This window comes from Muntiacus reevesi, chromosome 1, assembly GCF_963930625.1.
Source record: "Muntiacus reevesi chromosome 1, mMunRee1.1, whole genome shotgun sequence".
NCBI classification, from domain to species: Eukaryota; Metazoa; Chordata; class Mammalia; order Artiodactyla; family Cervidae; genus Muntiacus; species Muntiacus reevesi.
This window is the reverse complement of record NC_089249.1, coordinates 8887870-8959958: the sequence shown is the minus strand read 5'-3', so window position 1 is coordinate 8959958 and position 72089 is coordinate 8887870. Positions and strand designations below refer to the sequence as shown.

General features: G+C 39.3%; 2 protein-coding genes and 1 non-coding gene across 8 annotated transcripts; all 3 read right to left on the bottom strand.

Annotated features, from left to right (window-relative positions):
- Positions 1-1678: 1678 nt before the first annotated feature.
- Positions 1679-7869, bottom strand: SLC25A3 (solute carrier family 25 member 3). 3 transcript variants are annotated; one of them, XM_065937308.1, is made up of 8 exons: positions 7738-7869; positions 7342-7502; positions 5919-6043; positions 4236-4415; positions 3295-3476; positions 2648-2820; positions 2101-2211; positions 1679-2020 (listed from the first exon to the last, which is right to left on the bottom strand). In XM_065937308.1, the coding sequence occupies exons 2-8, from the start codon at positions 7496-7498 to the stop codon at positions 1860-1862; spliced, it is 1089 nt and encodes a 362-aa protein (XP_065793380.1). In that variant the 5' UTR covers positions 7499-7502; positions 7738-7869; the 3' UTR covers positions 1679-1859. The 3 variants fall into 3 exon arrangements, with proteins under 3 accessions (XP_065793380.1, XP_065793398.1, XP_065793390.1); XM_065937326.1 differs by lacking the exon at positions 5919-6043 and adding an exon at positions 5641-5762; XM_065937318.1 differs by having other exon boundaries at positions 7342-7498; positions 7738-7830.
- On the bottom strand, positions 2892-3139 carry LOC136156461 (small nucleolar RNA SNORA53). The gene has a single exon (XR_010661011.1). It is a non-coding gene; the product is annotated as a small nucleolar RNA SNORA53 (small nucleolar RNA).
- Positions 7870-44811: 36942 nt separating the features above from the next.
- Positions 44812-71019, bottom strand: TMPO (thymopoietin). 4 transcript variants are annotated; one of them, XM_065937264.1, is made up of 9 exons: positions 70486-71000; positions 62870-62996; positions 60600-60758; positions 55299-55396; positions 49610-49729; positions 49415-49510; positions 48902-49012; positions 47840-47928; positions 44812-47078 (listed from the first exon to the last, which is right to left on the bottom strand). In XM_065937264.1, the coding sequence occupies exons 1-9, from the start codon at positions 70762-70764 to the stop codon at positions 46793-46795; spliced, it is 1365 nt and encodes a 454-aa protein (XP_065793336.1). In that variant the 5' UTR covers positions 70765-71000; the 3' UTR covers positions 44812-46792. The 4 variants fall into 4 exon arrangements, with proteins under 4 accessions (XP_065793336.1, XP_065793343.1, XP_065793350.1 ...); XM_065937271.1 differs by lacking the exons at positions 49415-49510; positions 49610-49729; XM_065937278.1 differs by lacking the exons at positions 48902-49012; positions 49415-49510; positions 49610-49729.
- Between the last annotated feature and the right edge of the window lie 1070 nt (positions 71020-72089).

Sequence of the window (72089 nt, the reverse complement as noted above, 5' to 3'; positions counted from 1 at the left end):
AAAATAAAAACTTGAAACCCACAAGGCTGGCAGTGGAAATCCATCTCATGGTGAAGTTTGGCGAACCACATACCCTAAATCCACAGTCCCCCTTTGGCTGGCCATATATACAAGCACACACACATACAATATTCACACATATCCAATCCCACAGGCTCTTACAATGTAACTGACCCTCCTCCTAGAAAGAGGTGGAGTCAGTACACAGTGTTCCTTTTCTTTGAAGCGGGGATTTCACTTTTGTGACTTCAGGTGATCAAGAGTACAGCGATCACCCTGACCACCTGCTGGCCAAAGCAATCACTCTCAAGGCTAAGTCCTATAAAAAAGACCCGGCTCCAGAGTCCTGAAGTTAGTCCAGTTGCCCTGAAGACACCATACTGTAGATTTCAAGGAAAGGCTCAGCCAAAATAGGGAGATACTCAAAGAATCTCCCCTAGCCTAGATGTGAAAAACCCTCTGGAGAGGACTCCAGAGCCACTATCTCACTTAACTCCAGGAGAAACCCAGAAGAAGGGTCCAACAGATGCACCTGAATCCCTGACCCACAAAAAGCTTGAGATCATATTGTCTCTTGCCAATTTATTTCAGATGATTTGTCACACAACAGTAACTAATGCACACTGCTGACACCAATTGTCACAGTCATCATTGCTTGAGCTCAGACTGCAGCTCTACCTTTTGACAGTTTTGGTCCAAATGTATAAGCATAACCCTTCTCTTTCCTCTGCAACAGAGGTAAAACAAACACCAGAACCTTAAACTAAACCAGGTGATGATAATATGCAGAAGTTAAACATGCAATAAGATGCACTTGTTTTCTAAACTTAGTTCACTGATCCTTATTACATGGGTTTGTAATGAGAACATTTCTCTTGCTGTTTAGACTGCTTAGTTTTTTCCTGAGGTCTCATCTGCATTATTTACACAGGGGCTACAAATTCAAGATTATTATATACAAAGGCCTTAAGGTAAAATGTAATCAGACTAGAAAACAAACTATATTACAGACTGGGTTTTACAATTCCTAGCCAAATACAAGGGGAAAGTTAGTAGTTTTATAAAAAAAAAATCAGCTTGGGCTTAAATCAAAATTTCAGATGCGTGAATACATAAAGTGCTGCTTTCTCAAGAGCACTCACCTACTCCAGTTGTCAAGTAAGTACCTTTGTGAAAAACTAAACTGAAAACAGCTTAAGGTAAATTTTCTGTAACTTAGAAAGTCAGATTTGTGCAAGGACTAAAATAAGTTACCTAAAATAGTTTCTAGCTATCAACAGGTTTGGTGTTTTAAAAACTATCATTCTAAGAATTAGCCTAATTTAGATTAAATTCTTTTACAAATAAATAAGGATTAGTAAACTGATCAGGATTATACTAAGTGTTGCAAAATTTTGATTATATACTGAAATGTGTTTGTCAAAATATAACTACAAATGAATATTTATCCATATTCAAATTGAACAGTTAAATCAAGTTTTTAAAAATTCAGGGCATGGTTTCTAAAAATGTAAGAACTCTCTCGAGTGACCAAACTTGAGACATATGACAACTTACAAATAGGGATGACAGTATTCAACCAACAGTAAATTATTTTCCTTGAGGTTTTAATGTATGCCTAATTCTTTCCACCTCAGAATTCTTTAGCTTTAAAAATAATTATCAAGTCACAGACAAATCATGTACAGTTGGGGTTTATTTCCACATTAAGTTTGAAACTCTTGCTTTTGACAAGAGTACTACAGTAATTATATTAGGAATAGATACTTCCTACACTGTCAAATATATAAAAGTTCCTTCTGCATTTTCCTCAAACACTGATCAACACGCAGATTCAGTCCATATTTGCTTTCATTTATCTACTGAGTGTACCCAAGCTTCTTCTTCAGAGACTCTGGCATCTCAGGGGGAGGAGGGCGAGGGAGCCTGAAGTAGACCTTCACAGAATCATAGATAAACCACTGTAGTGCAGTCAGAGTGCCGATCATGATGATTCGGGCAAAGAGTCCCTTCCATACACCTGCGTAAAACATGAAACGTAAGTGAAAAATCTACTCCAAAGTGTTGCTCGTTCTTCAGAGGGGAGGAAACAAATCCTACCTCTAAATCCAAGTCTCTTGAGGACCTGAGAGGCACTGCTACCCTTTTCTTTATTCAACACAGACACCACAGAATCGGCAGGGTGGGAAACAATGGCACAGAAGACTCCAGCTGAAAAAGTCAAGATGAATGATCCATTACGGAGTCAATTAAAAACTTTCTTCACATGATAGCCAACAAGCTGTTCATGAGTAGTAAAATTTGTTTTTTAAAAAACCGTATCTTAGAGTGAGACTGACAAATTATAAAGCAGTCTACCCTATGTAAAACAGAACCACCCTGCAAGTTAAATTCACATTTTAACCAACACTTTCTCTTGTATTAAAAATTTGTTCTTGGAAAAACTACAAAAAAAGGTGTAGCAGTGAAGTCAATACATTCCCAAAATTAATTATGACATGCAAACCACAGAACAATTATTTATGAGTATATCAAATGCAATGGAAAGATAACACTTCTTTGGAATATTTTTCCCTCACAGAAGAAGTCAATAATGGAACTGACTCTTTGTTCTTAATTTCACAAACATGTTCTAAGTAGTTCATACCTATGTAACCTGCCACAAATGTGACAACCAGCTGCTCTGGCTTTGAACATTCACTTCGGGGCTTGGGAACCACAAACTTGTACAATGCTTCAACAGTACGTTCAAAGCAGGCAAACTTCATCATGGTGTATGGTATCTGTCTCATCCAAAGAGGAGCAACCCCCTTGTAGAACCTAGGAAATCAGAAGACTTATTTTGCTCAGTCGTACATATTCATCTAGCAAGACTTTTTCATTACTAACAAAGTGTCCGCACACCAGTCGAGTCCTGATAGTAAAAAATGGCAGCACAACTGCATGTCATTTCTATCAGAACCTAAGACTAACATGCAGGTATATTTATCTTACATGCCAATGACTCAAGCACCTTTGACTATACAACCAAAAAAGTTGCTGGATGTGTCTTTGACTGGAACTACAAGAAACCAGAAGTTTACAAGTAGAACTCAGTTCAAGATTGGCATCCACAAAGGTGGATCTAAGGAAGCATGTGTGGCCTGACCATATGCCAAGTCTTAACGGTGAACATAGATGACAGGAATTCTAACAAGGGTACTTTCCAACCCCCAAGTTGAGAGTTAATGTGCTAACAAATAGTTTTCTCAAATGAGTATTTTATACTACATATTTAGGCAAATGTTTACTTACGCCTTTAAGCCTTCTTCCTTATACATTTTGGGAGCTGCATCCCTCAGAGTGTTAGCATAACCTGGTTGGGTTTGAATTCGAACCTTAGCAGCTTCCATAGGAGCCAGAGCAATGTCAGCAAAGAATTCAGCACTGGCAGAGGCAGCCAAATACAGTGATGTGCGCCACAGATAGGCATTCTCCTAAATGAAGAAACACAAGGAGGAACGTGAATCGCTGTTGCATTGGCTGTTCTCAATAAGAGACAGTTCTAGAAAATGGTTAAATTTCAGATATCTTAAGTGTTTCTCTATCCCATAGATAACACACAACACTGAATACTTCTCAGTATTCAGTGTTTACTCTGCACTGCAAGGAGATCCAACCAGTCCATCCTAAAGGAAATCAATCCTGAATATTCATTGGAAAGACTAATGCTGAAGCTGAAGCTCCAATACTTGGCCGGCCACCTGATGCAAAGAACTGACTCATTTGAAAAGACCCTGATGCTAGGAAAAGACTGAGGGCAGGAGGAGAAGGGGACGACAGACGATGAGACGGCTGGATGGCATCACCAACTCGATGGACTTTAGTTTGAGCAAGCTCCAGGAACTGGTGATGGACAGGGAGGCCTGGCGTGCTGCAGTCCATGGGGTGGCAAAGAGTTGAGCAACTGGACTGAACTGAACATCAACCATAGTACACTGTGAATATTTTTAAACTCAGATCCAACTTCCTTGGAAAGCAGCACAGCATAATAAAAAGAACACTGAAATCTAATGAAACGCAGTTTATCTTATCCTGTCTCTATTAAAACAGCCTTATGATTTGAAACACGTTCACGCTTTCTGAGACTATTTCTTCAGCTGTAAAACAAGGTGGATCAAACAAAGAAGGTGCTTTTTGGTCTTACCCTTAAGTTAAAAGCTTACGACTTTCCATTTCAAAGTTAAATTACATACCTCTCCAAGCATGTTGCTGTACAAAACCTTAAAGACTTCATAAAAGCCAAACTTGCAGAGCCCCTGCAGGGAGTAGCCAATGAAGGTCGGGGCCCATCCTTTGGCCAAACCACGGAAACCATCCTCTTTGAGTGTAACTGAAAATCCATTAAAAATGCCCTTGTACTTCTGTGGGTCCACCTTTACATAAAACAGGAAGAAAGAAAAGTACATGTACCAAAGGGATAACACTTCTCACAGATAATTTTGTTATTAGTTTTTTTCTTTTGGTTTTTATATAATCTTTAGTAACTATAAAAAGTTAGGTAAAGACAAGTTCACCCCATGTTATCCACTTAATGTCTATAATTATCTTTGTAAATGTAACTTTTTATACATTAAAGCCTAGCTTTCAGTGAGACTTAAGTCTTAACAGGTTATTAAGAGGATAAAATTCCTACAAAAATACATTAAAAAACTGACATTTTAAGAGATTTTTCCACCAACCAACTCTTCTAACCACTTAAAAATTAGTCTTAAAGCTACTTTATAAACAATATATTATGTCTATATCCCTGAAATATGCTAGTTCATTAAGTAAATTATAGTTTTGTGAACTTAAGACAGTTAAATACAAATTAAAAAGGTACATCAACATAATTCTCTTTTGACTTAAATTCATTTTGACACACGCATAAAACGCTTTAGCAAAAGGATACTTAATATTCACTCTATTAACTAACAGGGGTAAAAATCTTATCTATTTCTGCCAGTACTATAAGGGCTGGTATACATACATCACCTTCCTCTCCCTGCTAATATTTCACCTTTCTTTCTCTTTTAGGTAAGTAGACTTCTAATCCTGTTTGGGACAAATAAATTTTTGATATTTGATTATTTTTGTTCAATAATCCTAGTTAAGACATTTTAATTGTAAAAGAAAACCTTTTGTGTAAGTATCCAAGAAGCTTGGGCCACAAATTTTAAATACTCAAACACTGTCTTTTTTTTAAATCTACAGTGTTCTCTGCCTTGATCTTATCAATAAATAAGAGACATGAGGTCACATCATACAATACGCAAAGAATGACAGCCTGCTCTGACACGTACCTGCTTATAAAATGCTATTTGGAGCATAAAAATCAGCAGGCCTTGAAGAACTCTAGGCAGAATTAAGCCCAGCAGCAAAAAAGAAAAAAAAACAAAAAACACTTACAGCCTTATTATCTGAAAAGAGGCATTTCTTGGATTTAAAACACTAAAGTAAAAATCTTACTGAGTAAAAGAAACTTGAGTTTGGTCTCCTACTAAAATTTCTGGCAGTTGTAATGTCTTCAAATTCTTCTCACTTGTGAAATCCTTTAATATTATTTGGAATTAAGTCATACACAAAAGAGATGTTCAATATTGTCATCTCAATACAAACCTGCATACGGCATTTCACTAAATCCAGAGGAACAACAGCAGTGTGTGTCAGACCACAACTTAAGACCCCACCAAAGCCACACAGTGCATAAAACTTCGCGGAGCCATATTCACAACTGTACTCTGTAATAAGACAAGACACACCATGCATTTTAATATAATACTCATGTTACTGGTTATCAACTTACCTCCTGGACAGTTAGATTTCCACACAGCTTGTTAGTAGATAACAGCCATGCTTCAACAATGTTTTATTTAGTCCAACATGCAAAAACAAACCTGCATCCTGCATTTAACCAGATCTAGAGGAACCAATGCTGTATGTGTTGTGCCACAGCTAATAATTCCTCCAAGTCCACAAAGGATAAAGAATCTGCCAGATCCATAGGCACAGCTATACTGCTCTGTTTGATTGAAAAAAAAAATCAAATAAGTATTTCTTCAGAGATGACTAAGGCCATGGGAATGCAAGAGAAACTACATTTCCTTGTGAAAAAGTACTATCACAACTTAACAGCTCTGGCCACGGTTTACAAGTAAACAAAGATAATTTTCCACCTGGTATGAACATGAAATCCACTGCCAAAATCAAAACAATCATTTAAAGATTATGAAGGTCCTTATCTGTAAGATACTACCCTTCTCTCATTATGCCATATTAATTTTAAAGAAAGTTTTCTACATCGTTAATAGCTCTTCCAATTAAAACCAAACTTCAGATTATTAATGGCTGATAAACACATACCTGAGATACAAATCAAACTCAAATTGTGTAAAAGCTTGCAAACCTCTTACCCCAACCACTAACCAATACTATTCCCACTTGTAGATTCCCATAGTGTAAAACTAGATAAGCAAATTTCTGCAGTCAAATATTTACTACACAAATGACCACAGATTTAACTTTCTAAATTGAAGGACCGATTGATCATGTAAGGGTTTTTTACCCACATTAAAGACAGAACAGAAAGGCATACGTGATTTTTTAAAATCTTTGTACAGTTTACAAGTACAAGGTAGGTAACATTTTCAGTACTCTTCTTGCAATTTGATTTTCAAGTTTCTCTGTAAATACACTCCACTGGGATTTAAAACACAAAGGATTAAAATAAAGTTGTGTCTAAACATCAAGAAAACCGAAAGAGACGATCAAAGGCATTCCTATCAACTACTATCTCCTTTCTATGGTCTCTCTGGCAGCGTTAAAAGACCCAGTTATCGCACATAGCTTGTGTCAACTAGTATTAGACCCCGGCGAACACCTATGGAAGGGAATAAAGGTACAACGAAGGGAGAGAGTATATTTAAGAAAATTAAAGCAAAATCAAAGAACAGGTAATACAGTTAGAACTACTGCGGCCAAAAGTTAGGAAGGCTTTACCCAACACTTAGTCGGCTGACCAAGCGGGCTCACCGTGGAGAAGATAAGGAGCTAGTCACGGCCTCTATGCCTCTAGGCAATCGAGGACGTGGAGGTCACGGAGGGAGCAGAGCCTAGGCCGTTCCACGCCCTTGAGGGAGGGCCAAGGTTCCGACACTCGGCTGAGGGCGGAACGGGCTGACATCCTCGGACAAAGCAACTGGGCGCCGTCCTGAAGGGCTGGACGCGTCCTTCCCTGTCCTCCAGGCTGGGCCAGGCCACGAAGGCCGAGGGGGCCACAAGTGAACCTCCCGACCGTATCGGGACAGGGTCTGACCTCACCTTCTACCGCGGCGGCTGCCAGGTTGCGGGAGCGGCGGGGTGGGCCTGGGGGTCCGGCGGGGTCGCTGCGGGGGCCCGCGAGACCATCGTGCACCAACTGCAGGTGGGGCGCGTTGAAGGGGTTCGCCCGCGCCAGGTGCACCACGGACGAGTACATCTTTCTAGGAGAAGAGGAAGCGGTGTAAGAGGAAAGGCAGAGAGGGCTGGTAGGCCCGCCAAAGTCACCTGCACGCTGGGAACCTCTACACGGGCCTTGCCTCTTCCCGTCTCCGCGCCCTTGAAGAGGTCACAGCGGCCTCCCCAAAGGAGGAAGTTCACCGGGCCCACAGCCAAAGCAGCACCCCACCCCGGCTCCGCTCCCTGCACCCACAGCGGCGAAGGCCAAACCACACTCACTCCCTAAGATGGCGAACACACAACCGGTCTCACGGAAAGGTTGCAGCTCACAGAGGCCGAACGTCCTCCGGGCCTTTAGATCAGTGCCCTTCGCGCGTCGTCAGCGCGACGCATATAGCGCGTCACTACCGGCAGATAACACCCATTGGTGGAGAAGAACGCAGAGACCTTAACGTCATCGCGTTCGCCTAGCAACCCTATCCCCGCCCCACTCGCCCCAGCCCTTCCGCCCCGGCTTCTGCGCAGGAGGATTCATTCTGCGCTTGCGCGCATTCCGGGTAGGGTTTTTGAGCTGTGTGGGTTCGTGCTTGTGACCTTCTCTTTTTGTCCCTTCACCTTCAAATCCCGGCTGCCGTTCTTTTCCTTTAAATGAGTCCCAGTATAGTAGTTACTTAAAAAAAAAAATGCGGATACATGATGATATATTATTTCGGTGTTGGAATGTCACTACAGTATTTTATGTCACAACTTCTGCCATTACGGTACTTTTTTTTTTAAGTTGCATCTATTGACATTATAAATAGACTTCCTGCATTTCCCATCAGACTTTAGAAGAGCATTTTAAAAGGAAACGTGTAATAAGAACTCTTAAGACTGCTTGCTGCCTCATTACAATAGTTTATATAACATATAATAACATTGGGACTTCTCAGGTGGCAAGTGGTAAATGCTTGCCAATGAAGGAGACATAAGAGACTTAGGTTCTATCCCTGAGTAGGGATGATCTTAAGACATGCCCTGGAGGAGAGCATGGCAACCCACTCCAGTATTCTTGCCTGGAGAATCCCATGGACAGAGGAGCCTCCAGGGCTATATAGTCCGTAGGGTTGCAAAGAGTCCAACTGGAGTGAAGCGACATAGCACGCAAGCACGCACATGATAGCATTAAATAAATTATTTTTAACAAGTCGGAGTTCGAGGGTGAACTAGAGTGAAAGTGACTGGCAGCAGATTTTGTATGTCTAATAAATTTAGAAAATCTTCGTTAGCTTTAGTTAAACAAAGACCTACTTTAATTAAGAAGAATTTAGTAGAGGTCAAACCCCCATTAGAATTCTGGCTCTCACATTTCCCTGCTGCTAAGTCACTTCAGTCGTGTCCGACTCTGTGCGACCCCATAGACAGCAGCCCACCAGGCTCCCCCGTCCCTGGGATTCTCCAGGCAAGAATACTGGAGTGGGTTGCCATTTCCTTCTCCACTGCATGAAAGTGAAAAATGATAGTGAAGTCTCTCAGTCGTGTCTGACTCCTAGCGACCCCATGGACTGCAGCCTACCAGGCTCCTCCGTCCATGGGATTTTCCAGGCAAGAGTACTGGAGTGGGGTGCCATAGCTATTGTTAAAGTAACTTTGGGAATTTACTTCATCTCTGTGCACCTCTGTGTTAAAAGGTAGAAGCAGAGCTGGCCTCATGGGCTTGTTACCTGTACAGTTATACAGGAACTATGCTTGGTTTAATTTCTGTTGTCACTGTTTTGAAATTCTTAATGAACAAGAGACCCTGTGTTTTTCATTTTGCACTGGGTCCTGCAGATTATGTAACTGGTCCTGGAAAGGAGTAATATCTTTCTTGCAGAGTTTGTGAAAACTCAGTGAGATAATATCTTCCTTTTTTTTTTTTTCTTCCATTTTTGTTTGATTGAATGGACCTGAAAAATTAAGCTAAGTCATGTATACTAAAGGTAGCAATATTGACTAAAACTCCATTCCTATATAAGCATGCAAGATTTTTACAGAAAACTAGCATTACTATATTAGAAAATTATTTACTGTTAGCATCCTAAGAAAAAAAACTGGACAAACCTTTTAAAAGCAGATATCTGGGGCTTCATTCTTGTTAACTTCCCATCCTTTGACTAGCTGCTGCTGCTGCTAGGTCGCGTCAGTCGTGTCCGACCCTGTGCAACCCTATAGACGGCAGCCCACCAGGCTCCTCTGTCACTGGGGTTCCAGGCAAGAACACTGGAGTGGGTTGCCATTTTCTTCTCCATCCTTTGACTAAAGTTCAATAATAATTTTGGTGAGATCAATATTTAGAGTTCACATTTTTATGACTATTATTTATAGTAAGCGATGGTGAATGGTATGATAATAATTGCCACCTTTAACATTTATTTGGTTTTCCAATCACTCATCACTAATTCAAAATCTGCCGTTTTAGTTTGCTCAGTTCAGTTCAGTTCAGTTCAGTCGCTCAGTCGTGTCCGACTCATGCGACCCCATGAATCGCAGCACGCCAGGCCTCCCTGTCCATCACAAACTCCCAGAGTTTACTTAAACTCATGTCCATTGAGTCGGTGATGCCATCCGGCCATCTCATCCTCTGTTGTCCCCTTCTCCTCCTGCCCCCAATCCCTCCCAACATCATGGTCTTTTCAAATGAGCCAGCTCTTCGCATGAGGTGGCCAAAGTATTGGAGTTTCAGCCCCAGCATCAGTGTTTCCAATGAACACCCAGGACTTATCTCCTTCAGGATGGACTGGTTGGATCTCCTTGCAGTCCGAGGGACTCTCAAGAGTCTTCTCCAACACCATAGTTCAAAAGCATTAATTTTTCGGCGCTCAGCTTTCTTCACAGTCCAACTCTCACATCCATACATGGCCGCTGGAAAAACCATTAGTTTGCTAGAGGCTATCATAACAAAGTATCTCAGACTGCATGGTTTAAGCAAAAGAAACTTCCGTTCTCATAGTTCTCAGTGAAACAATTTGTAAAAGTGAGGATTTTTAGCCAAGGAGCAGAGTTGGGATGAGTGGGGTGTCAGTGGATGAGACATTACTAAGAGGTTAGGGTAATTCTTGCTAAACTGATGTAACAGGATTCTTGAAGAAGGCAGGCCAAAGTTATCAGATATCACTTGAGAGATGAGGAATTTGATTAGGTATTGAGGATAATCAGTTACCAAGTTTGGGAGATTCTAGCTAAACCGATTTGCAGAATTCTTGCTATACTTGGGCTTCTTATGATTATGCCCAAGGATAGGCTTAGTGGAAAAAGGGCTCAGAGTGGCGTAACTAAAGTTGGGTCAAGGAGAGAGTTCGTCAGTGCCTTCCTGTAGTATACCAAGGCAGTCTGGCATTTTAATTTTATTTCATATAGGCCACCATTGGATTAAAATTTCAGCCAAACTGTTTACAGACACTCTCAGCAGGTTGAGCTAAAACCATGCACTGGGATACGGTCTTTACTGTATTCATATCAATTAACTTGGCTTGGTCTACCATTATATTCCTTCCCTTTTATTTTAGTTATTGTTACTTATCAAATTTCCTCAAAATTTAAAGACATAAAACAACAAACACTATCAGCTCATGTTTTCTGAGGGCCAGGAATCTAGATGTGGCTTAACTGTGTGGCCTGACTCAGGGACTGTCATGGGGTTGTAGGCAAGCTTCTGACTGGGACTGTGGTGTCTGAAGACTTGATCTGGGCTGGAGGATCTGCTTCCAAGATCACAAACTTGACTGCTGGCAGGACACTTCAGTTCCTCATCACAGGGGCCTCTAGATAGCGCTGCTTGTGACATGGCTTTCCCAGAGTGAGTAATTCAAAAAACAAAGAGCAACAGAAGCTGCAGTGTCCTTTATATCTAGTCTTAGAAGTGACACAGCATCACTTCTGTATTTTATTGGTCAGGCAGATGAAAATGATGTGGGAAGAGAGGTGGGGATCATTGGTTAACTACTTAGTTAACCTCTAGTAGTTAACTTGAAGTTAACTACTACACATCCAACCAAACATGCTTAACCTCCATCCCCAGGCATGCTGCCCAGGTTTCTGTTAACATAAATCTTGTACTCTTTTTGTCTTACCTTCTAGGATCTCCTGCATCAAGGTCTAGAAGCAGTGGGAGGTATTGCCAGTTGCTTTTGAGAAAGCCTAACACACTCTACAAGGCAACTATCTCAGGGAAGTCTATTATAATTTTTTCAGGTAAGGATCAACTAGGCCGCACAGGTAAGGGAGAAAGGGCTATTTCTACTAGCAAAGGAGGCTCAACAGGATTTAGAGGTTCATGATCCCAGTGTCATCTGAATCTTCTTGTATGTTCCCATTCACACTACTCAAAAACAAAACAAACAAACAAACAAAAACCTTGTTTAAACACGAGGCCCGCAAGATAGGAAATTCAGTTGCATTGTAATTCAGGATTAGATTTTAGGTTTGGTTTGGTTTTTTGAGATTACGGGCTTCCCTTGTGACTCAGCTGGTAAAGACTCCACCTGCAATGTGGGAGACCTGGGTTCAATCCCTGGGTTGGGAAGATCCCCTGGAGAAGGGAATGGCTACCCACTCCACTCCAGTATTCTGGCCTGGAGAATTGCATGGACTCTATAGTCCATGGGTTTGAAAAGTGTTGGACACAACTGAGCGGCTTTCACTTTCACATTTAGAAGTGCATATAGGAAGGCAGTCATATATGTTTTCTGGTCATTTTTCTCATCTTGAACTGAGAGTTTAAAACCCTAAGTTCATCATTTCCTTTCCCCTAGTTATCCAACATAGTTAGAAAAAGAAACAACCCCACTATAGTCCTTATTTTCACTTAAATATTCTCTGGAAGCATCTACTTGGTCACCCAAAGCTTTACCTTATTTAGCCATTTGGCTAATGATGTCCACAGATCATAATTTAAGAATTTTTTTTTTTTTTTTTTTTTGCTAATGCATGTCATGAACAACAATGTCACAATTATGACAAGTGGTTACCAATACCTTTAAATTCAATAAGACCAGATGACTCAGAACAAATTCAGAGAAACCCATTCTTTCTTTTTTTGGCTGTGCTACGGGGCTTCTGAGATCTTAGTTCCCCAACCAGAAATTGAACCCAGGACCATGGCAGTGAAAGTGATGAGTCCTAACCACTGGACCACCAGGAAATTCCCAGGAAATCCATTTAAGGTTTGGATCTCCTGGAATTGCTTCCAATCCTACTGTCTATATCACAGTTTGATCAGAGAAGCATAGGCACTATGAGTCATACAGAATAAAATATTTATTTGGGGGATTATACCTTATGAAATTAGGGGAGCTGGAGAAGAATTTGCCTCTATATCTGAGGTTGGACCTGAAATTACTGTAAATTGGTAGGACTTACAACCAGACAGGAAAGCTGGATGTGAAGTGGGAGTGAGTAGGGACAAACTAGAACCCACAAAGTCAAATGAGACTGTAAGTCTGTCTTATCACCTACCATGCAGGTTCCTACAGGAGCCATGGTGCAGGTGCTCATGGGAGCCGTGGTGCAAGTGCTCATGGGAGCCACAGTGCTGCTATGCATCTGGCCCAGGACTCAAGAGAAACCAGGGAAGGTCCAGGAGTTCTGTGAGGGAGCTCCATACCTGGCTTCTGCCCCGATCTAAGGTGAGCCAGCTAATCGGCAACAATGAGCACTCGCGGCCACAGCATCTTCCCGCACTGACCTTCGGAGTGTGATGACTGCTGCTTCCCTTCTGCCTTTGGAATCTTGCACAAATTTCCCTTGTGACCAGTCCTAACTCAGGCTCATATTGGGAGATAGACAGTTAAACTTTGAGATACAAGACAGAAAGAAGGTTCAAGGAGAACTTTGCCACACTTGAGAAATTTAGAGCTAAGAGTCAAGTTTGCTTTTATAGATTTGATGATCGTCTCTGTCATGGGGAATCACCAGAAAGGCTTTAAATAATTCCTAGCACAGTCATGTAAAAAAAGATATAAAAAATTATGCAAGGAAGACAGAAGTCCATTTTTATATCCACCCTGAGGAAAAAAAGGATGATGACATCCACTTGTTTATTGTTTTTTTTTAATTTGAAATCTCGTTTTTTGGTAGGTTTTACTTTTTCATATCTTTGTGTGACTTCATAAACAGAGTAGAGAGAAGTTCATCTCTCTGTATCTGAAATAAGTTAAAATAGGCTTTACTTTTGAGGCTGTTATTTCCATTCTGGAAAGTTTTAAAATCCCTTCTTTGAAACGGTATCCTTGGTTGAGCCTAAATTACCTTGGCTGTAAAACTAGCTGTGAGCTCTACCATAGTGCACCCCAAGAAACCAGACCCAGCTCTAAGGCCTAGGCTTAGACTCTAAAAAAATTTTTTTTAATTTATTTTATTTTGTTGGCTGTGCTGGGTCTTTGTTACTGCAAAGGCTCCTCTCTAGCTGTGGAGAGCAGGGTCTGCTCTTTAGTTACGATGCACAGGCTTCTCCTTGTGGTGGCTTCTCTTGTTACGAAGCATGGGCTTTAGGGTGTGCGGGTTTCCGTAGTTGTGGCACATGGACACAGGAGTTGCGGCTCTCCAGCTCTGGAGCACAGGCTCAATAGTTGGGGTGCATGGGCTTAGTTGCTCGGTGGCATGTTGGAAATCTTCCCGGACCAGGACCAATCTGTGTTTCCTGCATTGGCAGGTGGATTCTTTACCACTGAGCCATCAGGAAAGAGCCCCCCCCACCAAAGCTTAGACTCTTGAAGTCACCCATGTTTGTGTGTGGAGCTGAACACAGTGAAAGTTATTGCTGTATATTCAGAGATGTTATATTTTATAGGAAATAAAAGGCAGGTGAATCCTTTTACCCAGTCTTTATCACTTGATATCTTGAAATTTCCTTTTTTTCTGCAATTAAAAGTATAAAATATGCTTTGGTCCAGAGAGGAGAGGCATACTTAGATATGGCAGAACCTAAAACAGTCCACATGGAGGGTGCACACCCATGTGGCACTCTAATCACTCAATGGCTGCAGTTCATCATCAGGACAGATTCTATGTGAGGCTTGGTTATCACAAATTCAGTTCAAGTTCAGTCACTCAGTCGTGTCTGACTCTTTGCGACCCAATGAACGGCAGCACACCAGGCTTCCCTGTCCATCACCAACTCCCAGAGCTTGCTCAAACTCATACCCATCGAGTCGGTGATGCCATCCAGCCATCTCATACCCTGTCGTCCCCTTCTCCTGCCTTCAATCTTGCCCAGCATCAGGGTCTTTTCTAAGTTGTCAGTTCTTTGCATCATGTGGCCAAAGTATTGAAGTTTCAGCTTCAGCATCAGTCCTTTCAATGAACACCCAGGACTGATCTCCTTCAGGATGGACTGATTGGATCTCCTTGCTGTCCAAGGGACTCTCAAGAGTCTTCTCCAACACCACAGTTCAAAAGCATCAATTCTTCAGCACTCAGCTTTCTTTATAGTCTAACTCTCACATCCATACATGACTACTGGAAAAACCACTGCTTTGACTAGACAGACCTTTGTCAACAAAGTAATGTCTCTGCTTTTTAACGTGCTATCTAGGTTGGTCATATCACAAATTAGAGTTTCCCAAATCTGGTTTCTCATCAATGCACCTGGGGAGCTTTTAAAACACGGATGTTCTCAGATCTCAAAAGATTCTACTTTAATAAGTCTGATGAAGAGTCCTAGAAGCTGCCATTTTTTATAAGGTTCCAAGGTTATTCTTAAAATAGCCAGGTGTAGGGACTGCTGATCTAAGAAATTCAAAGGTAGGCGAGAGCCTTTGAAATGGGCCTGCCCCAGCAGTGACAGCATCTTGAATTATCTCGTTTGCCACAGTTGTAAAGTGCTCAGTTACTGGAAAGGACTCTGCTGACTGGTCTACTTCAGACTGACTGTTGACTTTGGTCTCCCACATGGAGGAGCAAGGTGCACGGCTGCAGGGCACACCATCAGTGCCCCACTCGAACTCGGGGCATCTTCAGTAAGAGATGTACGAAGGAGACAGGAGAGTATCAGCTGCGTAAATACGGACGCAGCCACATGCTTGGTAACATACAGGAAATTTTAGAGAGAAATTTATGTGTCTGAAGAACAGCAAATGTGAAAAATAATGAAAATAAAATGAAGGGACTACACAGTTCCCTGGAGGCCTGCTGGTTGGGATTCCAGGCTTCCACTGTCGTGGCCCAGGTTCAGTCCAGGGTTGAGGAACAGATCCTGCAAGCCAAAGAAAAAAGAAGCAACTAAGCCCTACTGAGAGGAATAGAAATAGTTTTGTTTATCCTTAGATGGTACAGACTATATCTAACACCTAGATTTAAATGTAGTTTTATCACAGTTCGAGTCTCACGCCACTCGGGATGCTTTTCCTGTAGTGACTAAGAGGCCTACTCACAAAAAATGAAGTACATGCTCAGTGCTCAGTCATGTCTGAACCTTTGTGACCCGCTGGACTGTAGCCCGCCAGGTTCCTCTGTCCATAGGATTCTCCAGGCAAGAATACTGGAGTGGATTGCCACGCCCTCCTCCAGGGGATCTTCCTGACCCAGGGATAGAACCCACATCTTCTGCAGCTCCTGCACTGGCAGGCAGATTCTTTACCACTGAGCCACTTGGGAAGCCCAAATGATAAAGAAAAGCCGTCAAAATCAGGATATGACCAGTGATATAACTGGACAGTGATACTGTCCAATCTATAGGTCCTACCTAAATTTTCCAATACTGTCATTTATAGCAAGAAAAAAAAAAATCAAAACTAACCAAGAATACCTTTTATTCTAGTCCACTATCCAGCCTACATGCATGCTGCATTTAATTTTCATGTCGCTTTAAGTTTCTTCAATTTGGAACAGTTCTTCTAACTTTCTTTGTCATTCATGCCCCTGGCATTTTAAGAGTACAGGACAGTTATTTTGGAGAATGTTCTTCAAACCGGACCTCTCTGATATTTTCTCAGGACTGGATTTAGAGTATGCATTTAGAGCAGGAGTATCATAGGAATGATTCCTTCTTCTTTTCAGAGTGTCATATCAGAAGGCGCATGATGTTGATTTGTTCTGTTATTCCTGAGTGAAACTTTGATCACTTGATCAAGTTGGCATTTGCCAGTTTCTTTATAGTAAAGTTACTATTTTTGTCTGTAATTAATATGCAATTTGTGGGCAGATACTTTGAGACTGGGCTTCCCTGGTGTCTCAGTGGTATAGAATCCACCTGCTCATGCAGGAGACCCAGGTTTGATCCCTGGAACGGGAAGAACCCCTGGAGGAGGGCATGACTATCCACACGAGTATTCTTGCCTGGAGAATCCCATGGACAGAGGAGCCTGGTGGGCTATAGTCCATGGGGTCACACAGAGTTGGACACAACTGAAGCGACTTAGCACAGTACAGCATTTGAGACTTCCTAAGTATTCTGTTCTACAACAAACATTCACCTACTAATTTTCACATTTGTCAGTGATTGTTGCTTGAATCAATTACTATTGTGATAATTGCCAAATAGTGATTTTCTAACTCCATCAGTCCTACATTTATTCTACTACTAGGAAGCGCTTTCCTTTTCCCTTTTATTTAGCTCATTTATTTGTATCAGTATGGACTAATGGATTCCCGTTTTATTCAACAAATTGTAATCCAGTACCAACATTATTTCTTTTAATGCTTCTCTTGTTCCAGATTTGACCAGTGAGAGCCCCTTTAAGCTGACCTGACATTTTTTTCTACAAGTCCCCACCATTTTTTGGAGCATTTTGTTACATTCTGGTGCAGCAAGAGGTTTCAGGCTCACCTTATACTTTTTCTACCCCAGTCCTGGAATCAGCTATTTCTCCGAAGAGCTTTGCTTCTGTTTACAAGAGAATAACAGAAACAAAAATCTGGGAGCAAAATATGGTTAATGTTCTGAGGTGTTTTCTCAGTGTATATACATACATACATACATACACATTTCTATCTATCAATCCATCTATCATTGATTATCTCTTCTATCTTTTTAATTTTAATTAATTTATTTTTTACTGTGCTTGGTCTTCATTGCCGTGCATGGGCTGCTCTCTGGTTGCCTTGCTCAGGCTTCTCATTTTGGTGGCTTGTCTTGCGGAGCACATGTTCTAGGTCCTGTGGCTCTGTAGTTGCAGCATGTGGGCTCTAGAGCTCAGGCTAAGTTGTTCCAAGGCATGTGGAATCTTCCTGGACCAAGGATAGAACTGTGTCCCCTGCACTGGCAAGGGGATTCTTAACCACTGGACCACCAGGGAAGTCTGATTATATCTTCTTCCTTTTTAATTGCTATTCTTTGCTTCAACAACTCATCTGGTTTATGTGTGTGTGTGTGTGTGTGTAAAATTTATTTTTAATGTATTTTTGGCTGTCCTGGGTGTTTGTAGCTGCTTGGGCTTTTCTCTAGCTGTGGTGAGCAGGGTTGCTCTCTAGCTGCAGCATGCAGGCTTCTCATTGCAGTGGCTTCTCTTGTTTCGGAGCAGGGCTTTATGGCCTGGGGGCTCAGTAGCGGTGGCGCACAGGCTTAGTTGCTCCGTGCCGTGTGGGATCTTCCCGGATCAGAGGTCGAACCTGCCGTGTCTCCTGCATTGGCAGGTGACTCTTTACCACTGAGCCACCAGGGAAGCCCCTGATTATATTAAAAACCCTTGAGTGCACACGAATACTTACAATTCCAAATCAGAATTCCCCAGAATTCATTCTAGCCTTTTTTTTTCTTTCCACACTTACAGTGCCCTTATTTGGTTTTCATTACCTTCGATATATTGTCTCTTACTTGCTTATCCCTTTCTTTTGGAACCAATTTCTCAATCCTGCCCACTGTCTCCATGGCATAAACCTTACAGGCCCACTGGCGCTGATTACCTGAAATGAAGAGAAGCCAATAAATTAAAGAAACCAACCAATGTTTTTTAAGGAAAAGAAAAATAGATGGAGAAGAGGAAGAGGGATGGAAAACAGCTTTAGCTATCATTATTAACAAATTAACTCCGAATTTGTATCAGTATAACTCAATAAGAGTTTACTTCTTGCATCTGTAAAGCTTAATGCTGATTGAATGGTTCTCCAGGAGGTTCTCTTCCAAGTGGTGACTCAGGGATCAAAGGTGCTTGAATCTTATGGCTGTGCCATGTCAACACATGACAGCTGCTGGTTTGGCCAAAGGACAGAGTTGCAACAAGGAAAAGGCACACCCTCTCTCAGCTGCCTCAGAATGAAAGGAAAACATCACTTCTGCTCATGTTCCTTGATGGAGAAATAATCTCATGACATCACCCAGATGTACAGGATTGAGAAAGGTAACAGCATATGGATATTCAGGGACTCACCGGGCGTCCTGGTGGCTCAGATGGTAAAGAATCTGCCTGCAACGTGGGAAACCCAGGTTCGATCCCTGGGTCGGGAAGGTCCTCTGGAGAAGGGAGCAGCAACCCACTCCAGTCTTCTTGCCTGGAGAATTCCATGGACAGAGGAGCCTGGCAGGCTACAGTGCATGGGGTCTCAAAGAATCGGACAGGACTGAACGACTAACACATCCAATGTAGACACAGATTCTATTTATATCTAGATAACAAGGTAGCTTCCTGATGAATATTCTTGGAGAACAACAATAAGGAAAAAAACAAATAAACTTACTATATATAGCCCTTAGATATATACTATTAAATACAGCAGTCATCTATAAAAACGATTTCAGTTTTGGATTAGTTGACTTATGTATTTTATTTATTAACTTTTTTAAACAAAATTCACATTTTATTTAGGTTGAAGTAAACTATGAAAAATTGATTTTTTTCACCAGAAATAACAGCAATATTCTCTATATTACTCCTAGATAAACCACAATACACTTATTTTTGTCATTTTTCTAGGTTTTGCCTGTAAATCAAGATGCGGCAATAGATATAGTCATGGAAAAAAAAGAAAACAGAGAGGTAAGCTTTTCATATCCATGGCCTCTGAACTTGTCTTGACCATGAAACTGAAGTGTTCAGCATATATCTGCCAAAAAGCTTATGAATTTGTAGACACAACAAAGGAAGGTAAAGAGCAACAACCAGATGTGGAACAACAATGTCAGGCTCTTCCATTCAAACTTTAACAATAATTTGTTCCTTTAACTTCATTTGGTAAAGACAAAATCTAAACTGAAATCCTTGTTTGGCGGGCTCACATGTTTCTCTGACGGTCTGATTATTGGATTATCTGATTCAAAGATATGTTTTCTAGCAGTTGGTAATAATTAGTAGTTAGCAGAATCATGTCTCTATAATAGTCACTCCTAGTCCAAAGGCTAATGTACTGTTTCCTGGTGGTCCTTGTAAGCATCTGGATTATTAGCAGTCCAAGGGCAGAGAAACCCCAGTAAGACGGTAGGTGCTGGAGCAGTTCTGAGGAGATACCCCATGTCCAAGGGCAAAGGAGAAGCCCCAGCAAGACAGTCGGAGGGGCGAATTCATGTTTAGAATCAAACCCCATTCCCGCCAGAGACACTCAGAGGGCTCAAACAAACCCAGGGACCCCACAGAGACTGAGACAGACTGTTTGGGCGTCTCCTGTGGAGGTCCGGGTCAGCAGCGGCCTGCCGCAGGGACAAGGGCTCTGGGTGCAGCCGACGTGGGTATGGCATAAGCCCTCAGGAGGAGGTCGCCATTAATCCTACCAAAGAGCCGCCAGAATTTACACGGGACTGGGGAATAGCCTCTTGGAGGCACAAACAGAACCTTAGGCACCAGGACCCAGGAGAAAGGAGCAGTGATCCCGCAAGAGACTGACCCAGACTTGCCCGTGAGTGTCCAGGAGTCTCCGGCAGAAGTGTGGGTTGGTGGTGGCCTGCTGCAGGACTGGGGCACTGAGTGTAGCCGTACATGCATGGGATGCTTTGAAGGAGGTCACCATTATCTTCATCACCTCCACCATAGTTGGGCCCCAGGTGAATAGCAGGGAGGGAACACAGCTCCACCCATCAACAGAAAACTGGATTAAAAAACTAGTAAAGGTGCAGCCCTGTGCTTCCTCCCTTAATCATAACAATTTTTAAAATATGAAATAATTTCAAATTTACAGAAGAGATGAAAGAATAGTAAAAGGGTGTACTTCATCTAGAGTTACCAGTTTTTAACATTGTGCCACAATTGCTTTAATAGATTATTTTTTGTCCACCCATCCATCCATCTTTATAATTGGAACCATTTGGGAGTAAGCTGCAGACTTACACTTTTACCTAAACACTTGACTGTATTTCTTAAGAAGCATTATTTTCTTATACAGTCATAGTAAGATGATCAAAATCAGGAAATTTAACTGTGATAATATAATCTACAATCCCCATTCAAAATCTGCCAGTTATCCCAATTTCGTCCTTTAGTAATGGCTTTTTTTTTGGTCCACATCCAATCCAGGATGAAACAATGGATTTAGGGGTCATATCTCTTTAGTTCCCTTTACTCTGTAAGTTTCTCAGTCTTTTTTCATCTTTCATGACATGGACAATTTTAAAGAGTACAGTTCAGGTATTTTGTAAGATTTCCGTCGCTGATGTTTCCTCATGATTAAAGTTGTGCATTTAGGGAAGGAAGGAGTATAGCTGATTAATAACGTTGTGAGAGTTACAGGTGAGCAGCAAAGGACTCGGCCACATATATGCGTGTATGCATTCTCCCTCAACCCCCCCCACCCCCATCCAGGCTCCCACATAACACCGAGCTGAGCTCCACGTGCTACATAGTAGGTCCTTGTGGTTATCCATTTTGAACATAGCAATGTCTGCATGTTGATCCCTAACTATCCCTTTTCCTCACTCCCCGCCACCACCCCAGCAACCATAAGTTCATTCTCCAAGTCTACGAGTCTGCTTCTGTGTTGTAAATACATTCATTTATATAATTTCTTTTTAGATTCTGTATATGAAGGATGCCATATGATATTTCTCCTTCTCTGTCTGACTGACTTCACTCATATGACACTCTCCAGGTCCACCCATGGTGCTGCAGATGACATAGTTTCATTCTTTTTAATGGCTGAGTAATATTCCATTGTACATGTACACCACCTCTTCTTTATCCACTTCTCTGTCAATGGACACTGAGGTTGCTTTCATGTCTTGGCTGTTGTAAACACTGCTGAGTGAGCATTGGGATGCATGTATCTTTTAGGCCAGTTTTTTCTCTGAGAACATGCCCAGGAGTGGGATTTAAGGGTCATACAGTAGTGCTGGAACTTCCCAGGTGGCGCTATGGTAAAGGACATGCCTACCCATGCTTTTAGGAGATGTAAGAGATGCAGGTTCGATCCCTGGGTGAGGAAGATCCCCTGGAGAAGGAAATGGCAACCCACTTCAGTGTTCTTGCCTGGAGGATCCCACAGATAAGCCTGGTGGGCTACAGTCCATGGGGTCTCAAAGAGTCGAACATGACTGGAGTGACTTAGTATGCACATACAGTAGCTCTACTTTTAGTTCTTTAAGGAAATCCATAGTGGCTGTACCAATTTGCATCCCCAACAACAGTGTAGGAAGATTCCCTTTTCTTGAGAGGAGATACTTTTGAGACTATGTCAATACACTGTTTCTGAAAAATCTCATACCAACTCATTTTCACACTGATGGATGATTTTGCCTGAGTCAAAGAATACTATAATAGTCAAAAATGGTACTTTTTAAAGTTCTTTTCCCTTCTACATCTTTTAGTTGACTATTCTACTCTGAGAATGAGCTTCCCTTTTTAAAAAATTTATTTACTATTAATATAAACTCTGGATTCTGGGTTATAATACATTATGGTTATTTTGATTTTCAAATTATCCTAGTGAGAGCCCATTCAGGCTGACTTCTTGTTCTTTTAAAATGTCCCATCACGTTTTTTTTTTTTTTTTTTCCCATCACGTTTTTGCACACATCCTTCAGTTCAGTTCAGTTCAGTTCAGTCGATTAGTAGTGTCTGACTATTTGCAAACCCATGAATCGCAGCACACCAGGCCTCCCTGTCCGTCACCAACTCCCAGAGTTTACTCAAACTCATGTCCACTGAGTCAGAGATGCCATCCAGCCATCTCATTCTCTGTCGTCCCCTTCTCCTCCTGCCCTCAATCTTCCCCATAATCAGGGTATTTTCCAATGAGTCAACTCTTCGCATCAGGTGGCCAAAGTATTGGAGTTTCAGTTTCAGCATCAGTCCTTCCAACGAACACCCAGGACTGATCTCCTTTAGGATGGATTGGTTGGATCTCCTTGCAGTCCAAGGGACTCTCAAGAGTCTTCTCCAACACCACAGTTCAAAAGCATCAATTTTTCAGTGCTCAGCTTTCTTCACAGTCCAACTCTCACATCCATACTTGACCACTGGAAAAACCATAGCCTTGACTAGACAGACCTTTGTTGGCCAAGTAATGTCTCTTCTCTTTAATATGCTATCTAGGTTGGTCATAACTTTCCTTCCAAGGAGTAAGCATCTTTTAATTTCATGGCTGCAATCACAATCTGCAGTGATTTTGGAGCCCAGAAAAATAGTCAGCCACTGTTTCCACTGTCTCCCCATCTAGTTTCCATGAAGTGATGGGACCAGATGCCATGATCTTAGATTTCTGAATGTTGAGCTTTAAACCAACTTTTTCACTCTCCTCTTTCACTTTCATCAAGAGGTTTTTTAGTTCCTCTTCACTTTCTGCCATAAGGCAGTGTCATCTGCATATCTGAGGTTATTAATATTTCTCCCGGCAATCTTGATTCTAGCTTGTGCTTCTTCCAGTCTAGCATTTCTCATGATATACTCTGCATATAAGTTAAATAAGCAGGGTGACAATATACAGCCTCGATGTACTCCTTTTCCTATTTGGAACCAGTCTGTTGTTCCATGTCCAGTTCTAACTGTGGCTTCCTGACCTGCATATAGGTTTCTCAAGAGGCAGGTCAGATGGTCTGGTATTCCCATCTCTTTCAGAATTTTCCACACTTTATTGTGAACTACACAGTCAAAGGCTTTGGCATAGTCAATAAAGCAGAAATAGATGCTTTTCTGGAAGTCTTTTGCTTTTTTGATGATCCAGCGGATGTTGGCATTTTGATCTCTGGTTCCTCTGCCTTTTCTAAAACCAGCTTGAACATCTGGAAGTTCATGGTTCACGTATTGCTGAAGCCTGGCTTGGAGAATTTTGAGCATTACTTTACTAGCGTGTGAGGTGAGTGCAATTGTGTGGCAGTTTGAGCATTCTTTGGGATTGCCTTTCTTAGGGATTGGAATGAAAACTGACCTTTTCCAGTCCTGTGGCCACTGCTGAGTTTTCCAAATTTGCTGGCATATTGAGTGAAGCACTTTCACAGGATCATCTTTCAGGATTTGAAATAGCTCAACTGGAATTCCATCACATCCACTAGCTTTGTTCGTAGTGATGCTTTCTAAGGCCCACTTGACTTCACATTCCAGGATGCCTGGCTCTAAGTGAGTGATCACACCATCGTGATTATCTGGGTCATGAAGATCTTTTTTGTACAGTTCTTCTGTGTATTCTTGCCACCTCTTCTTAATATCTTCTGCTTCTGTTAGGTCCATACCATTTCTGTCCTTTATCAAGCCCATCTTTGCATGAAATGTTCCCTTGATATTTCTAATTTTCTTGAAGAGATCTCTAGTCTTTCCCATTCTGTTGTTTTCCTCTATTTCTTAGCATTGATCGCTGAGGAATGCTTTCTTTCTTTCTTTCTTTCTTTTTTTTTTTTTTTTGTACTTGGTAAGGCTTTCTTTCTTTCTTTCTTTCTTTTTTTTTTTTTATTACTTGGAAGCTAATTACTTCACAACATTTCAGTGGGTTTTGTCATACATTGACATGAATCAGTCATGGAGTTACATGTATTCCCCATCCCGATCCCCTCTCCCACCTCCCTCTCCACCCGATTCCTCTGGGTCTTCCCAGTGCACCAGGCCCGAGCACTTGTCTCATGCATCCCACCTGGGCTGGTGATCTGTTTCACTATAGATAATATACATGCTGTTCTTTCGAAACATCCCACCCTCACCTGCTCCCACAGAGTTCAAAAGTCTGTTCTGTACTTCTGTGTCTCTTTTTCTCTTTTGCATATAGGGTTATCTTTACCATCTTTCTAAATTCCATATATATGTGTTAGTATGCTGTAATGTTCTTTATCTTTCTGGCTTACTTCACTCTGTATAACGGGCTCCAGTTTCATCCATCTCATTAGAACTGATTCAAATGAATTCTTTTTAATGGCTGAGTAATATTCCATGGTGTATATGTACCACAGCTTCCTTATCCATTCGTCTGCTGATGGGCATCTAGGTTGCTTCCATGTCCTGGCTATTATAAACAGTGCTGTGATGAACATTGGGGTGCACGTGTCTCTTTCATATCTGGTTTCCTCAGTGTGTATGCCCAGAAGTGGGATTGCTGGGTCATATGGCAGTTCTATTTCCAGTTTTTAAAGAAATCTCTACACTGTTTTCCATAGTGGCTGTACTAGTTTGCCTTCCCACCAACGGTGTAAGAGGGTTCCCTTTTCTCCACACCCTCTCCAGCATTTATTGCTTGTAGACTTTTGGATAGCAGCCATCCTGACTGGCCTGTAATGATACCTCATTGTGGTTTTGATTTGCATTTCTCTGATAATGAGTGATGTTGAGCATTTTTTCATATGTTTGTAGGCCATCTATATGTCTTCTTTGGAGAAATGTCTGTTTAGTTCTTTGGCCCATTTTTTGATTGGGTCAATTATTTTTCTGGAATTGAGCTTCAGGAGTTGCTTGTATATTTTTGAGATTAATCCTTTGTCTGTTTCCTCATTTGCTATTATTTTCTCCCAATCTGAGGGCTGTCTTTTCACCTTGCTTATAATTTCCTTTGTTGTGCAAGAGCTTTTAAGTTTCATTAGGTCCCATTTGTTTATTTTTGCTTTTATTTCCAATATTCTGGGAGGTGGGTCATAGAGGATCTTGCTGTGATTTATGTCGGAGAGTGTTTTGTCTATATTCTCCTCTAGGAGTTTTATAGTTTCTGGTCTTACATTTAGATCTTTAATCCATTTTGAGTTTATTTTCGTGTATGGTGTTAGAAAGTGTTCTAGTTTCATTCTTTTACAAGTGGTTGACCAGTTTTCCCAGCACCACTTGTTTAAGAGGTTGTCTTTTTTCCATTGTATATCCTTGCCTCCTTTGTCAAAGATAAGGTGTCCATAGGTTCGTGGATTCATCTCTGGGCTTTCTATTCTGTTCCATTGATCTATATTTCTGTCTTTGTGCCAGTACCATACTGTCTTGATGACTGTGGCTTTGTAGTAGAGTCTGAAGTCAGGCAGGTTGATTCCTCCAGTTCCATTCTTCTTTCTCAAGATTACTTTGGCTATTCGAGGTTTTTTGTATTTCCATACAAATTGTGAAATTATTTGTTCTAGTTCTGTGAAAAATACCGTTGGTAGCTTAATAGGGATTGCATTGAATCTATAGATTGCTTTGAGTAGAATAGCCATTTTGACAATATTGATTCTTCCAATCCATGAACACGGTATGTTTCTCCATCTGTTTGTGTCCTCTTTGATTTCTTTCATCAGTGTTTTATAGTTTTCTATGTATAGGTCTTTTGTTTCTTTAGGTAGATATACTCCTAAGTATTTTATTCTTTTTTTGCAATGGTGAATGGTATTGTTTCCTTAATTTCTCTTTCTGTTTTTTCATTGTTAGTATATAGGAATGCAAGGGATTTCTGTGTGTTAATTTTATATCCTGCAACTTTACTATATTCATTGATTACCTCTAGTAATTTTCTGGAAGAGTCTTTAGTGTTTTCTATGTAGAGGATCATGTCATCTGCAAACAGCAAGAGTTTCACTTCTTCTTTTCCTATCTGGATTCCTTTTACTTCTTTTTCTGCTCTGATTGCTGTGGCCAAAACTTCCAACACTATGTTGAATAGCAGTGGTGAGAGTGGGCACCCTTGTCTTGTTCCTGATTTCAGGGGAAATGCTTTCAATTTTTCACCATTGAGGGTGATGCTTGCTGTGGCTTTGTCACATATAGCTCTTATTATGTTGAGGTATATTCCTTCTATTCCTGCTTTCTGGAGAGTTTTAATCATAAATGAGTGTTGAATTTTGTCAAAGGCTTTCTCTGCATCTATTGAGATAATCATATGTTTTTTATCTTTCAATTTGTTAATGTGGTGTATTACATTGATTGATTTGCAGATATTAAAGAATCCTTGCATTCCTGGGATAAAGCCCACTTGGTCATGGTGTATGATTTTTTTAATATGTTGTTGGATTCTGTTGGCTAGAATTTTGTTGAGGATTTTTGCATCTATGTTCATCAGTGATATTGGCCTGTAGTTTTCTTTTTTTGTGGCATCTTTGTCCGGTTTTGGAATTAGGGTGATGATGGCCTCATAGAATGAGTTTGGAAGTTTACCTTCTTCTGCAATTTTCTGGAAGAGTTTGAGTAAGATAGGTGTTAGCGCTTCTCTAAATTTTTGGTAGAATTCAGCTGTAAAGCCATCTGGTCCTGGGCTTTTGTTTGCTGGAAGATTTTTGATTACAGTTTCAATTTCCTTGCTTGTGATGGGTCTGTTAAGATCTTCTATTTCTTCCTGGTTCAGTTTTGGAAAGTTATACTTTTCTAAGAATTTGTCCATTTCATCCAAGTTGTCCATTTTATTGGCATAGAGCTGCTGGTAGTAGTCTAATGATCCTTTGTATTTCAGTGTTGTCTGTTGTGATCTCTCCATTTTCATTTCTAATTTTGTTAATTTGGTTCTTCTCTCTTTGTTTCTTAATGAGTCTTGCTAACGGTTTGTCAATTTTATTTTTTCAAAAAACTAGCTTATAACTTTGTTGATTTTTGCTATGGTCTCTTTAGTTTCTTTTGCATTTATTTCTGCCCTTATTTTTAAGATTTCTTTCCTTCTGCGAACCCTGGGGTTCTTCATTTCTTCCTTCTCTAATTGCTTTAGGTGTAGAGTCAGGTTATTTATTTGGTTTTTTTCTTGTTTCTTGATGTAAGCCTGCAATGCTATCAACCTTCCCCTTAGCACTGCTTTTACAGTGTCCCATAGGTTTTGGGTTGTTGTGTTTTCATTTTCATTCATTTCTATACATATTTTGATTTCTTCTATGATTTGTTGGTTATTCAGAAGTGTGTTATTTAGCCTCCATATGTTTGAATTTTTAACAATTTTTTTTCCTGTAATTGAGATCTAATCTTACTGCACTGTGGTCAGAAAAGATGACTGGAATGATTTCAGGTTTTTTGAATTTTCCAAGACCAGATTTATGGCCCAGGATGTGATCTATTCTAGAGAAGGTTCCATGTGCACTTGAGAAAAAGGTGAAGTTGATTGTTTTGGGGTGAAATGTTCTATAGATATCTATTAGGTCTAACTGGTCCATTGTGTCATTTAAGGTTTGTGTTTCCTTGTTAATTTTCTGTTTAATTGATCTATCCATAGTAGTGAGTGGGGTATTAAAGTCTCCCACTATTATTGTGTTACTATTAATTTCCTCTTTCATACTCGTTAGCATTTGCCTTACATATTGCGGTGCTCCTATGTTGGGTGCATATATATTTATAATAGTTATATCTTCTTCTTGGATTGATCTTTTGATCATTATGTAGTGTCCTTCTTTGTCTCTTTTCACATCCTTTATTTGAAAGTCTATTTTATCTGATATGAGTATTGCGACTCCTGCTTTCTTTTGGTGTCTGTTTGCATGAAATATTTTTTTCCATCCCTTCACTTTTAGTCTGTATGTGTCTCTTGTTTTGAAGTGGGTCTCTTGTAGACAGCATATATAGGGGTCTTGTTTTTGTATCCATTCAGCCAATCTTTGTCTTTTGGTTGGGGCATTCAACCCATTTACATTTAAGGTAATTATTGATAGGTGTGGTCCCGTTGCCATTTACTTTGTTGTTTTGGGTTCACATTTATACAACCTTTCTACATTTCCTGTCTAGAGGAGATCCTTTAGCATTTGTTGAAGAGCTGGTTTGGTGGTGCTGAATTCTCTCAGCTTTTGCTTGTCTCTAAAGCTTTTGAATTCTTCTTCATATCTGAATGAGATCCTTGCTGGGTACAGTAATTTAGGTTGTAGATTATTCTCTTTCATTACTTGAAGTATGTCCTGCCATTCCCTTCTGGCCTGGAGGGTTTCTATTGATAGATCAGCTGTTATCCTTATGGGAATCCCTTTGTGTGTTATTTGTTGTTTCTCCCTTGCTGCTTTTAATATTTGTTCTTTGTGTTTGATCTTTGTTAATTTGATTAATATGTGTCTTGGGGTGTTTTGCCTTGGGTTTATCCTGTTTGGGACTCTCTGGGTTTCTTGGACTTGGGTGGCTATTTTCTTCCCCATTTTAGGGACGTTTTCAGCTATTATCTCCTCGAGTATTTTCTCATGGCCTTTCTTTTTGTCTTCTTCTTCTGGGACTCCTATGATTCGAATGTTGGGGTTTTTCACATTGTCCCAGAGGTCCCTGAGGTTGTCCTCATTTCTTTTGATTCTTTTTTCTTTTTTCCTCTTTGCTTCATTTATTTCTACCGTTTTATCTTCTACCTCACTTATCCTATCTTCTGTCTCTGTTATTCTACTCTTGGTTCCCTCCAGAGTGTTTTTGATCTCATTCATTGTATTATTCATTTTTAACTGACTCTTTTTTATTTCTTCTAGGTCTTTATTAAACATTTCTTGCATCTTTTCAATCTTTGTCTCCAGGCTATTTATCTGTAACTCCATTTTGTTTTCAAAATTTTGGATCATTTTTATTATCATTATTCTAAATTCTTTTTCAGGTAGATTCCGTACCTCCTCCTCTTTTGTTTGACTTGGTGGGCATTTTTCATGTTCCTTTACCTGTTGGGTATTTCTCTGCCTTTTCATCTTGTCTAGATTGCTGTGTCTGGGGTGGGCTTTCCGTATTCTGGAGGTCTGTGGTTCCTTTTCATTGTGGAGGTTTCACCCAGTGGGTGGGGTTGGACGATTGGCTTGTCAAGGTTTCCTGGTTAGGGAAGCTTGCGTCGGGGTTCTGGTGCGTGGAACTTAATTTCTACTCTCTGGAGAGCAATGGAGTGCCCAGTAATGAGTTTTGAGATGGGTCTATGTGTTAGGTGTGACCTTGGGCAGCCTGTATGTTGACGTTCAGGGCTATGTTCCTGCATTGCTGGAGAATTTGCGAGGTATGTCTTGCTCTAAAACTTATTGGCTCTTGGGTGGTGGTTGGTTTCAGTGTAGGTATGGAGGCTTTTGGACGGTCTCATTACTTAAAGTTCTGTGTAGTCAGGAGTTCTCTGGTGTTCTCAGGTTTTGGGCTTAAGTCTCCTGCCTCTGGCTTTCAGTCTTATTCTTCCAGTAGTTTCAGGACTTCTCCAACTATACAGTACTGATAATAAAACTTCTAGGTTAATGGCGAAAAGATTCTCCCCTGTGAGGGACACCCAGAGAGGTTCACAGAGTTACATGAAGAAGAGGAGAGGGAGGAGGGAGATAGAGATGAGCAGGAGGAGAAAAAAGGGGGGACTCAAGAGGAGAGAGAAAGATCTACACAGTTGTCTGTTCCCAGAGTGTTCTCCGTAGCCCAGACACCCACAACGATTCACAGAATTGGATTGGGAAAGAAGGGGAAAGGAGGAAATAGAGGTGTTCTGAGGTAGAAAACAGAGAGTCAAGATTGGGAGAGAATAATCAACACACTCCTGAATAAAAATGGGAACTGAATATTGGATTCTTAAATGTTCACAATTTATATCATATACTGAAAAACAAAAATTAAAAATCAAGAGTAGAGGTTAGACTCTTAAAGATACTATATTAAAAACAAAAACAAAAACACACAAAAAAATTTTAGAAATATATATGAAGTTTGGTTTAAAAACAGGGCTTCTCTTCTTTTTTTTGGTAAGGTTATAGTGTAATGAAAATGAAAATTAAGGAGTAGTAGAGGAGTAATAGAGGACTTTAAATAAAAAGAAGAGAAAAAGAAAAATAGAAAATAGAAGAGCAAAAGGAAAAAAAAAGAAGAAAAAAAAGAAAAAAATTTTTTTCCTAGTTAAAAAAATCATAAAAATCTATGAAAATGAAAGTTAAGGAGTAATGGGGGAGTAATAGGGAATTTTAAAAGAAAATAAAAGAGAAATATATATATATATATATATTTTTTTTTTTTCTTACTTAAAAAAAAAAAGTAAAAATATATCTAGGAATTTCTCTGGAGCTGTTGCGGTCAGTGTGGGTTTGGCTCAGTTTCAGATAGCTCCTCATTCCAGCTTACACTTCTCGATATCTACAGGCCCCTTCCAGTGTAGTCGGTGTTTTCTACAGGGATTTTAATCTGTTGCACCGGTCCCTTCTGAAGGGGTTCCCTTTGTTTATTTGGCTTCTGTTGCCGGTATCTTCAGCGCCTAATTTCCGCCCTGACACAGGCGGGTGAAGGTGGACTCTTATTCAAGTCGCTAGTTCCGTCGCGCTGCGGGGAGGGGCTGACGCTGCTTTCCCGTCTGCGCTGCTCAGGCTCCCGGCTGCTCTATATGGAGCGCGCCCCGCGCTGCGCGTGGTTCCAGCCCCCGGGTGTTCCACAAAAGCTCGTAACACAAAGCTGCGCCTGCTCTTTGTGCCTTCTCCGTCAGAGCGGTCCAGGCAGCCAGGGGCTTGACGGGCTCATTCTCTCCAGGTGCGGCGCGCCCACTCCCTTCCGCGGTCCCAGCCTCAGTTTCCGCGGTCCCAGCCTCAGTTTTCCGCAGCGCCAGTCGGGTGCGTGCGCCTTCTGCCCTCCGCGTCCCCAGCCCCAGTCCCCGCTCGCGCCCTTATGGTGCCTGCGCCCTCTGTCTCGCCGCGACCCTCCTGGTGGATGTCGACCATCCAGAATCTCAGGACGTCTTTGATTAGAAGGCGGAGGCCCGTTTGCAGTGCGGTAGGGGATGCGGTCCTTGGGGCAGAGCCTGCCCCCTTCCCCTCCCCCCTGCCTCCTGCCTCTGGCGGGGCTGGGCCGGTCCGCAGCCTGCGAGCTCTCCTCCGGACTTTCTCGGGCCCTTTGTTTTGTGAACGGCTGGCAGTGTGTTCGGGCCGGTTAATTTTCTCTCTCTCTTTTGCTCTCCCACAGTTTAAGTTGGCAACTCACAAAAGCTCCCTCCGATTGTCCTCAGGGCACTCAGGCCCGGACCCTGCCCCAAGCAATGCCGCCCGCTCCTCTCCGTTCTGCCCCCACTTGCTGGTGGCGGATGCGGGCGTCTGGGGTACTTTTCCGCTGGGAGTTGCCTTTAGGCTCGTAATCTGTGGGTTTTATTTTTTGTTCCCCTCCCAGTCAGGTTGCCCTCCGAGATTCAAACACTTCCCCCAGACCCGCCAGTGCGAGGGTTTCCTGGTGTCTGGAAACTTCCTCTATTAAGAGTCCCTTCCCGGGACGGATCTCCATCCTTAGCTCTTTTGTCTCACTTTTTATCTTTTATATTTTGTCCTACCTCCTTTCGAAGACAATGGGTTGCTTTTCTGGGCGCCTGATGACCTCACCTAGCAATCAGAAGTTGTTTTGTGAAGTTTGCTCTGCGTTCAGCTATTCTTTTGATGAATTTCTAGGAGAGAAAGTGGTCTCCCCGTCCTGCTCCTCCGCCATCTTGGCTCCTCCCTGTGAGGAATGCTTTCTTATCTCTCCTGGCTATTCTTTGGAACTCTGCATTCAAATGGGAATATCTTTCCCTTTCTCCTTTGCTTTTTGCTTCTCTTCTTTTCACAGCTATTTGTAAGACCTCCTCAGACCGCCATTTTGCCTTTTTGCATTTCTTTTCCATGGGGATGGTCTTGATCCCTGTCTCCTGTACAATGTCATGAACCTCCATCCATAGTTCATCAGGCACTCTGTCTATCAGATCTAGTCCCTTAAATCTATTTCTCACTTCCACTGTCTAGTCATAAGGGATTTGATTTAGGTCATACCTGAATGGTCTAGTGGTTTTCACTAATTTCTTCAATTTAAGTCTGAATTTGGCAATAAGGAGTTCATTATCGGAGCCACAGTCAGCTCCCGGTCTTGTTTTTGCTGACTGTATAGAGCTTCTCCATCTTTGGCTGCAAAGAATATGGTCAATCTGATTTTGGTGTCCACCATCTGGAGATGTCCATGTGTAGAGTCTTCTCTTGTGTTGTTGGAAGAGGGTGTTTGCTATGACCAGTGCGTTCTCTTGGCAAAACTCTATTAGCCTTTGCCCTGCTTCATTCCGTACTTCAACGCCAAATTTGCCTGTTACTCCAGGTGTTTCTTGACTTCCTACTTGTGCATTCTAGTCCCCTATAAAGAAAAGGACATCTTTTTTGGGTATTAGTTCTAAAAGGTCTTGTAGGTCTTCATAGAACTGTTCAACTTCAGCTTCTTCAGCATTACTGGTTGGGGCATAGGCTTGGATTACTGTGATATTGAATGGTTTGCCTTGGAAACAAACAGAGATCATTCTGTCGTTTTTGAGATTGCATCCAAGTACTGCATTTCAAACTCTTTTGTTGACCATGATGGCTACTCCATTTCTTCTAAGGGATTCCTGCCCACAGCAGTAGATATAATGGTCATCTGAGTTAAATTCACCCATTCCAGTCCATTTTAGTTAGCTGATTCCTAGAATGTCGATTCACTCTTGCCATCTCCTGTTTGACCACTTCCAATTTGCCTTGATTCATGGACCTAACATTCCAGGCTCCTATGCAATATTGCTCTTTATAGCATCAGACGTTGCTTTTATCACCAGTCACATCCACAACTGGGTATTGATTTTGCTTTGGCTCCGTCCGTTCATTCTTTCTGGAGTTATTTCTCCACTGATCTCCAGTAGCATATTGGGCTCCTACCGACCTGGGGAGTTCCTTTTTCAGTGTCCCATCTTTTTGCCTTTTCATACTGTTTATGGGGTTCTCAAGGCAAGAATTCTGAATTGGTTTGCCATTCCCTTCTCCAGTGGACCACATTCTGTCAGAAGTCTCCACCATGACCCGTCCGTCTTGGGTGGCCCCACACGGCATGGCTTAGTTTCATTGAGTTAGACAAGACTGTGGTCCTGTGATCAGATTGGCTAGTTTTCTGTGATTATGCTTTCAGTTTGTCTGTCCTCTGATGCCCTCTTGCAACACCTACCATCTTACTTGGGTTTCTCTTACCTTGGATGTGGGATATCTCTTTACGGCTGCTCCAGCAAAGCGCAGCCGCTGCTCCTTACCTTGGACGAGGGGTATCTCCTCACAGCCGCCCCTCCTGACCTTGAACGTAAGATATTCTGGCTCTTTTTTTTTTTTCTCACATTTTTCAATCTTTGAATCAGTCATTTCTCCAGGAATCCCTGGTTCCTTTTACTGAGTAATAGTATTTAGGAACCTAGTCCTTTCTTAAGGAAGGGCTTACATTATTGAACCTAAAATGATTTGGGCGTTCTTAACTGAAGAAGTGGATTAGGTCCCATTTGCTCTGGCTGAGAAAGCATTTACCTCGTTTACATTTCTGTAAGATCCTAAATTCTACAGGGATCTGTTTTGATTATCAGAGGGTTCTCAGCACATGGAGTGCCAGAGATACTTAATAAAGTATTCCATAAACATTTGCTGAAAGGTTTACATGCTGCCAAGAGAATCTATTTGAAATTCAGTTCCAGTTTTAAGTTCAAGGATCACTAATGTGCTTACATTTTTTGCATTCATTTGTTATGGCCACTTATGCTACACTGGTAGTTTAAAATAGACTTATGTGTCCTTCTGTTTACCTTGATGTTCTGTATTATATTAGAAACCTTTAGGAGTCAACAGTTGAACCAAAATTTTTCACTGTCCCTTTTTCAAGACTGTCTTGTCTTCAAGATTTTCTAAATAACTAGGCCATGTTTTCCAAAAATGTCATTTCTTTTTATGAAGACTGAGACGGTACTATAAAGTCTGAGGTGTTAATTCACAATGAATAGTTGAGTATTTTATGCTTGTTTCCTTTGGTAAAACTGAGGTCATAGTCATTCAGGAAAAAGGAACAACACTAGTTATTTTAACAAAGCGTTTACTATCGGATTTGGGTAAACAGGCACAAAGAGAACATTGAAGTCACACAAATAATAACTACAGAAAGCAGTTAATGCCATCAGCACTGGAGGAACTGATTTCAGACGCACCAGCGGTGAGCAGTAGCTGGAAGGGAGGCCTTAGTTCCCCGACCAGAAGTTTAATTGCTAGAGCAGAGGCCAGCAGCTCCAGCTTGAAGCCCAGTCCTTGCCTACCTTGGCAAGAAAGAGTTCTGACACAGAAGCAGAAGGAAAAGAGCAAAGTGAAATGTTTATTGGAAGAGCAGTGTAGGAATTCCCTGGTGGTTCAGTGGCTAAGACTCTGCGCTCCCAGTGCAGGGGGCCTGGGTTTGATCCTTGGTCAGGGAACTAGATCCTGCATGCTGCAGCTAAGAGTTCACACACCACAACTAAAGATCCTGCCTGCTGTAATACCAGGTGCAGCCAAACAAAGATTTTAAAATGATATATTTTTAAGAGAAACTAAAGCAGAGTACATACAGGAAGACTCATGGGCAAACTCAGTGAGAGTCTTGAGAATCGTGCCTTTGGGAAGTTACAATCTTTTATAAAGTGGTAGTGTCCCTGTCTTTGTTTTCCCTCTGGCCAGTCATCTTGTTCACTCCCCTCAAGCCACCCCAGCTAATTTATCTCAGGACCTTCCCCTAGGTGTGCAAAGCACCCCTCAGCCAAGATGGATTTCAATGGAAAGACATCTTTAAAAAGCAAGACTTACTACGTCTTGGCATCCCCTGACCTTTGACCCCCAAGGAGGCTTTCTGCGCCTGTGTGGTGTCTCCCTTGCCCCAAGGAGGGAGAATGTGAGATCTCTTGATCCGTTTACTTGGACAAGGTTTAGCCCCTCTCTGTTCCTGCCATAACTGTTATCTTCAAGTGTCCTTAGGAGACAAAGCCTGACTATTACCCCTGCTTCTGTTGTTACTTTCATTTCAGAGAGCAAACAGGAGGCTGATTGTACCTGGAGACCACCTATCTCCTGTCTTAGGAAATGCAAACGGGAGGCTAGTTGTACATGTCTGACCTGAAGCCCATCTTTTTCTCTTGCCCCAAGAAATGTAAACAGGAGGCCCGCAGTAATGGCCTAGCCTGGAGCCCACATAGCTCCTGCCTCAGAATAGAAGTTGCAAGAAGGGGCTCTGTGGAACCAGAACCCAAACCTGTGAGAAGGTGCTTGCCTGGCTGGTGCTGGTATCTCCCACGGGGACTCAGGGAGGTGAATTCTAGAAATGCCAGAAGAAGCTGTTGACAGGAGTTAACTGGTGCTGCTGCTGGAGCAGGACATGGCAGCCCACTCCAGTATGCTTGCCTGGAAAATCCTATGGACCCATAGAAAGCTGGCGGGTTACAGCCCCTGGATATAATCGCAGAGTCGGACAAAACTGAGCAGGCATGCGCGCTGTTGGAGTGACGGGAGTCAAGATGTGAAGGATTCCACCAGGAGCAACAGTGAAGTCCCTCCTCTTGCTTCGAGCACCCCTGTTAGTGGAGCCTAAAATAATGTTTTGCCTGTCTCAATCCTAGCCATAGAGTTATAGAGGAGTGGGTTTGGAGCCAAGAGACAGTCAATTCTATTAACTGCTAAACAGCAATTATAGAAGCTCTGTTTGAAAGCACTGTACTATAGGGATTTCCTGGTGGCCCAGTGGTTAAGATTTTGCTTCCACCGCAGCGGGTGTGGGTTCAATCCCTGGTCAGGGAGCTAAGATCAATCCCACATGCCTTGTAGCCAAAAAACCAAAACATAAAACAGAAGGAATATTATAAAAAATTCAATAAAGACTTTATAAATTGTCCACATAAAAAAAATCTTAAAAAAAAGACAAAGCAGTCTAATATACTGATAAGTACAAACTCTAAAATACTATAGTCAGAACGTTTAAAGGCCCATGTGATTGATTTGTTGCATATATAAATTCAGTTCTTTATTGTTAAAGTTTATGCAGTTATTTCAAAAAATAATGTTAAAATATAAAGCTGTCTTATTGTGGAGATACATATAAATAAGCTAGCTGAATAACTCAGATTACAAATTTGAAGCAGATTACAAATTTGAAGAAGAATTCTAATTCAGTCTCTGGTTTGAGAAATCATAGTTAGTAAATGTGGTTTGATTTTTTCTTGACAGAAACCTAATAAATGTGTCAGTCTGCCTTTTAAGGCACTGAAAGATCAGAATATGAAAATTAAGAGGTAGGCAGGAAACTGTTATATACAAATCAATTGACAGCCAAAAGGAGGGACAAATAGTAGAGAATAAGGGGAAAAACAAGAATAAAACCGCCACAAACTAAAAATATACAGCTGGGTCCAGCCCTGTGTAAAATCAAAGAACTTTACATGGTACCTGGTTACATATATCTTTATTACACACACACACCACAAAAGGGGGTGTAGAGAAAAACGAGAGAGACTCCCTCAGCTATCAAGGCATATTGTCCTGACAATGTCCCTCTATCAAAAATCACAAATTCATGTACCCTTTGGTTCAGTCACCTCACTTCTGGGAATTTTTCTCACACTTGTAACACATGCAAAAAAATGTACATACAAAATGATTCATTGGGGCATTATTTACAACACAACGGCGTGGAAACAGTGCACTAAATATACCAGTATGACTAAAAAATAAATTCTGGTGCAGACACACATGGAATACTTTGTAACTGTGGATGGATATAGGTAGATAGACAAAAATGGAACCTTTTTATTGACGTATAAAGATTTGCAAAATACTGTTAAATGAAAAAGCATATAAAGAACATAGTACCATCTGTGTAAAAGGGGCTAATGTCTTTTTGTGTCTATGTAACATCTCTGAAAAGATATATACACAAAACCTAACACTGGTTGCCTGTGACATGGAGAACTGAAGAGCTGGAGGTGAGGGGCAAGACGAAAAATTTTCATTTCACAATGAAAAGTTTTTATATATTTAAACTTTTAAACCATTTGTGTAGACGCTTTCAAATCTTTAATTTTAAAAAAAGGAAACAAAATTATTACTGGCATATTTCTGGATTTTTCAGAATTTACTATGTGCAAGTTGGTAACATAAAGGGTTCCTGTTGAGTTGTGCTGTCAATACAAAATAAATTATCCTAAACTGATTATCCTAAACCTTGATAGTCAAGCTGTATTGGAAATAATAAGCTCAAATTAAGGCCACTTATTTCCTACTTACTAATTTTCTATTATTCTACCTTCATGCTCATTTTAGTGTAGTGATATGGACAAAAGGACTGAAACCTAATGGCATTTTCCATCCATTATGCAATATCAACTCAACATTTCAACTGCTACGAAAGTGACAGAGTACCTGGTAAAACTGATAGTAGGATTACAGTGAGTTTCACAGCGACATCTAGTGTCCCCTTTTGGTACAACTGTTTCGATTCTGGGATATTTACCATTTATTGAACACTTACTTTGGGTACAGTTCAAGATATTATTCATATAGTAATCTGTGAAACAAATCTAGATCATAGAACAGACATAGTCTGGCCTGAAAGAGAACATAACCAATTGTTACAGAAGAAATGACATATCAGACACTTTTCCCTGCCAAGCAAGTATGTGTGTGTGTGGTCAGTCCTATCAGACTCTTGTGACCCCATGGACTGTAGCCCACCAGGCTCCTCTGTCCATGGCATTTTCCAGGCGAGAATAATGGAAAATTCTTGCCATTTCCTTCTCCAGGTTGGGATTTATTTCTGAGATAGCTTGTGGCCATATGACTAGGCATTATTTATAAAGTCCTGAAGTAAAGTCCAAGGAAAATCTGCCTACCAATACTTATTATGGATTTTTTTGGGGATGGGGCTTTCCTGGTGACTCAGACAGTAAAGTGAATTTTTTTATTACATTGCAAAATGTGTTATTTGTGGGATTTTCAGTGTACATGTTTTAGCTGGATTAGAACTCACTAGTGTAGTTGACTGCAGTGTAAAGTTATATTTGTTTGCTCTAAAAATTTACTATAAAATTTAGTCTATAGTAAGAAAAATTGGGAAATTTTGAGTTCATCTGTAAGTTTTAATTCAGAGTTTCAATTCAGAGCTGCCAAACTCAAGACATAATAATATAAAATGGTAGAGAAGGGACCTCTGTACACAAAGCAGAAACTTTGTCCAATATTGTGACATTAGAAGTCACCTGAGTGAAAATATCAGATATTCTTGACTAATAAAGAAGTAACATAATAGGTGAAGAAAAAAAAAAAAAAGGTGAAGACACAATAGGTGTTTAAAATAGGGATGCACCCAGAATACATAAAGAATTGTTTCAACTCAGAAGACAACCCCCCAAATGGGCAAAAAATTGAAATAAACAGTTCATAAAAGACAGTATACAAATGCCCAATCAGAACATAAAAAGATGTTCAACATAGTCTCCAGGGTAATAGAAATTAAACCCGCAGCGAGATATGGCTACATACCTACTATGCCTGTGGACAAAGAATGCTGCCTACCATGTCAGCAAAGGATTTGTAATCAAGCTGTCAGCCAGTGTGGCTGCCCCCACTGTGAGCCCTGAGGGACCCCAAAACGGAGACAAGCAGGTTGCCTCTTAGCCACTACAGCCACTCCTAACGGTGCACCCTAAGGGGATCCAGGATGGGAAAGAACAGGATACTGGCCCTGGATAGTTATGGTGCATTCCAAAGGAATGATTTCAGTAAGCCTATACTCATTTGCCAACAAAGGTCCATCTAGTCACAGCTATGGTTTTTCCAGTAGTCATGTATGGATGTTGAGAGTTGGGCCATAAAGCTGAGCACTGAAGAATTGATGCTTTTGAACTGTGGTGTTGGAGAAGACTCTTGAGTCCCTTGGACTGCAAGATCCAGCCAGTCCATCCTAAAGGAAATCAACCCTGAATATTCATTGGAAGGACTGATGCTGAAGCTGAAACTCCAATACTTTGGCCACCTGATAGGAAGAACTGACTCACTGGAAAAGACCCTGATGCTGGGAAAGATTGAAGGCAGGAGGAGAAGGGGACGACAGAGGATGAGATGGTTGGATGGCATCACCGACTCAATGGACATTGTGTTTGAGCAAGCTCTGGGAGTTGGTGATGGACAGGGAAGCCTGGCGTGCTACAGTCCATGGGGTAGCAAAGAGTCAGATATGACAGAGCGACTGAACTGAATGAATCTTTTGATGTTGTGTCTCCCCTGGTTTTTGTTGCAAACTCCTATGAAGCCTGGCTCCTCCCTTACCTCTTCAGAGCAGTCCCTTAGAGCTATCTAAGAGGCTGTCTTCTGGGCTTAAGTCCTCAGAAAGTCTGCCAAATAAAACACAGGTCACAACTTTTAGACTGTTTTTTGTATTTCTAGTCAACAAGCCAAAATAGACTGACAATACTGATGGCAGTACGTTAAGGGTTGTGAAATGTTAGTCATTTTGAAGACAGTGGGGCAATGTTCATAGTTTTAACATACACTTATCATAAGACTCAGCTGTTACAGTTTTCAGTATTTGTCCAATAGAAATACGTGTCCAGCACTCACCTGTAGGTGAATTACCTACCTTACCTATTAACATCTATGCAGCAAAATAAATTATTTGTGGGATATTTTGAGCCAAAAGCAAAAAGGATGCTTATAAAATCAAGAGAACAAATGAAAATCACAAAGATGGAGGTAGATATTAAAAGTTAAAAAAAAACAAGCATGGGGAAGCATCACTGTCAAGAACATTAGTGGCTGTGTTCCTTCCTTTTTATTCATTTTTAAAGAGGATTAAAACATTTTCTATTTTCATTCTTTGAAAAACTCAGAAATGGTTTTCTGTTTATGGGATTGTCAGCTGGGTCTTCGGTCAGTTGTTCTTTGCTGAGTGACTCTCAGACCTACAGGTCCACGTTGTTCCTGTCTTGCCCTGGTCACAGGATGGGCCTGTTTACCCTCAGTTGCTGTGCTCAGTCATGTCCGGCTCTCTGTGAGCCTGCCAGGCCCTTCTGTCCATGCGGATTCCCTAGGCAATACTGGAGTGGATTGCTATGCCCTCCTCCTGGCTATCTGCCGAATCCACGTCTCCTGCACTGCAGGGAGATTCTTTACCACCTGAGCTGCCAGGGAAGCCCAAGAATACTGGAATGGGCAGCCTATCCCTTCTCCAAGGGATCTTCCTGACCCAGGTCTCCTGCATTTCAGGCAGATTCTTTACCCGCTGAGCTACCAGGGAAGCCCCATTAGCAGATATCGCCAAATAGTATTCCAGTGTAATTCTGTTGCAGTTTCTGGCTGCTCCGTTAGCTTTTCCACGCTTGCTGCCATCATACTTTAACCACATCTTCAAATGCTTATTTGGGTATCTCCTTTTGTGATGAGATTTTCAGGTTTTTGTTAGTTTTTTGAGTTGTCTTTTTCTTATCCACTTGTGGGACTTTTCAAAACATTCTGATTGTCCTTTGTCAGATATATGTATTGGGAATACCTCCTGCCAGTCTTTACCTGTTTACTAAGTGTCATTTGATTCAAACTTCTTAGTATGTAATCCACCTTACCAATCAGTTAGTGCTTTTGGGGTCTTTAAAAAGAAATGCTTGCCAACTCTAAGGTCAAGAAGATATTCTTGTGGTTTCTATTTAGAAGCTTGATCTAGCTTTCACATTTAGGTCAATGACTCATCTCAAATTAATTCTTCCGCATAGTGTAAATCAGCAGTCAAGGTTAATCTTTTCCCTAGAATTCATCAGTGAATTCTATCATGGAGTTTTATTTGTGTGACCTTTATAATTAGATATTCATCTTAACAGATAAGTACTATTATTTTCTTGAGTTAATTATGGTTAGTTGCCTTTTATCAATTCTTATCTCTGGGCTCCAAAAGCAATCTGTTACATACTCTGCAACCACATTTCTGCGTTGTAGACTGGTTTCCTGTTAGGCTCTGCTGACAGCGGTTGCTAGAGACTGAAAGGCTAGAGAAAGGAGACTTGTCTTTCCTGTGGACTTGTCTTCTTGCAGCTTCTCTCTCAACTCAGTGATGCCTCTTCATTGTGGTGCTGCGGTTTCTTGGATCAGCTGCTGAATCCAGTGTGGACTCTTTCTCCCTTCAGCTGTCAGCATCCCCTCTTCAGAGGTCTGGGTTTCAGTCCCAAGGGAACCTGGCCCAAACTTCTAAGTTTTAACATTCCAACCTTTTCTCTGTTCTCTTGACCTTAGGTTTTAAAAGTTACTGCAGCTCTTTCCATAATACTTCAAAATTCTTGTTACTCTTTCAGTTACCTAGCTGCATGGTCAGTAATTCTTTTAATTATTTCTGTTCAAGTAACTGATACATTTTTGTCTCCTGACTGGAATCTGACACACCGACAAAGGGCTAGAATCCAGAACAAAAGAACTTCTACAAATGGTGAAAGATGGCCTCCTGGTACATAAACAAACCCTGTAAAAGGCAGACATACGTACACACACATACACCCAGAGGACATTGTAAAGAAATGTTTGCAGCGGCAGTTTTGCTAACAGCCCAACCTTCAAACTATACCAAATGCCCATTAAAAGTTAAGTGGATGTTATGCTACATCCACACAATGAACTACAGAAGTGACACTGATCAATCTATCACTATATATAGTTACATGGATTAATTTCACAAGCACAAAGTAAAGCCACTCAAAGGAGAAAATAATGTATGGTTTTAATAAAGCAACAACAAAAATCCATGGCATTGTTAGCATAGTGGTTACTCTAGGTAGAGGGCTAGAGACTAGCAGAGAAATGAGGGTCCCTGGGGGACTGGTAATACAGCATCTTGATCTATGTATGGCTGCATGGTCTCCCATTTTTAGAAATAAAAGGCTTCGTTAACATATTGCCAATTCTCAAGCTACTGCCCTAGTCTCTTTGTTAGAACTGCCTGCATGTCTGCCCCTGCCTTAACACTGAAATTATTCTCACCAGTCATCTGACTGTAAATTTAGTAGTAGTATCATTTCAGTGCTGACATTTTACTTAGCATAACTGTTGACCACTCTTCTTAAAACACTCTTCAATGACATTGCATTCTCTTGGTCTTCCTTACTTACCATCCCTTCAATACTGATACTCATCCTTAGCTCTCACTTCCAAACCTGTGTATAATCTTATATTAATATACTCCCATCATTCAGAAGTATCTATTTGTTAAAGACTTTCAACTATCTCTAGTTTCTCCTAAGATTCAGTTAGTTACCTAACTGCCAACGTATATCCAACTAGTATATAGTATGCCAACTATATAGTTACTTGGATTAATTTCACAAGCACAAAGTAAAGCCACTCAAAGGAGAAAATAATGTATGGTTTTATTAATAAAGCAACAACAAAAATCCATGGCATTGTTAGCATAGTGGTTACTCTAGGTAGAGGGCTAGAGACTAGCAGAGTATCTATTCACACAGTATCTGAGTGCTTACTATGGGTCAAATATTGTTGCTACAATTTCTCACAGAAATAGTCACTGTAGTCAAACTCAAGTCTATCTTCTGTCCTGCATATTTAGTCTTCTTTTAGAATTCTTTCAATGACTGGCCCTATCTTCTACTAGGCCAGTCGAATAAAAAACCTGCAGGTAATTTTTTTTCTTATCTCTCTGTCCATATTTTAGTAAGCAATCAAGTCTGTTAAATTTACCTACACAGGATAAATCTATCTCTCCGGAGTCTCACTGCTACTCATTCATATTTAATTTGACATATAATTTTTCAAACTAGACTTCAAAGAAATGTCCCTATATATTCCAAAGCAATATTTTACATTGTTTTCAAATGCTAAGGAATGGCCAAATCAAATATATGTAACCCCTTAGATTAAGATACCTGTAGTAGCCAAACTCCAAGATGAGCCTCAATCATCTCACCTGGGTATTTACTCTTGTGTAGTTCTTTCCCCGTCTGGCCTGTAAAACCAATAGAATATGACAAAAATGATGGCACTATCATTCCCAAGATTAGGCTGTGTAAGTGTTGTGGTTTTAGTTATAAGCACACTTTCTTGGATTACTCTGGGAGAAGCTGGTTGCAACACCACGAGGGCACTCAGGTAAGTAACCTGTGATGTCTCTGGTCATGGCCTGTAAGGAACTGAGGCCTGTCAACTACCCCATAGGTCTGCAAACACAGTATACCTCAGCAGAACCTTCAGATTATATTTAACTACAAAAGTCATGGGATCTGGAGACAGAACCACACAGCCACGTTACTCCCTGATTTTGAACACACAGAAACTACAATTGTTTTAAGCTGGTAAGTTTTGAGGTTGCTTAATTGCTACTGAGCAATAGAGAACTGATTTCTTCTCCCAATCAAACCATAAGCTGACTACAATTTTTGTCACTAGAACAAATAAAACAAGTACACTTTATACTGCTTCACAATTTCAAATTATTCACTATCACAAGATCAACGCATTCAACTCTGGACAACAGAATCAGTAGTGGTTTAGTATAAACACATTTGATTAGGACTGTATTTGCATAGTCAACTTTGATTTATTACAAATAAGCTGACCAATTTTTGGTTCTTTGGCTTACAAGGGTTAAACATCACTAATTCCTCTTAATTAGCTAAAGAACAATTAATACAATTAACACCTAATAAACCTACAGAGCTATTAGTTAATTGGATGGTCAAATGTTTTTCCTTTAAAAAACAAAAACCAAAACCAAAACCAAAAACAAAAACCTACTTTCCCCAAAGATATTTCTAAAACTGCATTCACGCACTTCCAAACATTTTACATGGTACAGAAGAGGCACTGAATATATATTTGTTCAAGTGGGCAGTAAAATCGTATAAGCAATTTCAAAGAGCTGTGAACACAGCATAAATGTCATGAAGTGTCAGTTCAACTAATGATTTTACAACAGAACATAACAGAACCAAACTGTTTTGAGTCCCACCACACTAAAGATTCTATGTCTCCTCGCATTCTTCTTAAATCTTTGGTGGAAAGATGTTATGTGAACTCTGAATAACCCTCGGTGACTGTTAATTCAAAGTGACAAACTGACCACATGAATGGAAGAGAAATGAGACATCAAGAGTAATTAGCCTCCAACTAATAAAAAAAATGAAAAGAAATAAAACTTAAAATCAAACATTAAAAAAAAAAGACAATATATTGCAAAACGCTGTATGTAGAGAGTGAAAGGTACCTCTAAGAGTTTGCTTCCCTACATCATTCTGTGAGTATAATAGCTACACACTGCTTAGTTAGGAACAAGAGGACCAGATTATTACAACAACTAGAAGCAAAATATGAGGAGTAGACTAAAATGAGAACTAAAATTCAATAATACACAAATCTCACATACAAAATGTTACCAGGAAACCTTACAGTTTGTGCTATTTGAAAAAGTATTTATTGCAATGACAAAACTAGAGGTTAATTACTTTTTTATTATTGAATTATATTGTAAAGTCTACATCTACAATTTTAATCAGGAAGAAATGCTTTGCATTTACATCAAGGACACATTTATTCTAGTGGAATTAAACAGACACAGACAAAAGACCAAGTACACATTAAAAAAAAAAAAAAAAGACTACATGTTTTACCCGGTCCTACTTTTGCTAGTTTGGACCATACCTTTTCTACTAGAAAACTGATCTCACATACATGTTAAGTCTGATTTATCCTCCCACATTTCTGAACATTAAATGCAGCTTCTCACAATTTCTAATTATAAACAAAAGATGGGAAACATAGTTTACAAACAAAGTAAGTAAAAGTAGACTGCTATTACTGTATAGAGGCAACGCTGAATAAAACGTACTCCCTCTGTGGCTCATCTCAAAATACTTTTACTTGGAGAGGCAAGCATTTCTCACCTAAGAGTAAGTTTCCCACTGCCTTTGCAGAGACCAGACCTGCAAATGTTCCTGGTCAATTGCAAAGTAAGTGGAAAATGTCTACAAAATATCTAAAAGCTAAATGTCACACAAGGGCTGATGCAAATCAAAATTGTGTGCTGATCTAAATATACATCTTCAGCTTTTTCTTTTTAAAAAGTATCTATTTCAGATGATATTTAAAAATAACTTACATTTTTAATGTGCTTTATTGTCAATGACTGTAAAGTTGAAACAAATGATTAAGTCAAAAATTTTTGTTTTACTTGATTCTATAGAAATTTCAATTACACACTACTTTACCAAAGTTATACATGAGGTAAGTTTTAGCTAAAAAAATAAATCAACCACAAGGATAAAATTAACCATTTCAAGAGTAAACAAAAATCATAATGCCCGCCTTAATTTCAGAGTTTATAAATTTATGTGTTAACTACTGTTGTATCCAAGGAAAGTTTGCAATGTAGCTTAAAAGCACATCCTTTTTGCACTTTCAAATCAAATTATGTTGGGAAATATAGGGCAAAAAACCTTGGCAAAATTTGTTTTTGGTAACAGAAGATAATTCAGTAATGAATCCAAATGGAAACTAAGACTGGTGTTTAAAATTTCTAACTTCTAAACACACACACACACTTATTTATCTAAAAAGTATTTTGGTAAACAAATTGGATTGATAGAATAAACGTCCTGTAAATAAAAAGTACAAGTTTCCAATTATAGCCTAATAGCTAGCCAAACAGTCTTTAAAAACATGTACAGCCAGCTAACAGTTCTCTAGAACACACATATGTTGCACTGACTCCTGCTAAAACCAATGTCATTTAAATGGGTCTTACTGAAGTAGGACATTCATGATACTAGTTATCTTTTAAAAAGTGAGTACAATAGGGCTACAACAAACACATTACTATTAAGAAAGGTTACAGAAGAGATTATCCTGGTACTTTCCCCCATAAACACCATCAAACTTTGTTGCAGTTACAAAAAGTAGAATCCCAAGTTACTTTTTCTCTTACTGAATCTCACATTTCCCATATCTCTAATTTTTATTCAGTAGAGAGTAGTTCTTAAAATCTTTTCTGTAAGAATTCAAAGTATTTAAATGTGTAGCTTCACATTATACTGCCATGTTTTGCCCTTCTTGTTTCCCAAATACACAAAAACAATATACATTTTTCTCAAAAAAGAAATAAAGATGTCCACATTAAAAAAATAAAGCCTACAAAAAAGTTCCAGAGCTAAAAAAGGTTATTCATATGGCACGAAGTGATCTCCTACTAGTCCAAAGTTCCAAAACATTAAATGAAGTCCATTTATATATCTTGCTTGCTTTCAATGGAATACTACATTTATTGATCTGAAATCACATTTTTTTTGTTCTTGAGTCAACAAGTGTACACAAATGCTTTTTTGATACGGTTATTAAAAATAGGAGACCAAGTTGAATGTGCCAAAGACATATCATTCAGTTGACTTTTTTAGAGTTATTAGATAGAAACTTATAGAATGGATTTCCTTGATTGGTTTCCATAGCTTGATAGACCAGAAACAAAAAACCGGCCACAACAACAAAGAGCACAATTTTTATCCACATGGGAATGGAGCGTCCCTTTTTTGTCTTTTCTGACTTGACATCTGCCAAGGGAACATACTTAGGAATATATTTAGATGAATAAGATTCCTCCATCCTGAAATCACTGAGTTCTAATGGCCGGCCAGCAGCCCCTTTGATTGGTCTGCGGCAACTAGCACTGTTGGGAGTGAAAGGAGGAAAAGAAAAATAAATATTAGATAAAGTTATGACCTAAATAATATAAAATGTCATTATCACTCCTAATTCCAAACACAGTCTTTGAGGTAACAGTAAAAAACTGTCATCAGTTGACCTATTTAAAACTTCTATACATTTTCCATTTAGATTCATATGCTTTATTAGAAAATAATTATTCAGAATATTATAAATAGTCACTAAATTTGTCTTTTTAAAGGTTTTTCAGAGCTAATATATTTACGAGATTAAGAGGAAAAAAAATAAAGGTAGTTTTGTTGTGATTCCCCCGTGAGGAAATAATCCAACAGATATCTAAAAGCAGTCTCTTCAATTAGTAAGTAAGGAGAAACACTCAGGAATAAAACTGATTTCCTTCTTGTTGGCTTTCAGTTTAGATTTAAAAATAAGAATTAAATAATAGGTGAACTGATTTACTGATAACCCTTCAGCTTAACAAATTTAATTTTGGAATTGACTCAACTTTTGAGAATACGAACCAGTTAGTGCTTAGAAGAATTAAAGAGCTCCCAGAAAAAACATTTTACTTCTGAGAATAGAGGCACAATAATTTTGTGAAGAACTAAAATTCCAATTATATATGAATATATAAAATAATTATGTTGTACACCCTAAATTTATACAATTTTAACGTGTCAAATATACTTCAATAAAAGTGGGAACAAATAAATAAAAATGCTCTAATAGAATACATTATATACTTGTTTCAGTGTATGTGAATACCTAATTCCTGTTGGTGTAGCTGCTTCAAAGGGAAACATTTCCTTAAGAATATCCCTTTCTATTCTTCTTTCCTCTGTTTTTTCTCCCACCTATTAAGAAACAAACAAACAACCACAAGTTAAAATTTAGTGTAAATGCACAATGATTAGAACATAATTTTAAACAGAACTTACAGAGAACAGAATGCACTTAAATCTATTCAACTTTTACAACTGCCATTTATAAATTCATTATTGCTTAATTATCCATGCATTTCCAAAGCTCTCTTTAAATTTCCTCAATGTGAAGATATGTTTATGTTGTAATGGGGATCACACATTCAAAAACAAAAAAATAAAATTCAACAGCTAATATGGCAGTGTTAAGTTCCCTCTGATACTTTTCATTAGCATTAAATGTATATTGTTTCTTCCTGTTAATTTTGTAATAAAACAAATAATCAAATATAGAACATATAAAATTAAGATAGATCTTTTAACAAATTTTAGTACATGCTTTTAACTACAGTCAATCCAATCTTCCTAACTTAAGAAACAAAATAATTTTTTAAACAACCCAATTGCTTTGCTAAATACCGTTATGCTCAGATCAAAACAATCTTTGATGAAGAATCATTAAAATTATTATATCATGCAGTTAGTACATTAAAGCTTAATTTTATAAGAGTTAATTCAAGTATTATACAAAGGCACTGTAGTCCCATTACCCGACCTTTCAATGAAAGACAGTATAGCTTCCCCCATAGCCCAAGTAACACTTTCAACTCAGATCCATTTTAACAAAGAGGACATATTAGAAGCAGCACAGAAATAACCACTCCCTTGAAAAATGGAACTTAAAGAGGCACATAGTAGCAAGAGGATAGTATTAGCATGTCATACTATATTAGTTACTTTTCACTGTCACTAATAAAGTATGCCTTCAAGATAATATATGCACACATATAGACACACACCCCACCCAATTAAGAAAGCTCCGCTCCCTCCCACTCCAAAAAACAAATATAAATATTTCTTCATTAAAAGATCAATGATAGCATCGATCTAAATTTTATTCATTTACTTCAGCTCTTGTGAATGGTTTCTTTGGTGTTCTTCTGGGTATGTCTGAGAATTCAGTGATTGGCAGAATAGGAGCTGCATGCTTGAAATTTCCAGTCACCCTATTGACAACCTGCCAAGATTCAAATTATTCAGACTCAGAATTATCCAAACAAAACAAAGACAACGTTAAAAGAAAGTCGATTTTTGTAATATTTGAAACTTTCCCTTAATAAAAATTTAGGCATAAGAACCTAAAATAATTATTCAGTGTTTCATATGTGAAGGAAGCCTTATCATTCTTTAAACACGTTAGCAAAAAAGTATCCTTATAACACTAAGGATTCTTGCACAATGAATTATATATATATTTAAGTGGTTATATTGAAAAATTCAGAATTATATCGGGGAAATGAATTTAAAATATGCTTAAAGACATTTAAGTTTGAAGTTTGTCAAAATTTACCACCTCCCCAATTCTAATTAAAGGGTAATTTACAAAGAATACCACTTGTATATTATGAAACATATTTACTAAGGTTTCGTTGCTTGAAGCCATTATAGTTTCAGCTATGGGAGTACTCTCTGAAATTATTGCACCATCTATACGAAAATGTTCTGAAGTTTCCACCTGTTAGTTTGAAAACAAAATAAAAACAATAAATATAAAATAACCACTAAGACCCTACCAATCTGAAAACCCAGTTCTAGGCAGTAAGCCTTTCATCACCCTTTTCCTCGGAGTTCTTCTTGACCCTCTTGTAGATTCCCTAGTTAATGCCTGCAGAGGTCCGCCTTTTGAAGATCCACTTGTCCATTCAGTCTCAGTTACTCCAGCTTGAGAATAGCTCTATTCAAGCATCGACACATTAAAAAGTCATATTCTAATATCAAAACCTTAATAATGATGGCCATATTAGCACACTAAGAATCCATTAGAGTTTCTAAATGCCAGCATTTGAAAATAATGCTCTGCCTTCCAAGTATCACTAGACGTAATGACTGAACAGATGTGCAGGCACCAGAAAACACTGAATATACGGTAGAGTCCCACTATAGGAGCTCACATATTATAATAAAAGTGGGGGGGACACATCAATTTATCACTGGCTCCTTTTGTGACTTGTTCGCTATATGGCTCCAGTATCATAGCTGCATCTCTGGCTGTCTGAACCAAAAAGCAGGCTGATCATGACTCGTAAGAAAGTCATCTGTTATATATGTTAGTTTCCTTTAAAAAAATATATAAATTTTATAATTGTTCGAACAGATTAAACATTAGTCTTATCGAGTGGTTAGGACTATGTAAATAGAATCATGTGAAAAGCACTAGATTAGTGCCCCTACTTGAAGTTTTTGTTAAAATGTAGATTCTGATTCAGTAGCTCTGGAGTAAGGTTTCAGAGTCTACATTCCAAGTATCAACTTATTCAACTTTGAAACCTCTATTACCAGAGGATTCTCCTAAATTCTTTTAACTAGGGGACGCCCATAAATGATTAGTTATATTAGAATATGCCTAAATTGTCACTTTTGCTTTCAAGCTAATATTTTATATAGATAACTGATGTTTTTATATCCAAGTTAGTGTCTACTAATTTTAAAGACAGAAATACATCTTACTCTTATCTTGGGACAAGAACAGTCATCCAGTAAGTAAGTTCATTTGGCTGGAAGCATTACTACCAAAACACCACAAGGTACACACTCTGTCTCACACACCTGGCTTTGTATTTATCTCTATTTGGAACTGACTTTATAAGCTTCTCCCCTTTGACTCATAATCTGAATCTTTGGGTTTCTTTTTCTATTATCAATAGAAAAAATCTGCTGAATGTAAACAATGTCAGTCAAAAGATAAATCTGTAAACAAATGGCACACATCTATAATGTGTCTGTGCATGCTTAGTCGCTCAGTCGTGTCTGACTCTTTATGACCCCATGGACTGTATCCCGTCAGGCTCCTCTGTCCATAGATGCTTCTTAATAGTTAAAATTTCTGATTATCTGAGTAGCATGGAACACTAGTTTTAATCTGAGGTTCTCAATCCTGGTGGCACAGTATCATCTAGGAAGCTTTTAAAAAACACCAAATGCCCCAACCCCACCTTTGACCAATTAAGTCAGAATTCTAGAGTGGCCTGGGTTTAACAAAATTTTGTAGCTCCAAACGGATTCTAATCTGCAGCCAGGGTTGAGAATAACTGGTTTAAGACATGTAACTGACGTATTATGCATTTCCAAGTCAAGTATTTTTTTCAAACTAAATCCAACACTGCTACCTCTTTAATAATCAATTAACTGCTCAAGGCCAACAAAATAATACGAGTACTTTAAAAAGACCAAATATTTTACCTATAATCATGAAGGTAAATGGGTGAAGAAACATCCTTTTCCCTTAAAACTGGTTATTTACCAAATTCCAGGACTTTCCATTTGTTTTATTCTGAATAAATAACTGAAACAATCTCATCAAAATTGTACCAAACATCTACTGAAACTATTACAGTTTATACCAAAAAAAGTTTACATTTTAAAAACTAGTTATCTTTGACAGTAAAGGTCAAGCTCCATTTAGAGATTTTTAAATTTTCTTCCCTGGAAGAAAACACAAGAAACTTACTGGCTGCCTGTGGGAATGGCTGGCAACAGGGAAAGGAAGGACATCCTTCACTATAAATCATTTATGCTTTCTCTGGATCAGGTTTATTAAGTTCTCTGCTTGAGGACTGTCAACCAATTTTTATTAGATCTTGACTATCACCATCTAATTTAGAAGTAATCATCTTCACAGAAAACTATCTTTCACACAACCAGAAAAGATAACCTGAAGACTGAAGAAAATTTTTTTCTACCAAAATCCACTATGAAACAAGTGACTTTCAGAAGTACACATTCAGTATTATAACTACTTCAAGTAAGATGGACCAAATGATTACTGACTGAAAAAAAACCTCATTATTATGTAAAATTAGTAGTTACTGTGACTGCTATATGCTCTGTGGTCAAAGTAAGAATTGTAATGTCATCTATGTACAGCAAGATATTCTATAGAAAGTGGTCAATTTATCATGGAGACAACAGGAGAAAGAAAGAAACAAACAAAAAATCTACCAGGTAAAAAGTTATTCAGAAGACATTAGGTAGTTGAGGCACATGAGTATGCAGGAACTAGGTTATTAAAGGAGGCTATATAAATCCCTCAGTGAAAATACAAGCTCTAAACAAACTTACAACTAGTTTATAAAAAAGATAACCAGGATAATTAAAATCCACCTTACTAAGAACTACTGATTTAGGTAAAACATGACCAATACAGTTACTCATATTAACATCAAAAAACAAAGCAAAACTGGCACCACATTCCTCCAGGAGAGAAAGACACTCCCACACAGTACTTGTGGGAATGGAAAGAGCTTCAACTTTTACACAGGAAAATTTACTAACATCTAGAAAAACTGCCCAGTAATTTCACTTCTAAGATTTCATAAACTGACTAAAACAAGAAACAACACAGGTAAAAAGGCTGTTCGTTGGTTCACCTTCGCATTATTCAGAACACCACATAACTGAAAACAATTCAAATATCCACCAAAAGGAAAGTTGGTGGTTGAACAAATTACAGTAAATCCATAAAATGCAATACCATGCAGTGGTACAAAGCAGTGAGGAGGATGGCTCTACTATATCCTGCTATGAAGTGATTCCCCAGGATATGTGTGGAGATTAAAAACAGAAAGACAGAAATGTGCAGTGTAGGCTGTCTTCTTTATAAGGAGGTGAGTGCAATAATAATAAAGAGATAAATGTATTATTTACCTGTATTTTAAAAAAGAAACAAAATATAAACCAGAATTTAATAGAAATAGTAACCTATGAATAGAAGGAACAAAGATAGAAGCCAGATTTCTGACTCTTCTTTTGCCCACATATATTCTCAATAATTAAAAATAAACATGAAAGGAGAAAAAAATTCTTTCAAGTGACTTTAAGCATAATATTTTGATTTTATATCCTTGGCATAAGGAAAACTGCCCCCAATCTGAAACTGTAATTAGCAGTTTTACTATTAGTAGTAAATACTGTTATTTAAAACATAGTGAAGATTACATAAGAAGCTATTAAGAACCAAGATACTCAGAGCGTAAGAGAAGAGAGTCAGAAGTTGAAGACCTAGAAAATAGCCTACATTCATAAACTTGAGAAATTCATGACCTATTTTCTCTTTCTTAAAAATAAGTATTCCTAGCTCTACTCAGGTGTCCCTAGTGGCTCAGACAGTAAAGAATCTTCCTGCAATGCAGCAGACCTGGGTTCTACCTCTGGGTCGGGAAGAATAGTTATCCACGTGAGTATTTGTGCCTGGAGAATTCCATGGACAGAGGAGCCTGGCAGGCAACAGTCTACGGGGTTGCAAAGAGCTCTACTCACTGAGAAAGCCCAGAACAATGACAATCCAACAGCAAAGAACTCCCTGGCATCCAGGCTGTAGGTAGGTTCCAAATAACATTTTCCACTAAAAGGATTAGAAATTCTTTGGAAAAAATGACTGACTTATAAGAGGCAAGAAATATATATGAGCCCAGGACTTCTTATTGTGCCAGAAAACAAGAAATTATCAAAGACAAATGGGGTCAATAAAAGAGAGAAACCAACTCAGTAATTCCCAGCAGCTACGGATGGCATGATTTGAACATGAAAAAAATAATGACTGCAATTGATCATATATCAAATATATAAAAGCCATACAAGTAAAAATATATTATTGATCACCTTTCAAAATGACTAGGGCACTTAACTTGAAAACAGGCAAATAAACGGCATGTAAGCAGTTATCCTGGCTCTATTACATGAATTTTATTTCAAAGTAACTAAGCAATTCACAAAGGGAAGTTCTTTATAAAGGAATTCTAGTTATATAGGTAAAAACACAAGTCACATCCCAAGTATTAGTTGTGGCTAGTGGCTACTTAATGAATAGCAGATATAAAACATTTCCATCATTACAGAAAGGTCTATTGCATAGCCCCACTAAAAGTCTAACTCCCAGTCTACTGGAAATACAGGGCATTAAAGAATGACCCTTGAAGAAGCAATCTGCCAAATCCACAAAGTGAGAAACTCTGTAGAGAACTAATCTAGTTTCAGCACCAAATGGAAGGAGGGAAAACAGTTACGGCGGAAGTAGCTACAGACTTAAGAAAAACCCCAAAACACCGAGTGATATGTGGAGTTTGTATGCGACCTGATTCGAGTAATTTAATCATAAAAGAGACACTTCTGAAACTGGAGGTGATTTTATGAAGAATGTATAGAGCTTTGAACAGATATGAAGGAATGATTTACACACACACACACACAATGCCACTATCATACCAAATAAAAATAAAATCTATTATCTTTTAGAGATATATACTGAAATACTGACATTTTAATGTGTGAAATGAGAGGTGGTTGGAGATTTGTTTTAATACACTTCAGCAACAAACAACAAAACCAAAAAAACTAAAAACGCTGTAGGGTGCAGATGAAGATAAAACTGGTAAAATGTTAACTGTTGAGGTTCTGTGAATGGTCAATACACTCTTTCCTCTACTTTTCTATACAATTTAAATTTTGTATAATAAAGCCATCATCTAAATCCTGCCTGCCATCTCCTAAATTTACTCTCTCCTTTCACTATCTATCCTGTCCTTTGATTTAGATTCTTCAAGTCAAACAATTACTCCTTGAACCATATTTAATACCATCCTCCCAACCTCAACCTCTTTTAACCCGGTATTTGACAAGTCAATGCATTCCTGTTAGCACTAAACCATCTTGCTACATTAACTGGACCAAAGTTCCCCATGTCTGTCTATTACGGTGCTCGTCACCAGATCTTCCTAGTTTCTCTTTCTTTGTTATTTCCTTATTCTTCAGTGTGCCCCTGCAGCTCTTTCCTGGCAATAACAGATAAGAGGACAAAATATTTATTCTAGTCTTTGTTTAGTATTAAACAACATCTCTTTCATTCAAAGTTCTATACATTGTCCATACAGTCACTAAGCTCATTGCTAACAAACAGTTCTGAAATTCAACCTAACTACATCAAACGAAGAGACACATGGCTTAAGAAATCAGTAACACTTCCACTGAGGATGTGTGACTTAAAGCAACATGACTGGCTCTGACCCATGCTTAGCACAGAATCAAACACAAATGAGACATTTACTAAACACTTGGCTTTAGCAGTAAACACAGGATACACTACTGACAGAACACACAAAGTTTAGATTTCCAGAGTCATTTAATGAACACTTTATTACTGAATGTGCTGGATCCTGGGTGTCAACTATTAACTACAGGCAGGGACACAGGTAAGAGTGTTGTAGCAGATTACTTACACCTGAATACAGGGATCATAAAGCTAAAGATACCTGATTGTGCTCAACTCTTCTTTGCTTGAGTGTTACCGGAGTCTTTGCTCTGCCTTTTAGTGGTTCTCTCTTCTCAAGCTTGAGCTCTATTTTAGAGTCTGGAAATAACATTGGAGAAACCGTTACTCTCTGAAGTAGATCATAAACTGTGTCATCCTAACATTATTCGGAACCCTGGTTTTTAGTTTCACTGATATGTAAAACAAGTCTATTGGTATTAATTATCTCAATAGACCCAAACTGGTTAACTGCAATATCTGTCTTTAAAAACTTTTCTTTCTCATTCTTATTTTATTCCATTTTAATGTCATCCACTCCATAATATGATCACCACTTCTTCCTATTTACTCTTTTTTCCCCCCTGGGACTAACAGCCTGAAACAATGTAAAATTCCAGAGGCTTTTCACTGAAAACAATTTAGAAGTGAGAAAAGGACATTAAAACGCATGGTTGCCATTTGTTTCGATGCAGTGCATTATTACTATACAAAGGTTTTTAAATTAAAATTTAGAATATGGAAGGGAAGATGCTATAAAGAATTTGAAGAATGAGAAAAACTTGTATGGTATCAAGCTGCTAACACAGCATTCTTGCCTGGAAAATCCCATGGACGGAGGAGCCTGGTAGGCTACAGTCCATGGGGTGGCAAAGAGTCAGACATGACTAACTTTTTTTTTTCTCAAGGAGCTATCTTGTTCACAGAAAAGTACAACCAATCACAGGTCACTTCTTCTTTCCATAATAAAGTAACATTTCTTTGAAGAGAAGCTAGTGTACATATGTTACTAAGCATATCACCATGATGGTTATTTTACTACCATAACAACTCAAACACATGTATCTTTTATATGGTTCAAAATCCCATTCTCCTAGTCTTGATTTTACCACCATTTGAGGGGCTAGATTTTTCAAGAGACTGATAAAAATTTTAGTTAGCTTCCATATTTTTGTGGCCATTTCTCAGTATGACAAAATTAATGTTGTCACTTCTATTAACAAAAAGTTAATTACTTTCTTATCAGCCAGAAATGGAGTCAATTCTTAAAAGCTTAGTTTTCATGAAGTCAATGGTTTTGCTAAAAAATAGTCAAGACAATTATGTGGCTTGCTAACTATCTAGACTAGTACTAGTCACTCCAGTCTACATGCAAGTTTCCCAAACAGTGATTTTTCCTTTACCATGTCAGTTCAGATAGTTCAATCTTTATTTGGATTAAGGTATCAACTCCATCCCCTACTTCCAAGTAATTAACGGCTCTATTATCTATGGGACAATCCTTAACAAAGTCTTTTCTCTGTTAACTCAGAATCTTAAGAATTAGAAAGCACAAAGAACCCAACAGTAGTTAGCAGAAATTGGTTACACAAACTAGTTATCTGGTTACAGACTCATTTCTCTTACAAACTTAAATTTCAATAGCTGATAAAAAAAACATGATCCTCATGAACTATACTTCAATTAAAAAAAAAAAACCCATGGTCCTCAAATAGAAAAAAAAATAATAATCTGAATATTTTCAGCTATACCATTGGAATGTGAGATGAGTTTCTATGAGGAAATGGAAAAGGCATGTTTATCCACAAATATCTAACTTGCTGCAACTCCAAGAATAAAACACACATACAACATGTTTGTGGAGACCACACAAAACTGTTCCAATTTAACAACTTTATTGAATTTAAAGAAGCATTCTACAGTTACACATTTAAAAAAATCACAGAGTACTTAGTAGGTACATGTATACATGTACATTTCAAAAGACAAATAACAAAATTACTCCCAGAAAGCTGCAAAGATGGTAAGAATATAGTAATAGCTGTAAGTCCCAAGAGACTGTATTTTGCTTATACTTAATCTACTATTTTCCATAAAAATACAAAGAAATTCAATAATCAAGTGCCTCTACAATTAGAGTCTCTCATCTTACAATCATAGAAATGAAAACAAAGAATAATATACTGCTTTATATTGACACATAGTAACTGGTATACAGTATGATTTCTTTTAACTCAAAAAAAACTAATAGCTTAAATTTGCTTTGAGAATTTACCTTAGATTAAGCCAAATCATCCATGAATTACTATACACCTTAGGAGTTCCATCTTTCTTAATTCATCTGACTATAGTTTCACGTTATGCTGAGACTGCAGTATCCCAGAATCCTATGGTCTAGAGCAGCATTTCTCAAAGTGTGGTCTACCAACTGTGTGCTGCCAGTTCACGAAAAAATGAGGCGTTTGCACCGGAATTTAAGTCAGCACACTGTCTTTCTCTCTCAATAAAAGTTTACCTCAAAAATAAATCCTGTCATCGGTCTAGATTCAAACTCTGGTACACGCTCATCTTATCTGTGGATAAGGAACAGTTTGTAGACTGGCACTTTGAGTTGCACTGATTTGGAATATTATGAACAATACTGTAGACATCAGCAAAAACAACACAAGGGAGAAGAGAAAATATGTAGAAAATATAAGTTCTGGAAAGCAAAGAGATATTTAGTAATATTTAAACCATGAAGGCTCAACTTATAATCTAGTTAATGGAATTTTCTTAAAGAGCTGTAGGAAAATCTTAAAATAGGAACAACTATTTGAGAAAAAAATATGATCTAGAAAAGCTCTAAATTGTCTCAGGCTTTCTATCTATGCAACTTTTTAAAAAAAGGCAGTTATATGTAGGCAATTACTTTTATAGTGCAATTTAACTAGTAGAAGTGTGACACTTTGGCATAAAAGTATTTCAAATTCCTAGAAAAGCTGCCATTCCCCACATTAAAGATTACATAGATATCTTTATTTTTAATTTTACTAGTGTTTATTTCCACGCTTTTTAATTACTTTGAGTACTTCTCTTCCAAATAATGTTCCACCTTTAAAGGGAGCAACAGCTAGCTTATTCTTAGAAGCTGGATTCATTTTGCAATCCTTTAGCCAGAGATGGCGGCGGCCTAAAGTGGAAGATCCCATGGTATGGGCAGCCATCTTTACCTCATCAAAGGCAGCTTCACAAAGGAATGAGGCTGCATCAAATGCTCTGCTTAGCAATCCAAGTGCTTGGTGCGTGCAACTAGGATCTGAGCTAAGAATCTGTGCAGCCTGACTCATGTCTGCCTGCAGAGCCCGAACTACAAAGGCAGTGTGGGTTGCAACCTGCAATGCTGATGCTGCAGCTTCATAGGTTCTACAAAGTGCTAAGTCCAACTGTTTATCACAGGACTCAGTGGAAGCTGCCTGAATACCCGTTGGTGGAGTGGCCTGAGAAATAAACTCTAGGATTTCATCATCTACTTTTGGAACTGATAATATCTGTGTTGCCTCTCTAGAAGAAATTGGATACTTGCATGCCAATGAAGGCAGCTGCCTATCAATTTGCTGCCACTCCTCTTCAATTACTTTTAAAATAGATTCATGGAAGGGAAAAGATAGTTCGGGGGCATCTATTTTATCATGCTGTGATTGCTTAGACATTTCTATGCCTAAAGTAGCAAGTGACTGAGAAACAACGGTTTTTGCAGAAGATATCAGTTCAGACCCAGGTGTGTTTTGAAATGCCACAAAGGAACCTGAATCCTTTCCCTCTACTGACTTTTCACTGAATCTCGGCAATTTTCGTGGAGGAGACAGGGATTCAGTTTCTCGAACACTAGATGCACCAATTCTCTTCCATGTATTTTCTACATCGAGAAGGGGTGTCGAGTTAGAAGGCCCAGGCAAACCACCTCTTTCACCCTGGGCCAATAGAGAACTGACATAATCTCGGATTGCCTTAGCGAGTGGTGGAGAAATTACTTGTGACTGCTCAGACTCTTCTAGTGCTTTCCTCTCACTGGAGAGGATTGACTGATCTGAACCATGGGACCTCTTGGTGCATAATGGCTGAGTTCCACTTTTCTCTCCAAAGCAAGTATTTTCTACTGTGTCTTTATACCAAGTACTGGTGGTTTCTTTAATCAGTGAAGGAGAAGCTGCAGCAGAGACCAACATGGCAGCGAGTTCATGCTGAGGAGATGACGAGGAACTTTTCTCTAAGCATCTATCATGGCTAGACTTGGAGGGAACAGAACAACCTCCAGAGGCTAACTTTCGGTCCCTGTCTGGCAAGGTGGTGCCAATAAGAGGTTCCCTAGGTAGGTCTCCCTTAGAAGAATGTGCTTTCTTAGCTGCCTGGTGCTCTGTCCTGCCCAGAGGAGGACGGGTGGAGATTTCAGGAAAAGAAATAGCCTGAAAAAATCCACCAGAGGCAGTAGTTGGAAGTTCAGAAAAAGGAACAAAATCCCTAGTGGACTTCGCTTTCTTGTGTTCTTTCTTCTTTCCTGTAGAGGCAAAAGAGGCAGGAAGTTTAAGCATTACTTGTGTTTAAGCTGATTCTACTCTTTGCCTCTTTGCTAACATAGTGGTGTTGAAGGAAAAGACTATATTTCATACTCAGAACAACCAATCTGACAGATTGTGCCCTGACAGGCAATGCTTATAGAGATATAAGCAATTTGAGTCATTAAATAGTCATGAGTTAACAAACAAGTCATATGAATTAAAAATGTATGTGTCAAGTTGTCATACAATAAATTTTAAAAGGTTTTTTATTTCACATACTACTTGAAAAATATTTATATACCATGGCCAATTTTCCCTAAAATAGCCCACAAAAAAATGTCAAATTTACTATAGTTGTGTTGAAATCAGATCTTCTAGCAAAAATTATAAATTTAAATGCTTATCAATAAAGAACAGAGAAAACATGCCATATGTAAATACTACTGCTATATGAGAAATAAACCAGACATATGTACTAAATCAAGAAAAGATTTTAGTAATATAACAGAATAATGAAAAACAAGCAGCAAGATTTAGCACAATATCACATCGATTTTTTTAAAAAGTACAAAATAATACCACAGACAGATGTATGTGAAAAAGTATTTAAAAATATGCTGCAAAGATAAGCATCAAATTAATGATAGCTTGCTTCTGTGGAGATGTTACTCAGAAAGGGGTAAGCCGGGAAACTTTGTCTCTACTTGTAACACTTTTTCCTCTTAGAAAGATGAGACTTGCAGCAAAAAAGATAAGGATACCTGGCAATTTTATATGACAAAAATTAGACATCTGTACTTTTCTGTTTCTTAGAATTCTCAACAAAAGGTATTAAATCAAATTACTTGGAGGACTAATGATGGGAACAAAATCTACATATATCTTGGCAATATTATTTAAAATTTTATCTTCATGTTTATTATATCTGATGAATCTGAAAATTTATTTTTTTGATTATATAGTTTATTAACATCACAAAATTTTACCTTCTTCATTGTCACTGTATCTGTCAGAGTCATTACTTCCATTCTGTCTTGTATTTTCCACTGAAGAAGAAATTGTTGGCAGAGGAGTAGAAGATCTAGATTCTGTTCCTTGTTCCCTCAGCTTCAACAGCTTTTTCTCATATAGTTTCCTGGTTGTTCCTGCATTAAGGCAGAACTTGCTTTATTACTTGTATTGTCTTATTTAAGATTCAGCTCAGACATTATCTTTAGAAACTTAAAACGTTACTTTTCACTGTTTCTTCTTCTAAACTTAAGTGCTTAAAATATTTTCTAAAACAGGTTTTTTTTTTCTGAGATTTTAATACATGATTATAACAATGTTTTTTTCTTATTAGTAGCATGGGATACACAATAGATTGATTTAGGTCTTAAGGACATCCGACTACTGAAGAGTCATGTATGACTGAGTATCTCTGAGTGAAAAGTTTTGAACTTTGTGTAATTTCTCTAGTATTATGTAGTGAGTGTTTTCACTTTAGTCCTGTCTGACTATGGACTGCACCCCACCAGGCTTCTCTGTCCATGGGATTCTCCAGGCAAGAATACTGCAGTGGGTTGCCATTTCCTTCTCAGGGGGTCTTCCCGACCCGGGAAATGAACCCACATCTCCTGCACTGGCAGGCAGGTTCTTTACCACTAGAGCCACCATAGTATTTGCCTTTGTAGAAAAATCATGTTTGTATTAAACAGACAGTACTCTAAATTATTATGATTTAAATCTCAGAATTCTAAGAGATTAATATGCCTATAAAAGGCCATTCAGTTATGGAAAAAGTCCTGTAAGTCAGGTTTTAAAAAATTCAATATATTTGACACACAACACAGTAAACTTAAGATGTTAAATCATATTTAAATATACTGCTGCAGTAAAAATAACCTTTTATGGAAAATGTGTTATAAACAGAAATTACATACCAATTAGATAGCAAAATAAAATTGATTATAAATAATTTAGTTAAACATCAATGACAACCTAAAACCAAAAATAGTTATACTTTGTTTTACACTAATGTATGTCTTTCCCTGATTTCTATGAGGAATAAAATGATAAACATGTTTTCTAGAAATAATGTGCATCTCAGAATGCTATGTATAAAAGTAGTCTTAAGATGAAGAGCTGGGGAAGGGGAAATAGAGAGCTATACTTAACCTTTCAGTTATACAAGATGAATAAGTTCTAAAAATCTAAGTGTGGCTTGGGCTATAGTTAACAATACTGTATCACATCCTTGAATTTTGCTAAGGTAGATCTTCGCTCTCACCACACATACACACATAAAAGAAAACCATATGAAGTGATAGCTAAGTTAATTAGCTTGATCACAGTGATCATTTCACACTGTACATTAAACCAGCAAGCTGTACACCACATATGTACTACATCTGTTTGTGAATTACACCTCAATAAAGCTGGGGAAAAAACAAACAACTGGAACATCAACATGTAATTTAATATGTTTGAAACACAACACACAGGTTCCAGCATCTACTTTTATATTATAAAAGTGTATTCATTGTCCATAATTATATCAAGAGGCTACTATCATCTATTTGGAAGCAATACATTAATTCTTATCTGCAACTACACCTATTGGTAAAAAGTCACAAATCTACAGTATTCAAAATTTTATAACTTAGAAGATCAAATAGAACTTTCTCATCTTGAGTTTATTGTCAAGACCCTCCAAAATTAAGGCATATCAGCCTTGCAAACTTAATGACTTAACAATAACCAAATGATGAAAATCTAGGGTATTTACTTTCAAGCTTTCTCCAGTTTGTTCTTTAAGGTATCCTTCTTGAATTACAAATAAGACAAGATTTTTTTAAACTTCATTTTTAATGATAACTAAAAGGGGGTACTATGTTGGGAATTGAATAACTTGAGTTACATTAACAAGTCTGTCACTAACTTACTGATTTGGATTAATTTGGCCTGCTATGTTACCCCAGATTTCCCTCAACTGTTATATAAAAGACCCATTATGTCTCACCAAGCAATATGATACGGGCACAAAACCAAACCATCTCAACAGAGTAATCTTGAGGATTATACAGTTAAGATTATATAGTTCAATTATCTAATTTTATTTCCCCCATCTATATTTATATTTAGGGAAATAAAGTTCTGGTCATAAAAAAAATTAATGACAGACAGGCCGCTAGACAAAAACTCTACCTGCTAGACAAGAGGGGAAAACAATTTGGGGGACTGCTTCATAAAGATACTTGAAACTTCATCAGCTTACCTACAATAGGACCAGGGTTCACTCCGTATTTCACAAGCTGATCCAGAAGATCTTCATTAGAGAGCTCTGTTACATCTAGATCATCTTTATCTTCTGGTCTGGGTTTATCAGTTTTCTTTGTGGCTTTCTGTAAACAAAGTCCAATTATCAATTCCTAATTAAAATCTCCAAATTAAGAAATTTTCATTTACTATGTAACTAATACTGCATATAATAAACATGCAAATTTATCTTCAGGCTGACTTATACTAAAATAAGGCTTGGCGATTTGATTTAAAAGCAACTCATTATTCAAAAGTATTTTGTAAGTTCAATTATAATTACACAAACCTAACAAACCAAGCAAGTAACTCAAATTTTAGTTATTACTGTTAAAATAGTCAATTTTGGTTAACCTATCTAAGAAGAGGTGATGGCACCAAAAATTCGAAAGAGCAAAACTCTGGGTCTGAATATTTTCATTCAGATATTCGTAAATAACAATTTACTACTGGCTTTTCAGTAATTGTTGACAGTTTAAACCAGCAAACTTTAAGACTTCACCATAAAGGTTTAATCATGTTATCTATAAAAATGATTGCTTTTAAACAAGCATACTGGAATTTAAGAAGCCCAAACGGATATTCTTTTTGTACAAGTGACTTTAGTAGCCAGTTTTTTGACACATGAAGGAAATCAGACTTCATGAATACCTATCACCTCTGTTACTGCTTTGTTGCCACACAATCTACATGACCATTTCACTAAGACTAGCTGAAAAATGTGGAACAAACACCGAGAAAAAAAAATTTAAAGGTGGTTTTTAAAATAATTTAAGGAATAGCATTATTTACTGAAAAAACTATATAAACTTCCAAGGTTAAACAGGGGAAGGGAGTGAAAGTTCGGTACCTTTTAGGGTTGTGGCAAATAGCTTTACAAATGTCTCAGTAATCCCAGAAAGCATCAGAATACTGAATATAAATGGCTGTTTAAATAATGGCCACAAACATCAAAGTCAATGTAGGTCCAGATTACTACTTAAGGCAGACGAGTCAATACTGTATCCTAGAAATATTTTATGCAAAATGGCAAAAATCATAAAGTTGTATGGGCTGTTTACTTTCCAATGATGCTGAGGGGGGAAGAAAAGCCAGGCATTACTCGATCATGTACTAGAACTTGTTTTTCAACCAAATAAAAATGCGAAATAACTTTATATAAACAGCATAAGTTATGACCAACCTAGACAGCATGTTAAAAAGCAGAGACATTACTTTGTCAACAAAGGTCTGTCTAGTCAAGGCTATAGTTTTTCCAGTAGTCATGTATGGATGTGAGAGTTGGACATAAAGAAAACTGAACACCGAAGAATTGATGCTTTTGGACTGTGGTGTTGGAGAAGACTCTTGAGAGTTCCTTGGACTGCAAGGAGATCCAACCAGTCCATCCTAAAGGAGATCAGTCCTGGGTGTTCATTGGAAGGATTGATGTTGAAGCTGAAACTCCAGTACTTTAGCCACCTGATGTGAAGAGCTGACTCATTGGAAAAGACCCTGATGCTGGGAAAGATTTAGGGCAGGAGGAGAAGGGGACAACAAAGGATGAGATGGTTGGATGGCCTCACCAACTCGATGGACATGGGTTTGGGTGGACTCCGGGATTTGGTGATGGACAGGGAGGCCTGGCGTGCTGCGATTCATGGGGGGGCAAAGAGTCAGACACGACTGAGCGACTGAACTGAACTGAACTGAGGATCACCAAGCTCAAATCTCAAGCAACCTACATCTGATGTCAAAATAGCTTCCTAGAGTCTAAGAGTTCTATATATCAAATCCTTGAATTCTTTACAAAAGGCTTTAAACAAACAAACAACAAAGAGACCTAATCCTGTAACTTACTTAAATTTTCCAAAGAGATTGGGAAGAAAAACTCCATTGTGTAACAAATACTTTAGGTATAGATCACTTGTAGAAAAAAATTCCTCCAACCACAAGAACGTTCAAATTCTCGTAATACCTATGAATTTCTACGTCTGGATGCAGCCTGAGGTTTTCAAGAACTCAGTCTTTGGTGCTCATCACATTCACTACTTAGTTTTTATTAGTTATCTGCACATATGCTTTACCTTTTCCAGCTGATAAACTCCTTCAGCAATAGTCCTTCAGTCTGGTCTGTTATCAAGACCTCAGAACTTTTGGAAGAGTTGTCCGTATTTTAAAAATCTTACCCCATTCTGAGTCCTAATCATGGACCTGAGAATCTTTATTCTAATGTGTAGCTCAGGTGATTTTGGATGTAGGATTTAAGCGGATAACACAGAACAGCAGTACTGTCATATCGTAACCCAAGCATCTGAAATTAAAGAGTACCTGACATAGGAAAAGGTACCTGATAGATGTTTCGTTGAATGAATGAATCAAAGTGCCATCCAATAAAGGGGAAATTAGCCACTTACTTAAAAAAAAAAATCAATTTCTGAAAAACACCAATACAGTACACTAACGCACATATATGCGCATATAAATGCATTTCTACCATTTAGAAAGATGGTAACGATAACCCTATATGCAAGACAGAAAAAGAGACACAGATGTATAGAACAGACTTTTGGACTCTATGGGAGAAGGCGAGGGTGGGATGATCTGAGAGAACAGCACTGAAATGTGCATATTATCAAGTGTGAAACAGATCGCCAGTCCAGGTTGGATGCATGTGACAAGCGCTGGGGCTGGTGCACTGGGATGACCCAGAGAGATGGGATGGGGAGGGAGGTGGGAGGGGGGTTCAGGATAGGGAAAACATGTAAATCCATGGCTGATTCATGTCAATGTATGGCAAAAACCACTACAATATTGTAAAGTAATTAGCCTCCAACAAATAAAAATAATTGGGAAAAAGAAAAAAAAAATCAATTTCTTATTAAGAAAGAACAAAGCCTTAACAAATCTAAGCAGGAAACCAGCCTCCTTACATTTTCTTAAAACAGTGAAAAACTACAACTGTACAAAGAAATTTTGAGTAAGGGGCCAATAAACTGGCATAAGGTAAGTCAAACAGCACAGGTGTTCATATCAGGGCACCTGAGCTTTACTTTTAATGAAAAAAAGTTCCAGAAAAGTAATGCCATTCTCTGAAATATCAAATTTAATGAGAATATAAAAATTGGGAGTATACATATTTACCAAGTAGCATAGTATACATGTTTATCAAACAAGCAGTTTCAACCAGGAAGAAGGAATCATTAGTTGCACAGAGTTTTGCCTCCAACGAGCTTTGTTCCTTTAAGTAAATATGCAATCTCTGTTTCCTTTGGTCAAAAATACCAAGCACCAATTAGGTGCCAGGCACCCGTCTCTAGTTTCTTCCTAACTCTACCAGATGATCTCTAATTTTTTTTTCAACTTTAAAATCCAAAAGTTCTCTGATATCACCTAATGAGCCACTCATTTAAATCTCTGCCATTACCAGCAAAGATGCTTAAAAGTGAAAGTGAAGTCGCTCAGTCGCGTCTGACCCTTTGAGACCCCATGGACTGTAGCCTACCACGCTCCTGTTCATGGGATTTTCCACGCAAGAGTACCATTTCCTTCTCCAGAGGATCTTCCTGACACAGGGATCAAACCTGGGTCTCCCGCATTGTAGGCAGACGCTTTACCGTCTGAGTCACCCAGGAAGCATTAATATAACATTATTACTATAAAACAGATTCTACCGAGCATTTAAATACCAAATTGTGTTCTAAGTGCCTTACATATTAACTTGAAAGAAACTGAAAGCCGCTCAGTTGAGTCCGAATCTTTGTGACCCAATGAACTCTCTAGTAGTCCATGGGATTCTCCAGGCCAGAATACTGGAGTGGGTGCGGATCTTCCCAACCCAGGGATCGAACCCAGGTCTCCTGCATTGCAGGTGGATTCTTTACCAGCTAAGCCACAAGGGAAGCCCAACTTACTGAATCCTAAATATCCTATGTGACAGATACTTCCACTTTACAAGAAAGGAAACTGAAGCCCAAAATTGTTCAGCTAACTCAAGCAATCTGCATACTAACACCTGAGCAAACTTTGTATGCATCACTTTCACAACTTACCTCATCCAATTCTGAATGTATTATGGTAAAACTGCATTGCTCTGGTATTAAATAAAGGCAACAAAATTCAGAAACCCCATTTGTAACAGCTATCATGTGCTATAGTTGCTGAGCACTACACGCCTTCACAAATGCAACCTCATGTAATCCTCAATCTGAATAGTTATTAGATTATTCCTATTTCACATGAAAATTGAGCATCTGATAGGCACTGTTCTTTGAGATCATCTGAATAAGGGCAGACCTGGGATATGAATCTGTGATTCTGAATCAGAAGCCTGTACCCTTAACACCTCACTGTACGTGGTCCATTTATGATTTAACATTTACTATATAACACCTCACTGTACGTGGTCTATTTATGATTTAACACTTACTATAAAACATACTCCTCACTGTTCTGCTCCATATCATTAAGTATTTGTTAAGAATTCATAATTCAACAGATTAGACCATTCAAAAATGCCATGCTCTCCTGGATCCCAAATAGCTACAATGTTTTACACCCTGGAACTGAAAGGCAGACCATCAACTCTGTAAATGTTTATTTTTATCGACAATATCGGTAATTCCATCACTGGAAAATACTGGTTATCGTCAAGATGCATGACACAGAAAGCTTAGAAAAAAGAAAACTAAGAACAAAAACCAAATTTGGAACATGTAAACATTCTGTCCTATCACACCAAGTGAACCTGCTCATGGCAGTGGCTGAAATGAAACAACTCCTTTAATTAAACATATTCCTCATAAACCCATATTTAAATTGAAGGTATACACTATGTCCTTGGCCAAATCCACATTAATGTTTGTTTTAAAATGTTAAAAAAATTCACCATTAAATTTGGCTTTTTCCTGGGTTATAAATATTCTTTTAAAAATGTGACTCTAAGGACTTCCCCAGTTACTGTCAAGGAGGTAAAACTCTGCCTTCCAATTCAGGGGGTACCAGCTGGATCCCTGGTTGGGGAACTCAGGTCTCACATGCTGTGGGGTGGGGCCAAAAATTAAAAACAAACAAACAAAAAAACACACATGACTCTATATTGTTATTACACATAGGGTTAACAACGACTGGAATGTAAACACTGTATATACAAGAGGAATAATATTGCATAAAAAAGGAGAATAATATTATATACCAATTATAAATAGCGTACAGTATTCTTATAAATTCAATGTTTTTCCTATGCCTAATAAAAAAAATCTACCAGACTCCTCAGTTAAAATAGAACTCATTTTTTACTTAATGTGCTTTAAAACAAAAAATGATGTTGCTAACCAACTACCACTGTTAACCTTCTCAAGTTGTTGATACCATTGAGTCCAACCCGGGGCACACATTTCTGAGTTTTAAATGCACAAGGTAGGGAAAACTTAGAGCTATGTCTGTGATACAGTTGTTCTCTATAAGGATTGAAACAGTAATTGAGATACTCGTTACTGGACAAAGGTTCTTTTAAAAAGTTACTTTCCTTCACTCAGTTCATCTGCATGTGTGTGCGCTCAGTCGCCTCGGACTCTTTTTGACCCTATGGACTGTAGCGTGCCTGGAAGCCTGTCCATGGGATTCTTAAGGCAAGAATATTGAAGTGGGTTGCCATTTCCTCCTCCAGGGGTATCTTCCCCACCCAGGGACAGAATCTTAGTCTCCTGTGTTTCCTGAATTGGCAGGCGGATTCTTTACCACTGAGCTACCTGGGAAGTGTGTTTATTTGCATTGTGCTGACTAGTTTGGATAAAGTGGTAACTTACTGAGCTAATCCAAGAAATTAGTTACGGTGGTTGGTAGGTCTACAGGAAACAAACTCCTGTAGTTAAAAGTCCATCATAGGAACTCAACAATGTTGGATAACTGAACTGAAATTAAAAATTTTTACATTCAGATCTTCTTATACCCCAAACACAGGTCAGATTGGGACATACTCTCTTCTAAAGTTGGAGAAAGAACATCAAAACTGAGATGGTTGTTTCTGTCGACAACAGATCATCATCAGATTAAGAGGAAATAATCCCATCACACACATACAACCAAATACTTCCATGATTCAAGAATGATACCTTTGCACAGAAGACCAACATGAGTCTATATAAGATTTTAAAAAGTGCTGATTTTAAATCATGGAAAATATTTTATTTTTCAACCAAATTTTTACTAAAATAGTTTAAACATTACTTTCATTTTCTGAGGGGCTCGGGAAAAACAGGTAAGGGATATTCCTTATTTCAAAATTAAATGTCTTCTCCTGAAATACAGTGTTTTTTTTTTAAATCCACAAAAATAGGCATCAGAAACAAGTTGAGACTGAACTTTTATTTATCAAACCAATATTTATTTGGCACTACCATATGCCAGGTACCGACTTAAGGCGTAAGATTTTCAATTTCTCTAAAGCCCAGGCTCAAGATTTAATTAAATCTACATGTGTTTATTACATGTGTCTTTCCTTTATTTCTATATGGGTAGTCCAGAAAACACAATGGATAAGGTTTTAAAAACTAAAGTTAAAGTAACTTTGAAAGAAGCAGTCCTTAATCAGTACCAACAACTTCAAACTTCACTTTTAATGTTTTACAAAGCACTGTACTTTACACCAATCAGTTTTAACCATATCCTCTTAAGATTTAAAGTGACAACCAGGCTTGTTAATACTAACAAAACACCACATAAAAACCCACCGAACAAAACCCAAACTATTCCCAAACAAAATGCGCATTTGTTGGAGCCAATCTGAATTCGGGATTAAATATTTCAAACTGCAACACCGACAAAGCTGAATGTCATGAAATAAACATTTCTCCTAATTCCAAAGGCTCTCCTTTCTTCATGCAAATACACCAAAAGGAAAAACAACCAAACCCTTAGTACCTAGGATTTTCAAATATTTGAGCGTCTCTGATAGTCTTTCAAAGATACATTTTTTAAAGTTTGCTGAATTTAGAGTTACGCTGCCCCGCCAAAAAACAGCCTGGTGCTAGAAAGGAGTAACCCAAACAGGAAAAACACAAACCGTTCAAAAAGCCTTCCTTATGCAAAGAAACATAAAAAGGCGGGAATTTCTTTATTTCAAAATTTGGTTAGATATCAGCGTGTCACAAATTGCCCTCCAGGGAGCGCTCTGAGACCCGCTCACTAGTCATTTCGGTTAATAAAGCGGGAAAACGCTCGAGCAAACCTGTAGCCGTTTCGAGCTACCCCTCCTCAGGGCTTTCCGAAAAGCACTGGCAAGCCCCGGTCTCACTACCCGCTCCCGACGCCCGGGGGTGCAGAGACACCGAGCTGTCCGCGCGCAGCCCGAGAGCAAAGCTAACTTCACACCCCACGACGCACCGCGGCCAAGACGCGCGCCCCGCGGCCCCAACTTCGGGGCTCTCCGCTCCGGCCCCTCCCCTCTCAGAGCCCGAGGCCAAGAGGCCGAGTCGGGCGTCCGCAGACCCAGAGGCCGGCCCCCTGCGCGGGTGGGGGGCCTGCCCCGCCGCCGAGGCCCGAGGGGGCGCCCACTGCTCAACGCCCGCCTTTGTGGCCCCGGCCGGGCGTCCTTACCCTGCCGACGGCGGCGCGGCTGCGGCCCGCGACGGCGGCCCCGGAGCCGAGGACCGGGGTAGGCTCGCGCTCCTCGTCGCTGGAGAAGTCCGGGGGCCCCTTGCTGTTGGCGCCGGTGGCGAGCGGCGGCCGGTTGCGCGCCGTGAGGTGCTGCAGGTAGAGCTGCACATACACGTCTTTGCGCTGCTCCCCGGCCGGGAGCGTCACATTGTTGGCGACCAACTCACTCTTCAACTTCTCTTTCGTCAGGACCGAGGGGTCTTCCAGGAACTCCGGCATCTCGGCGGCGAATCCCCTTCCCCGCAGCCCTCACACCCTCCGCTCACGCCGGCGCGCTCGCTCCTCGCCCGGGGCGGGGGGGGCCGCGCTCCCGCCTCCGAGCCTCACGGCTCCCGGCCGGGACTGGCGCCTCGAAGCCCAGCGGAAACCCGCGCACACAAAGCCGAGCCAAAGGCGGACACAAAAGCCCCTGCAGGACAAGTGCGGCCCAGTGCGGCCAAGCCAGTAGTCCGCACCAACCCCAGCCCACACACCACGGCCAGGGGAGAGGAGCCTCTTCGCCCACGCCCCAAGAAGGCGCGCCGCCATTGGCCCGCGGCCGGAGGAAGCGCGGCGCTGATTGGCGGGGCGCCTCGCGCGGGTTCCATTAGCCGCGGCGCCCTGCGAGAGGTGGTGGAAACGCAGTTTAAAAGCCGCTCGGGCGGGAGCCCGTGAGTGTGGCCCGCTTCTGTTTCCTTTTTTCCCCACCCTTCTTAGACGGCGGTAAGGGACAAGTCGCACTGCTTTTTGTGCGCCGTTTCCTCTCCCTCCCCCTACTGGAGAAGCTGTTTTTCTCTCCGGGGTCAGTTGCCGCTAACGGGCCGAATTTCAGGGCAGCTGTGAGGACCTGGGGGCAGGGCTTGTCTCAATCCCTGGACCCTGGGTCAACGAAGAATAGCCGCGGCCTTTCCTCCCCGAACGCTAGCCCCCTTGAAGAGAAAGAAAAGAAGCGAGGCGTGCTCGTGGACGCTCATCTTCCTCGATTTGATTTACTAGGAGGGAGAGCGGGCCGTTCAATCCCTGTCTGCTTGCGAACGCTTCTTTTGTTCCTGAAATTTAGGAAAAGCCAGACCTCGACTACAGGGCACTTCAACCTGCCGTTGAATTTGTGACGAAATTGTATTGCCAAATACTGCACTTCCCTCTTATCCTAAAGAAGGTTGGGGCATTCCTAAAGAATTTCATTTAGCTGTTTGGGCTCAACTGCATTTTTGTTGAGAGCCGTCTCTGGGTTGGATCCCTCCACCCGTGAGTATCTTAAACCATAACTTAAACCTAAATACTTAGTAATGCAGCGAAATGAAATGATTTAGAAATGCCTTAATAGGCAGTTTAAGATTACTGAGATAGGTGCATTCTAGATTTTAATCTTAGGGGAAGCCTTGTGATTTTATCATTAGACCGGAAACACTAATCAGAGCCATATTAGGGATCCAAGTTAAAACCTGGTGGAGTCTCAGAAATTCTTTAATATAAAAATGTCTTCTTGAAAACAAATGCCATTGATAACAAATACATGTATATCTTACCAATTTATATATGTTTCAGGAAAAGAAAGGTGACCT

Coding starts and splice junctions, on each gene's coding strand:
- SLC25A3 (XM_065937308.1), bottom strand. CDS start 7,498: ATGTACTCGTCCGTGGTGCACCTGGCGCGGGCGAACCCCTTCAACGCG. Junction 3,477..4,235: donor ACAGCAACATGCTTGGAGAG/GTATGTAATTTA, acceptor TTCTTCATTTAG/GAGAATGCCTATCTGTGGCG. Junction 2,212..2,647: donor ATTTGTGGCAGGTTACATAG/GTATGAACTACT, acceptor TGACTTTTTCAG/CTGGAGTCTTCTGTGCCATT.
- TMPO (XM_065937257.1), bottom strand. CDS start 70,764: ATGCCGGAGTTCCTGGAAGACCCCTCGGTCCTGACGAAAGAGAAGTTG. Junction 62,997..70,485: donor GCCGCGCCGCCGTCGGCAGG/GTAAGGACGCCC, acceptor CTTTGTTTACAG/AAAGCCACAAAGAAAACTGA. Junction 59,613..60,599: donor ATACAGTGACAATGAAGAAG/GTAAAATTTTGT, acceptor TTGCCTCTACAG/GAAAGAAGAAAGAACACAAG.